Source organism: Sciurus vulgaris, assembly GCF_902686455.1.
Source record: "Sciurus vulgaris genome assembly, chromosome: 18".
Taxonomy (NCBI): Eukaryota; Metazoa; Chordata; class Mammalia; order Rodentia; family Sciuridae; genus Sciurus; species Sciurus vulgaris.
In genome coordinates this window covers 8591311-8650129 of record NC_136479.1, presented here as the reverse complement: position 1 = coordinate 8650129, position 58819 = coordinate 8591311, and the positions used below count along the sequence as shown (strand labels likewise).

Here is a 58819-nt window from a genome sequence, read left to right as displayed (position 1 = left end):
CCATGGGAGGGGGGAGGGGCTGCAGTGACTACAGCACAGCCTGGGGAGGCAGGGGATATGGGGAGGGGACAGCTGTTTTCATAATGAGCTGTAGGAAGAGTGCGTTGCTATGAAGGCAAATCCAAGGGCACTGGGGCAGCCAGCAGCCCCAACCATCAGCTAGAAAGTCCTGGGAGCCCCCAGGGAAGGGCTCCCCAGGGCTAAGGCTGCAGCTCAGCCTGACCTTCCCTAGACTCTAAGCCTGACCACAGGGAGGACCTACGGCCCAAGTTCCCAAGCTGGAGGACGCCTGCAGGGAGCCCAGGGGATGCATGGACCAGGAGTCCCCCACTCCACCCTGCCCTTTGTACTAATCCCACCTTCGCAGGGACACCAACCCCAAGTGTCCCCAGGTTCTGTCCTCCTGAGCCCACCCCGGTTACCTGGCCCAGCACAGCCAGGGTCATCTCAGGCTGATCCGGGAGTCCAGTTGCTGCAGGTGTTCCTGGACACCAAAGGGGATTGTGGGTGTCCACATTCTACAGGGAGAGACGGGCTCAGTGACCAGGCTAGAGGAGAGGACGTGTCTGGGCTCTCCCGGGCCAACGGCTCCCAAATCCCCCCTCCTGCCCAGCCCAAACCCTTGGTGACTCCCCACCTGGCAGGGTGCAGACCCTGGGGGTAAGGAAAGCAGAGGCCTAGAGCTCTGAGCTCCTTGTGGTTCTGCGGCTGACTTGCTGTGTGACCTCAAAGGCGGGTTACTGCTCTGTGCCTTATTCTCCTCACCTTAAAGTGGGTCTTACTGGATCCACCCTATCCATCTTAGAAGACGTGAGTATGTAAATCAGAGTGCTCCGGGAGAGTAGCAAGCACCAGATGGGACATTCAACATCACTGTGGCTTAACAAAAAAGTCAGTCCGGACTGTGTGAAATTGCCAGTTTCACGGATCGAGAATGGCTGAATGCCGGCAATTTCCTACGGTTCATCCTGGTGAAGCAGTTTCTGAACGTTCTGTGTGCCAGAACTGATCTAAAAGCTTTATTCACCTCAACTGGTTCAAACCTCATTAATTCTCTTGGGGTAGATGTTATTATCACCCCCCCTTTACAGACGAAGAAACTGAGGCCAGGAAGCTGAGAGCAGGCTGGAGCTCTGGTCCCGCCCCACCCCCACCCCTGGAGAACGGAGGGATTCCACCTGCAGGGCCACTGAGACTTACGCCAGTGTCTCCACGTGGGGGCACTTCCTCAGGCTGGAGGCCAGCTGCTGGGCACCCACGGCTGTGAACTTGTTATACTGGACACTGGGGAGAGAATCCTGTACTGACTCCTGGCCCCTGGGACCACCCTGCTCCAGACCCAGGCCACCACCCCAGGCTCTTCCCATGAGGTGGAAGGGTGGCCCCCAGGCTCCTTGAGGCCAGAGCCGGCCACCCGCTGCCAAGATGCCCACACTCACTCCAGGACCCTCAGGGACACCATGTCTGGAAGCACCCGCGCCAGGCTCTCGGCTCCCGGGTCGCTGATAGCATTGTTGTACAAGCTGCCAGAGAAAGAGGTGGGGGCAGGGTGCCGAGGGTGAGGCTCAGGGCCCAGAAGGATCACGCTCATCTGGAACCACCTTCCCATTTTACAGAGGAGCAAACTGAGGCCCAGAGAGCTGAAGCTCTTCTCTGCATCACACAGTGTGGCCAGAGAAGCAGGAGGACTGAGAGGAAGTCGTTCCCTGGCTAAGAGTGTAGGAACTCTTGGGAGAACGGCTTCCTGGGCTCAGGTCCCAGTGGCGCCTCTTGCTGCCCTGCCATCCTGGGCGAGTTACTTCACTCCCCTGAGACTCAGTTGCTCATCTGTAAAACGGACACGTGGAGTAATTGTGGGAAGAGCAAATAAGATCACGGCGTGGACCCGCCGTCAATTCTGGTTATGACTGTCTCGCAGGAGCCGCTGTGAGGCCTGCGGCGGTCACTGCAGCCGGCGTGACCAGCACTGCAGAGTCAGAGGAAGACCCAGCCACTGGCTGGCGTGGGTTTCTGCGGCAGGTTCATGGCTGACACCAACTGACACCGCGCTGATTGGAGGAGGGCTCCTGAGCATCCTTCCAACAGGCCAGGGCTGCTGCCATTCTGATTTCGGGGCCAGGCCTCTGCGGGGCTCGGCCTCAGCGGGCTGGGGCTAAATGCCAGCTAACTGCCCTATCGCAGCTCCACGCAGAGTGGGAACTGGGCGGGGACTTGGCCACTCTTTCTGAGGTCGGTCTTTGAACCCCAGAGGCCCCTTCTCAGGCAGGCAGAGTGACCTTACTGTACTTCACTGAGGCAGAGATGCACGTGTCCATTTGACCACCTTGAGGTCAGGACGTGTCTTTAATCAATGGAGCAACTGGGTGTGTTCACAGCATTTTGCACTCTCAACAGTGTCTTGGCACGGGTGGCCTCCCAGATTCCACTCTTAACGGGGTCTTGGGACGGGTGGCCCCCCAGATTTCACTTTTAACGGGGTCTTGGGACAGGTGGCCTCCCAGATTCCATGAACACAATGCTGCCTCACCTGCCTCTCCATTCACGCTGTAGAAACACAGGCGTGCCTGCGCCCACTAACCCGCTGACCACCCCTTCATGATCCGCACTGTGGCCTTTCCCACCACAGCTGCCGTCCTGGCCCTCCTTTGGGCCCTGAAACCCAAAACTCTTCGCCACCTGTGGGCATTTGCATCTGCCGCTCCCACCTCCAGACGTGCTTTCCCCTACCTTCCCATGGAAGGGTCCCTTTTCAGAACCCCCGGCCCCTCCCTGGTGAATTTGGGGATACTCCCTGTTGCACTCTGCTGGGCCATGTGAGTTTCCCTCACAGCATAATCCACTCTTTTAAAATGTTCTACTTATGTGTGTGTGCTTACTTTCTTACTATGCAAGGAACTTGAAAGCAACAAGCACATCTGCCTTGTTCATGGCTGTAGCTAGTTGCTAGCACTGTTCTGGCCCTCTGTTCATGTTAGGGAATACTGGATGCCTGGCACAACTCTGGTATATAGACTATGAGTTGTACAGTACACAACCTGCTCAGATGCACCGTGGGCTCCTTGCTGGAAAGATACATGAATGACTACCCATGGACCCATGGACCAGAGACCATCTTCCCTGGAATCTGACTCTGGTTGTCCTCAGCAAGTGAGGAGGCCTGGGGAAGGGAAGGGAGGTTCCCCGAGACTGGAGAGCTAGGAGAGCTGGCTGTGCTGAGCTGAAGGACTGCCGCTCTGGCCCAAGCTCCGTCCCCTCCGTCTCTGGTACCACACTGCAGCTATCCGCTATTCAAAGCAAGAGGTGCTATGCCGAGACCTACCAGGAGGTGGCAGTGTAAGCACTGGCTGGCACCACTCGGGAAGCCACCACTCCTGGACTCCAGAAAAGCCTAGTCCTGCCATCCAGTCTGGGAAGGGACCACTACCCCTGGCTCACTAGCAGCAGGCGTTGTGTCAAGCGCTTTGCACAGGCCACTGGGATGGTTCCCATTTTCCAGAGGAGGAAACCAGCTCAGATGAGGAAGAGACTCCCCCAGATTCTTCCACTGGGTCTGCAGCTCCTCCTGTTCAGGGCCACAGTGATGCCCATCTCCAGGGAGTCTGTTCAGCTGGATTCTAGCTGGTGGCCTTCCTGGTGTCGGGCAAGGTGGGTGCAGCGTAATGGCCTAGAGCTATTGCCTCCAGGGTCCCCTGGCCTCCCTGGCCTGCCAGCTCAGCACTAGGCCCACTCACCTGAGCCTGAGGAGGGACGCAGCGAGTGAGGGCAGGGCCTCGGCCAGCTGGCAGGCCCCCACGTCGGTGATGCTGTTCTGGGACAGGCTGCAGGGAGACAAGGAGGCGGAGGCTGAGGACTAAACTTGCCGCCTGCTTCCCCTCAGCCTCCATCCATCTGCCTGGCTAGGCTGCAGCAGAGCCAGGAACTCTTCCTCACAGGGTGGCCTGAAGCCCCCAAAAGGTACAGCGACAGTAGCGTGGGGTGAGGAGTGAGGTGGGGGTGGGAGAGAGAGTGGGCCCCTCCCCCGCCTGCCTTATGATTGATAAGAGTCCCCTCTTTCCCCTCGGGGGCTTCGAGTAGTTAAATAAATGTCTGTGATTTGGTGGTTGCCTCTTCAGGCAGGTGCTGGGCTCCACAAGGAAAGGAAAGCCATATCCCTCAGCAGTACTGAGCACGTAGTAAGTGCCCAATAAGAACTGAAGGGAGGGAGAGGGAGGACTGAGTGTGGGAGACCACGGCACTGTGAACCATGGGCGACGTCCCCAGGGGTACGGTCAGGGAGACCACTGAGGGAGCACTGGTGAATCCTTTGGCCATCCCAACCTTGGTGGAATGTGTGGACAGGTTTTGAGGCCGCCTAGGTTCAGCAACAACAAGCATGTCAAGCCTGCTGCACCTTATCTCTCTCCAATTTCCCAAAACCCGGGGCAGCTCAGTGATATTGGTTTTGGTGGCATGTGCCTGTAATGCCAGCTACCCCGGAAGCTGAGGCAGGAGGAGCATAAGTTTGAGACTAGCCTCAGCAACTCCGCGAGACCCTCTCCTGAAATGCAAAATAAAAAAGGCTGGGGACGCAGCTCAGGGCAGAGCACCCTGGGTTCAGTCCCTAGCGCCGTGGAGAAAACAATCAAGTGTCTCAATAATAATGTTGCCCTGAAAATCTATCACTCCTATTTCACCCCCTCAAGAAAATTCTCTGTCACTAAACTTCGTTTACTTTCCTTACTGTAATTGCAGGTTTATTTACTTGTTTGCCTCACGTCTCATCACTAGAATTTTGAATCCTTGAGGTCAGGGGACTTTTTTTGGTCTTGTTTAAAGCTGAATCTTCAGAGCCTGTGAGGTACCTGCAGTAGTAAGTGTCCCTTTAACAGTTGTTGATTAAGTGATTGGGTGAGTGGATGATTAAATAAACGATTGAAGGAAAGAGTGAATGAGTGAATGAATGAATGAATGAGTGAGTAAATGAATGAATGTGGATGAATGAATGAGTGAGTGAATGACTGCATGAATGAGAGAATGATTGCTGGATGGATGAGTGAATGAGTGAATGAATAAATGATTGAATGTTTGATGAATGAGTGAGTAAATGTTTGTGGACAAGTGAATGAGTGCGTGAATGATTGAATGAATGAATGGCTGGAGGATGAATGAGCGCGTGAGGTGATGAGTGGATGAATGAACGCGTGAATGGATGCGTCCCTGAACTGAAGGATACATGGCAGCCAGAGCGGGTGAGAGCCCACACTGACGGAGTGGATGAGTGAATGGAGAAAGCCGCTGGGCTGTGGGCGGCGGCAGCAGCCAGGGCAGGCGCGGGGCACTCACTTGAGCGTCTCCAGGGCCTTCAGCTGAGGGAAGACGGCGGCGAGCTGCTCGACCCCCTGGTCCCCGATCTTGTTCTCGCTCAGCGAGTCCAGGCTGCAGGTGTGAGCGTGGGGCTGTCAGCCAGGGTCTGGGGAGCACCTGACCCTCCCCCCAGCACTGGCCTCCTCCCACCAGGCACCTCCCCCTGCCGCCCCGAGGACCAACAGCCCCCCTCAGGACCTGGCCGGGCCGAGGTCGAATCCCAGCCAGCAGAATCCCGAAGAGCCCGAGCACCTGGCCACCCCTCGACCTCTAGGAGTTTCACTGTGAAGTGGGATGGCTTCTCCCCCCTCCCGGGAGGTCATTGCCAAGGACAGCAAATGAGGTCCTGAGTAAGGACAGGACTTTCCGAGGTCCCAGGGGAAGCCAAGACTTTCTTTTTTTTTTTTTTTTTTTTTCTTTTTCCAATTGGGCTTCTCCTCTGCTGCCCCTTCCCTGCAGTGGGGTCACCTGGTCACTCACACTAGCCATGCTGAGGAAGCACGGGGGGCAGGGACAGAGAGCAGGCTCTTTCCTTCGCATTTGCCTGGGGACAGGGTTAGGCAGAGGGAGGGGTCCCAGGGTCTTTACTCACTCCAGGTGCTGAAGGGACGAAAAGGCAGGAAGAATCTTTGCCAGTTTGGGAAAAGCCTGGGGCCCCAAGAGGGGGCCCAATCTAGGAGGCAAGGAGCAGGGGTCAGACCCCACACGGCTGGTGCCTCTGTCCAGCCCCAGGGTGCGGCAGAGAGGGCACCAAAGCCGGGCACGGCACACAGCCCTTTCCCGCATCCCCAGACCTTACCGCTCCCACCCCTGCAGTGGCCCCAACGCTTCTGCCCCACAGGAGGCCCACGTTCACAAGCCCCCGCAGGAGGCCCACGTTCACAAGCCCCCGCAGGAGGCCCACGTTCACAAGCCCCCGCAGGAGGCCCACGTTCACAAGCCCCCGCAGGAGGCCCACGTTCACAAGCCCCTGCAAGAGGCCCACTGGCTCTGGCTCCCCAGCCGTCCTCTCTGAGCAGGGAGCCACTTCTCACTCCTGCTGACCGTCGCGTACACCCACGACATGGTCCAGATGCCAGCCTGGGACCACTCCCAGTGATACATCAGAGGGCTTACTTGTCTTTCCATCTGAATGACAAAAAGGACCGTTCTGAGCACTGATTGTGTACTCGGCACGTGCCGGGTCCTTCCATCAGCTTCCGTGTCACTTAGTCTTCCTGACTCTGAGCTAAGGGCTCTTCTTAGTCCCACTTTATAGATGGGCAAGTTGAGGCACAGAGAGGTCAAATAACTCACACAAGGTCACACAGTCTGGATTGACATTTAGACCAGACATCAAAGGAATGAAAAAATAAGGACAATGAAGGGCTGTTTTGTTTTTAAAATCTAGTTAAATACATTCAATGTGAAGAGCAGTCTTTTATTCTGAAATAAAAAACCAAAGGGCTGAAGTGTTGCTCAGTGTCAAAGCCCTCCTGGGTTCAATCCCCAGTACCCGCCTCCCCCACCCCAAAGAGAGAAAGAGAAAGACAGAGTGTACAGGCAATGAGATGAGGGTAAAGAGGTACTGGGGCTGAATCTGGGAAAGACCCTGATTACGGGGGCTGTCCTTGCAGAGTTCCAGCTGCCTGACCTGATGGGTACAGTGGCAGCCAGAGCAGATGCCCAAAATAGTCCCTTCCTTCCTTCCTTCCTTCCTTCCTTCCTTCCTCAGAACCTCCTCTGAGCCTGTGGCCTCCAGGTGGCTGTTCACCCTGCTCGAGGCTGTTCCACCCCAGGGCTGCTGGTCCCCAGAGAGCAGTTCCGACCTTGAACTAGGGGATTTTTAAGCTGAAAATAATTCAGCACCAGAAGGAGCCCCAGTGATTGTCCTCAGATATTTCCTCTTTTCAGCAAAGTGTTTACCTCTGCACAAATTTGGCACCTTGTCTTTGGTTCAAAACAAGAGGCACCTGGCTTCTCCTAGGGGTGCGTGCAGGGGAACAGCAATGGAGGAGCTGACAGCCCATTGGTGGTCAGTGGAGGGACTGTGGGGGAGTCACTGGCCTCACTGGGCCTCAGTGTCCTGATCTGTCAAATGCAGGAGTTCATGCCTGCCTCCCAGAGCAGCTCTTGAGATGAGCGAGGCGTATACAAAAGGCACTGAGCTCCTTGTAGGCACCTAACGAGGACCGAACACTGACTAGTTTGTTCCCTGGTTGGAGCCCAGAGCCAGGCTGACCTGACTTTTATGACACTGGATAAGCCATTTGAATTCGGGGCTCAGTGTTCCCATCTGTACAAGTGGGAGATGCGATAATACCTGAAGGAGGATCACAAGGGATAAGGGGGGGGGGGGGGGCATTGAAAATTGAAAAGCGGCGTTCCTGACCTAAACAGCTCGGTCAGGGCCCATGAGCTGGTGGCTGCCACGCCATAGTGTCCCCAGAGCCCACGGTCACCCCGGCTGTCCTGCCCAGAATGGTGTCTCCCCGCCTGGCTACACATAGGATGATCACTGGCCCAGCTCGCCTGAGACCAAGGGGTCTCGCGATGCTACAACCAGGCCGGTCCCACGCAAGCTGGGCTGTCCTTCACCCCAGCTGCATATCTAGAACTCCTGGGAGCCGGGCCTGGGGCCACAGGTGTATAATTCCAGCAACTCTGGTGGCTGAGGGCGGAGGGTCGCAAGTTCAAGGCCAGACTGGGCAACTTAGTGAGACGAGGCGCTGACTCAAAATAAAGAAATAAAAAGAGCTGTGGCTGAAGCTCGTGGGTATGGTAGAGCGCCCCTGGTTCAGCCCCACCACACACACATACACGCCCCACTCCTTGGAGTCCTCGGAACTGCGGGGAGAGTCCCTGGGTTGGAGGGGGGTCTGGCCGTCCACAGGCTTAAGACCACCAGTGATTCTCATAAGCGGCAGCGCTGAGGACCAGCGCCTGGAGGTGGACAGACCCCCAGGCTCGGAAGGCAGAGGCCGGGACGTGCATCCCCTGGGGAGGCCGTCCCTCGTGGCAGAAGTCAGCGAGCTCAGGCGTAAATAAGAGGCCTTGTGTGATCCTCGCCACTGTGGCCCTAGAGGCATCCCCAGCAGGAGGCCGTGGCCCAGGGCACACAGGAGCCTTCCCAAGCCTCCTGAGTGGCAGTCCCCTCAGGCCTTCTCCCCTGCCCCCCTGGGCACGGCCTCCCCCTGTCCTCATTCTTATCCCTTGGCCAAGCTCCAGGGCAGATACCACCTCTCTACAAGTCCCTGGACCTCCAGCTCCCTGAGGACGGCCCCTCGGCCACTCCAGGCAGCGCTCAAAAGAGTGCTGGTCAGTGAACCGGAGCGACCTCATCATCCAGCACATGGGTCGGACTCTCCAGCACTTGCCCAGACCAGGCACCCGGCTCTGGAGACTGGTAAGAATGATCCCAGAGACCTCCGGGGCACTGCTGAGAGGAAGCGTGGGCTCCTCCAAGGACAGCCCTGCCCTTCACTTACGCAAACTCCAGCTTCTTCAGGTCCCGGACAGCAGGCAGGGCCCCCGGGGCATCTTCAGAGGAACTTCTCAACCTACAGAGAACAGGCGGTCTCAGGGGGAAGGGCCTCTCCTGTCACTGAGCCCCTTACTGGCTGACCCGGTGCCCCCAACTCTCTGGGAGGAGGACTTCGTTGGGGCTATGTCGCCTTCCGCTAAAAAGAAAAACAGCAGGACTGTGCGTCTCAGGGGATGGAGGCTCAGAATCGGCACTGCGCAGCACCTGGCCCAGACGGCACACAGCAGGTGCTCACGCGTTGTGCGGTGAAGGAGTTAGAGTCGGCTAAGTTGTTCTGTGACCAGGTTTCCCCTGCCCTCTGGACTTGGGCTCTTCCGTCTTTAAAATGGCATGACCCAGGTCCTGGGTTTCTAGACACGGAAGGCACCCTTGGCACCTCCCAGCAGAGGGGTTTCTCCTTGGCCTTAGCCGAAAAAGAACTTGGCACCCAATGGCAAGTTCTGACCCAAGCAAAAAGTAAAACTGCGGGGGTTCTGCTGGGTGGGGACCGCGGCGAGGGGTGCCGGGTACCCACTGCCCAGGAGAAGGGCGCAGGTGTCTCAAAGGACCAGAGGCACTGGAAATACCACGGCAAGCTTGATAATGGTTCCTGCACATCCTCAGCCTGCACGGCCTGGGCCACGCCCCATCCTCTCACCTCTGGGTCTGCACCAGGTTGCCCAGATCTTCCACATCCTTCAAGGACTTGGCCTTAAATGGCTCAATGGTGAACTTCTCCTCGGCTGCCTGGAGTAGCTGGGTCTCCCCACGCTGCTGCAGGGACTCCCACAGCCCCACTGTATCGCTCAAGGCGGCCCTGTGGAGGGAGGGCCTCAGACCCAGGCACAGTGACCGGGCTAGACCGTAATGGAGGGGCAGCTCTATGAAAAAACCTCCTGCCCACTCAGTTACTTTACTGCCTTAACTTGACTTCCACCTCTTCCAGAAAGTCATGACCACTTCAGCCCTTAATGATGCCTCCTTTCTGAAAACTCTCACAGTGATTTTGTTTCCCTTTTTGCTTTGGCAACTAGGAAGCTCAATGTTAAATCTGGGGCACAATTGTGTTAGATGTACATTTTGGGTAAAGTATGTTTAGAGGGAATCCAGCAACAATTCCCTGGAGATTAAGATGAAGGGCTCAGATCGTAGAAGGGCTTGAATGAGCCAAATGAAGGAATTAGACTTCGTCCTGAGGGTGATGTGATGCCCTTGGGGGTTATAAGCAGAGGATATGATCAGATGCAAGTTCTGGGAAGACTTTTGGTGGCCGAAAATAAGTGGAGTAGAAGAGGATACAGTGGAGGCAGAGAGGCCAAGGGGAGGCTGTGCCTTCAAGCGCGAGACAACAGTGGCTTCATCAGGGGATGGAGGGAAGAAAATGGGTGGGAACCCAGGTCAGCCTTAAACTCGAAGTCTGGCCCTGTACCTGGACTTGGGGGCCCGCTGATATGGCTGGAAGAGTGACTCCGCCCCGCTTCGGCTGTGTGCCCAGCTGCCCCTCTCAGCCTGTCTCCACGCTCGCGGGAGGAGCCCATTCGGCTGGCCCCTCGCCACGGTCCACGCTAACAAGCGACAGTGACGCACCCAGAAGGGAGCTCCTTCCCCGTCCCCTGCCCCCCACCTGAAACGGGTGACAGAGCCGAGTCCCACGAGGCTCTCCAGGCCGGAGGGGTCGATGCCCGTGCCGCGCAGGTCCAGCGTGAAGTCCCGGCCGGCCGCGCTCAGGGCCTCGCCCAGCACGTGCGCGTCGGAAGGCGAGAGCCGCGCGCCCAGGAAGGAGAGGCGCGCCGGGAGCTCCCGCACCACGTGCTGCCAGATGCCGGCCTCCTGGGCCTCGCGCGCGCAGTGCAGCAGCTCCAGCAGCCGCCTGGCCCGCAGCGCGCCGGGCTGCAGCCGCTTCAGGTACCTGGCCAGCGCCCTCTGCTTCCGGTCGGCAGAGGAGGCCTCGGCGGGCGCCACCAGGGCTCCCAGGCAGCTTTCGCGAGGTTGAAAAACCAGTCCCGCCAGAAAACGGGGCACAGCCTCCAGCCAGTTGTCATAGGGCCTCTTCTTCCTTGGGGTCAATGCCAAATACTGCGGCAGTTCCTTGTCCTTGATGTCGCTGCTCAGGGCCAGCCAGAGGGCCCCCAGGAAGCACTGGAGGAGGAAGCTGGAGAAGGCCAGCTCCACCTCTGCAGCCCCCGGGACTGGCCGCACCAAGCCTCCGGCCACAGCCCAGGCCCTGGCCTCCGGGGATGGGAGCTGGCCCTCCCGCAGAGTGCCCTGGTGGGCGCGGCCCATCTCCCAGGCCAGCTTGGCCAGTCCTGCCAGGGCCCCCGGGGGGCTGCCCCGGGCCACAGGGCCCAGCAGGCCAACATAGAGTCCCGTGAGCGTGGAGGGCAGCTCGGCCTGGTCCCCCAGCTCCAGCAGGGCCTCGGAGAGCTGGCACACTGCCCTGCAGATGGCGGGGCTGTGGCTGTGACTGAGGAGGAAGGGCCGGTCCCGGAGGAGGGCCAGGGCCCTCTCTGGGTGGTCCGTCACCTCCGAGTTCTCAAAGTAGCGCCTCACATAAGCCTGGGCCTGCTCAGCCGAGAAGCCAGTCACCTCGAACAGTGCGTCGGCCTTGCTCAGGATCTGGGCCAGGCGGCCACGGGGCCGGGCCGTGAGGAGCAGGGTACAGCCTCGCAGAAGCTTTCGCTGGAAGACCGCGGCCAGCAGCCCCCTGAGGGACCCGCGCTCTGCAGGTGCCTGTCTGCCGCTGCCGTGCAGGAAGCCATCGTGGGCCTCGAGCTCCTCAAAGGCGTCCAGGGTGAGCAGCACGCGGTCGGGCCTCCTTAGGATGTGCCTGAAGACCACGTCGTCCATGGCCAGCGGCTGCGGGCCCAGGGAGCACAGCAGGTCCCGCAGGTGGAAGGCGTCCCCAGGGCGGTCCAAGCAGTGGCAGGGGATGTAGAAGACGAAGTCGTACTGTGGAAGCTGGTGGCGGGCCCAGGCCCGGCTCACGGCCCGCGCCCAGTGGCTCTTCCCCTGCCCGGCCTTGCCCAGCACGGCGATCACTTGAGTCTCCCGAGGCCGACGGCAGTCGCTGGCAGTCCGCAACACCTCGGCCAGACCCCCGCGAGCCGGCTGCCGCTCTGCCCAGTCCGGGGTGGCCAGCTCCCTCTCCTGGCTCTTGTTGCTGCCCTTCTCCAACCTGGCGCTCACCAGATCCACCTCCACCATGATGCCATCTGGGCCTGTGGGCTCAGCCCTGTACCTGTCCTGCAGCGAGCTGTAGAACCGCTGCACCGCCTCTGCAAAAGCCGCGGGGTGCCTCCGGGTCACGGGTCGCGGGTGGCAGGCCAGTCCTTCACCCGTCCCCACAGCCTCCAGCGAGAGACACTGCTCTCCGTTCACCCAGCCACGTCCACTCATCCCTCATCTTCTGGGCTGCTGGGCTGCTTTTCCCTCCCTCCCTTCCTTCCTTCCTTCCTTCCTTCCTTCCTTCTCTCCTTCCTTCCTCCCTTCCTTCCTCTGTCCTTCTCTCCTTCTTTCCTTCCTTCCTTCATCTGTCCTTCCCTCCTTCCTTCCTTCCTTCCTTCTCTCCTTCCTTCCTCCCTTCCTTCCTTCCTTCCTTCCTTCCTTCCTTCCTTCCTTCCTTCCTCCCTTCCTTCCTCTGTCCTTCTCTCCTTCTTTCCTTCCTTCCTTCATCTGTCCTTCCCTCCTTCCTTCCTTCCTTCCTTCTCTCCTTCCTTCCTCCCTTCCTTCCTTCCTTCCTTCCTTCCTTCCTTCCTCCCTCCCTTCCTCCCTTCCTCCCTTCCTCCCTTCCTTCCTCCCTCCCTCCCTCCCTCCCTCCCTCCCTTCCTTCCTTCCTTCCTTCCTTCCTTCCTTCCTTCCTTCTCTCCTTCCTTCCTCCCTTCCTTCCTCTGTCCTTCTCTCCTTCTTTCCTTCCTTCCTTCATCTGTCCTTCCCTCCTTCCTTCCTTCCTTCCTTCTCTCCTTCCTTCCTCCCTCCCTTCCTTCCTTCCTTCCTTCCTTCCTTCCTTCCTTCCTTCCTTCCTCTGTCCTTCTCTCCTTCCTTCCTCCCTTCCTTCCTTCCTCCCTTCCTTCCTTCCTTCCTTCCTTCCTTCCTTCCTTCCTTCTCTCCTTCCTTCCTCCCTTCCTTCCTTCCTTCCTTCCTTCCTTCCTTCCTTCCTTCCTTCCTTCCTTCCTTCCTTCTTTCCTCTGTCCTTCTCTCCTTCCTTCCTTCCTCTGTCCTTCTCTCCTTCCTTCCTTCTTTTCTCCTTTTTGCATTATTGGGGGTTGAGCCCAGGAAACCCTACCCCTGAGCCACATCCGCAGCTCTATATTTTTCGTTCTGAGACAGGGTCTGGCTAGGCTGCCCCGGCAGGCCTGGAACTCGCCGTCCTGCAGAGCTCCTGAGGATGGGGTTACAGGTGTTCACCTCACACCTGGGCTGCCATGCCATTTCTTATTCCCTCCTCACTCAGTCATGTTGGCCTCACTCTCTAGGAAGGACGGGGTGGGAGAGGTCTCAGAGTCCCCACAGTGTGACCTGCGTGTGTGCCTTCCTCTCCTGACTCTCCTGCTTATTGTGATCTTGAGTATGCTACACACCCTGCTGGGCCTCAGTCTCCTCATCTGTAAAATGGGGCTAATCCTGGGGTTGTCGGAGACTTTGAAGACTCAGTACATGCAAGGCGCCTGGGTGAGCACTGTCGGTCACTCCCGGGGGCTCTGACATCCCTCAGCCACGCTCCCCTTTCATTCTCTCAGCCTCCCAAATGCACTGTCAGCCCCTGTGCTAGGCGGCGATCAGGGATGTGGGCTTCCCGAGGGGCAGGTCCCCGGTAGGCATCCCACAAGCTAGCTTTGGAGGGATGCTGGACGATGGCAGCATCAAGTGAGTGACTGAGTGAGCCCGTCAACACATCAGGGACCACAGGAACCAACTGAGCTTCTGCGTGCAGCACCCAGGACAAGAGACCCTGTCGCCACTCACCAGGCCATTTTGGAAGCTTGCTGGAGACCTCTGGGGCTGTCTGGCCTGGGGATCTTTTGTCCTCTGGAGATGGAAAGGCCAGCATCAGTTAGGGCTTGGGGAGCTCCCTCATCTGGGTCACTCGGCCCTCACTCCCGAGTCCCCTAAGTTGAGGTTACAAGATGGTGGCCGGAGGCTGTACGCTATGGCCAGCTGTACTTTTTAAAGATCTCCCCAGTGTTTTAAAACTCACAGTGTCTACGTAAAAACCCGGGTTTCCAGCTTCGGGGGATCTGGCCACACTGGGTCTGCTCCCTGCTGTCGGGGCAGGACGCGGACTCTCCGCTCCCGAGCGGCCCTCACCCGCGACGCTCCTCCCTGGAGCCCTCGCCTCTGACCCGCTCACCCGCGAACAGCACCTGCCAGCCCCTGAAAGAGGATCTGACGTGGACCGTCTTGCAGATGCTCCTTCCCCGGTCCTCAGTGATGCCTTGTGACACTCACAGGCCCCGGGGGTCCTCACCTGTCCCAGGTACACGGGAGGTCAGGGCTGATTCAGGCATGCTGGGCAGGTCAGCTGCAGACGGAGCAAAGGGGCTGGTGGAGCCCGGCCGGGCCGGGGACTTCGGGAGGCCATGGATGGCAGGGCCGCCAGAAGGTAGTGCTTGGCTGGTCGGGGACATCTCACCTACGTTGAAGGTAGAGAGGAAACCTGCCTTTCCTGGGCCTAGCCACAACCTCACAGCGTGGCAGGCCGGCGGGGACACACCCGAGGGTCGGGGGCACACTGAAGGAGGGAGGAGACCCCGGCCCTGCATGCACCTCTATGTTGGCCTTGTTAACCTTCAGAGTCAGAGAGGCAAGGTGACGCAGGGAGGGCTGCCCGGCCGCCTCAGGGAGCACCAAACCCTGCTTTGGATTTTGAGAAGTGGAGATAGAGAAAGGCCTGCTGGGACGAGAAGCGCAAGAAGGTGCCGCAGGCCATTGCCAGACGCCTGGGTCGGGGCGGACGAGGTCAGGGAGCCGTCGGGGTGGGGACAGGCCTCCCACACTCACCGTGGCAGATGAATACGCTGGAGAGACTTGTGCTGGGCCCTGAGATGTGCCAGAGTCCCTGGGGCAGAGTAGGCAGCATGGAGATAATCTGGATGGGCCCAGCAGGAAGGTGCAGGCGGCTCCCCGCCGCCCCGGAGGAAGGCTCTGCAAGAGACAGAGGTGGGTGGGCTCTTCCGCTGCCCCTCCTCTAACTGGTGACGATGAGGTTCGTGTCTGGCCCTCCCAGAGTGCTCTAGTTCCCCTGAGAGCAGCAAGCGAGCCTGTCGGGCAGTGGTGATGTCCCCAGCTCCTAGCAGGGGGCTGGTAGGGACAAGGTGCCTCCTGAGGAGGTGAAGGAACAGACTGGCCGGTGCATCCCCTGGTTGGTGAGATTCCCTCCTGGGCCTCCCAGGGACGTGATTCCTTCCCAGACAGTTTCCAGCAGGGGCTGAGAGGGACGGGACTCTGAGGATGAGCTGACTGGGGCAGGGGTCCGTGTCCCTGGGTGGGGTGTTCCTGTTGCTGACACCCCCGCCTCACCAACTGCTGGACCACATCCCAGGGCAGAAGCCCACCCTCCCTGGTCCCCTGCTTACCGGGCAGCGGAACAGCCTTCTCCAGGTGGATCTGGCTAGATGCTGGCTCCTGGCTGAACAGAGCAGCTGGCAGGCCGGGCAGGGTTGGGGGATTGCTTGCTGGTCCCACCAGGAAACTGCCAGTCACTATGGGCACAGCAGGGACCTCGGCTGGGGGGACGGGGGCTGTGTTAGAGGGGGCTGAGACCTGGGTGGCTCCCAGAGGGCCCCTCCTGGGCTGGGCGGGTCTGGGATCTCCCCTGGCTGTTAGAGTTCACGCCTGTCCTGGCTGAGGCTGAGCTGGTCGCCCGGCTCTGGGCAGGCAGCTCCCAGTTCTCCAGCTCTCTGGGCCTGGAGAGCTTCCCCGAGCAGGACGCCAGAGGCCCCCACTGAGATCTGGGGGCGGAACAGGACCTATGACCAGGCTGTGGTCTCTGGGCCCCAGCCCTCAGGCTCTGCCTAGAGAAGGGCAGGGGTATCCCAGCCCCCATCAGAGGGGGCAGGGCTAATCTGCATCCGTGAGGGGACCCCTAGCCCTCTGAGAACAGGGACCACTTCAGCATTCTGGGGTCTTCGTGGGCAGAGTTCCTGTCTTCACCGTCCGAAGGTGGGGCTGAGGGAGGACCCCACCTCCCCCATGGGGTTGTTAGCTCCCTAAGGACAGAGACCACCTCTTCATCATCCTGGGGTCCTCACGGCAGGACCAGTCTCCACCATCAGAAGGGAACTTTCTGGGGTGGGGGGGCTAAGCTTCCTCCATCAGCCCCTGAGCCTTTATTCCCATCTGTTCTCCACTCTGGGCTGGCCTCTACCTTTTCCATAGCAACTGGGTGGAGGGGGGGAGGAGGAAGCCAGGAAAGAAGCTTCTAGCGGAAGATGGTGAGCTGGGGGCAAGGCAGTGAGGCAGGGTGGGTTCCAGCTCCGACTTGGAGCAATGAAAACGAGAGGCCAGAGGTCGTCTGGGGAGAGGCCGAGTCTCCCAGCAGCCCTCACCCAGCAGGACGTGGGCTAAGGTGTCCTGATCTGGGTTTGAATCCCACTGCCCCTCTCACCCGCTGTGTGATCTCAGGCAGGTGACTTCACCTCTCTGAAAGTCAGCTTTCTATGCTGGTTTTACAGGCACTTGAGGAGGCCCAACTGCCCCGCCTCAGACTCTCCTGGGCCCACCTGCCCCACTCACCTAGCTTCCTGTGCTTCAGGTCTGTGGGATGCTCCTCTGAGAAAGCTGCAGAGACAGCAACCGGTCAGTGGCCCCAGGGAAGCCTGCCCCAACCAGGATGGGGCTCACAAACCCCAGCAGGCCCGCGGCTTGGCCTTAGCAGCTGGGAAGTGGCCTCGGGGGTCCCATTCTCTCTCCTTCCTCTAAATGCACTGGCCCCTGTTCCTCAGCTGGAGCCCAAATCCCAGGGAGAAGCAGCGGGCAGGGAGGCCGCGGAGGTGGCGGCCTGAGTTACAAAACCCAAACCAAGCAGCCCACCAGGAGCGCCTGCACCACGACCTCGCTCGGCCTTTGGTGTCCATCCAAATCAGAGGTGGTGGTCCCCACGTTGCCGGGCGCCCTGGAGACAGGCGACTGCAGAGCCCTTGTCGCAACCCTGCGTCCCTGGCAAGGGCAGCCCGACAGAGGCTGGGGCCTGGGATTGAGCTGAAATGGACCCAGAAATGAAAGGATGGGTGGCTGGAGAGAGCAGGGGACAGAGATGTGATCGGGCGAAGGTCGATCCCGCAGAATCTAAGGGCAGATCTACGGGCTCACGGTGGGACACCTTCTCCTTCAGTGTGTGTTAAATCTTTATGATAAAATATTGGGCCAGATAGTTATTGAATGAAAACGGCAAGAAAAGAAGGGAGGGAGGGAGGGAGGGAGGGAGAGGAAGAAAGGAAGGAGGGGAGGAAGAGGAAGCGGGTTCCCCATCAGGTCCCTGGGCCCCCCAGACAGGAGACAGGAGGACAGTCAAGGTACAGCTTGGCCACTGGGGCGGCCAGAGAGCGGCCGGCCTCCGGGTGAGCAGTTTCCGAGCGGGTCCTTTAGGTGGGGAAGCCGAGGGCCGGGGAGCAGGAGCGGGGGGTACTCTTTGCACCTACGGGACTTTTAAGCGCCGTGTGACCGACACTCACGAATCAATCGGCCGGTGCGGGGCTGACGCGGTGGGCACGCAGCCCACGCTCGGTTACTGTCGTGATTCACTGACTCAGTGAGCAGACTCACGGGGCCTGGCGCACAGTAGGGCTCTGTGCGAGAGGCTGGGGATGCAGTGATGAGCCAGGACAAGGGGAGGATGAGGCAAAGCCAGAGCGGGGGCGCCGGCTGGCTGCAGGTGAGGACCCCGAGCGGGTCCATGTGGAAGGACGGCCAGGGGTGGCCCGAGAGGCCTGTGGTGGGGGGACATTTGAGCCAAGACCTTAAAGGTTCAAAGGATGGGAGCCAGCGATGGGAGGAGACAACAGCCCTGAGGCTGGGAAGGCCCAGGATCACAGGGTGGAAAGGAGGCAGCAACCGGCTGGGCTGGGGGGGCTCCTGGTGGGTTAGGAGAGGTGGGAAGCCTGGAGGGAGAGCGTCTGCCCTGGGCAGTAATTGGAGGGTGAGCAGGACAGCGAGCGACCAGATCTGCATTTGAAAAGCTGCCATTGTGCCTGTAATCCCAGTGGCTGGGGGGAGGATGGAGGCAGGAGGATCACAAGTGCAAAGCCAGCCTCAGCAGCTCAGCACAGCCCTGTCTCCAAATACAATATTTTTAAAAGGGCTGGGGATGTGACTCAGAGGTTGAGCACACCTGGGTTCAATCTCCCATATCACAAAAAAGAAAAAAACCAAAAAAGCTACCATTGGCACCAGGCGAAGGCGGACCAAGAAGGCAGGGAGTCTGCACGGGAGGATCAGAGAGGTGCAGATACTTGGCCAAGGTCACACACACCACAGCAGATTCAGGATTCCAACCCAGTTCTGCCGAGGACAGATGCGTGCCTTAGAGACCTCCCTCAAATATCAGGATGACTACTCAGGGCAAGAGAAACCAGGACCTAAAGGTCATTTGGGGAATGGTAATTGAAACAGCAGGGGCAGAACCCTGTCAGCAGAGTGGCAGTTTGCAACCTGGACCATCTGCTTCCTCCCGGACAGCAGTTAGCTGTGGTGAAGGCAGAGGCTGTGGGGACCCCAAGCCCAGGTGGGGCAGACGGGGCTTAACCAGGGAAGCACATGGGAGCCACAGCAGGTTCTGGAGCCAAGGAAGGGCCAGGGAGGGCTTACTCACGTCTTTTCTGGCTCCTCTGCTCTGCGTCTGCTGACACCTCCAGGCCCTCGCCGAGCACCCCGTCCGATCCTATGTGCTCCACTTGGAAGAGAAACCAGAGACCAGCGCTCACCATCAGTGGAGGCCTCCCTGTCCTCCACGGGGGAGGGGTGGTGCTCAGGAATGATGGTGCCTCCCCAGGACAGGACAGTGCGGGCTGAGCCAAGACCCCCTTCCCGACTTACTGAAAATGTCCCTGCTCAGGCCCTCCAGCTGTGAGTCCTGGAACACGTACTGGTCCAGTTCCGCTGGCCAGACAAGGAGAAGCACCGTGAAGAGAGCTCCCTAGAGGACCACCGTGTGCCCAGCCTAGGGTTGGCCACCAAAGGCCTGTGACCCTCTGGGCCTGGCGCACAGTGGGAGCTTAAAAATGGAGCTGAACTTTTAAATGATCAGAGGAATGAGCACAGTGTGATCCTTCCTGGCCTTTCAGTAAGCCCCTCCCTGGCCCTTCCTTGGCTCCAGAACCTGCTGTGGCTCCCATGTGCTTCCCTGGTTAAGCCCCATAATCAAGGGGAGAACTTCCTGACTGCCATGACGTAGCCTGTGGCAGCGTGGAAGAGCCGGCTACCATTCCACCTCTGTTCTCCAGTAGCCCTACTAGCTGGGCAACCTTGGAGCAGTTACTTAACCTCTCTGGACCCCCACTCCTCATCTGTGTAAGGAGAATAAATAATGCCTGCGTCGGCAACGATCGGAAGCTCTGAATCGCAAGCATCAACACAATACCGGTATACAGTAGGCACGCCATGACGTGGCGTAGTATAGGAGAGGCACATGGCTTTGAGCCAATGGGAAGGGAGTTTTCACAGAAGATGGTGAAAGGAAAGAGGAGTGCAGAGGGGGCGGGACCAGCAGGGAGGCCTCCGGAGGAAGGGGCGCTGGGTGTGCTTGGCAGTCCCATCGTGGGGAGCGGTCGGGCCTGACTTTAGGGGCAGTGGGGGTCACGGGGACGCTTGGCTGAGACACAGGAGGGCGGCAGTGAGGTGCGGCTGCCCTGTCGAAGGCTCCCCTGAGCAGACCCTGTCCCGGTCCACGGCTTCGCGCCTGCCTGACGCCTCTGCACCTCGGAGGCCCGGCGGGAGTGCCCGGGTGCCTCCGTGATGGCAGGGAGGGCTTAGCCTCCGAGGAGCTTCAGGGAAGCCCAGGGCTGCGAGGGACAGCCCGGGAAGGCCACCTCCCCGAAGGCTCAGGTGGCTCCCCCTTCCTCTGGAGCTGCCTCCAGGACAGAAAATCCCCAGATCCTGGTTACTGTCCTCGCTGTGAGGAAGTGTGACTGCTGTGGACGCTTTGGCTTCCCCCAGGACGCCACCAAGCCATTCCCAGGAAGGGAAGGAATCCAGCAGCCTCTTGGGTCTGTGCTTTCTGAGTCCTACAGTTATCGCTCCTCTCCGTTCTGCCTTTGTGGGCTGTTGACTTCTCTGCTCTGGTGGAAACGGGCGACATTCATGCCAAACACAGGCCTCCTGAGTGGCGTGGTTCCTGGGTTGTCAGGGGAGGTCTGCCAAGAACAGTTGTGCAGGTTGTTTGCTGCACAAGTTTGCCCAGTCAAGAGGACAAATGGGAGAAGAAATCCAAACTAGCCTCACCTGTGCTAGCCAAACTGTTACTTCCTGGTAGGGGCTGCACCTTCCAGAAGAAGGGACGCCTTTTTTTCTAATTCAACAAAGCCTCTTAGGCGGTAGTGGTGACCCTGGCGGGAAGGGGTCCTCTGCCCTTCTCTCTCTTTGCCCCTCAAATCAACAGCAGCAGCAGCCCCTGCATCTCTCTTCAACGGTTCTGCCTGTGTCTGAAAGCTGTACTTTTGAACACTGCCTGCCAGCTTCTCAACTTAAACCTTGCAAGTGTCCCAACTTCAGACTCTGTTTTTATGATTAAAACGGGGACTTTGAAAGGAGGAAGTCCTGGGTTAGAACCTCAGACCTACCACTACCATTTCTAACGCAGCCTCCGGCAGGTCGCTTCCCGTCCCTGCACTTCAGCGTCCTCACCTATCAAAGGGAGATCCTAACGCTACGGCCTCCCCTCCGTGGTGGGAAGGCCGGGGCAACGATGCACTACAGCACCGGGGGCACCATGGCCGCCCAGTAGCGATCACAGATACTAGCGTGGCTCAGGAGTTGGGGAGGAAGAGGGGAAGGAGTGTGTGGCCTGGGCTTTACGTGAAGGAAAGAAAGAAGAGCAAGAAAGAGAGAAGGGTGTAGACCTGGGGCCCAGGGCGCGAAGGGAGGTTTGCTTGCCTGGGGTCGTTGGCAGGGGTCCTCCTTCCTCCCTGGGGTCTCCACCCTTCCAGCCTCTGCTCCCGCCCCACCCCCATCCGTGCTGGGGAGGGGTCTGCTGGTGAGCAGGTGAGTAAAGAAGGAGCCCTTTCTGGCACGGTCCCCTTGCTGGGCTCACCGATGTTGGCATAAGCCTCTCTGGTCTCCTCGTCTCCCTCTATGTCACACAACAGCCTGCTGAATTGGTCGCAGTTGATGTTGTCCGTGTCGGGTTCTGGGAGGAAGAGGCCCTTGGATGAGGCGGGAATATCTGGGCAGAGGGTTGGGGCAGGAGGGGAGGCGCGGCTGGTGCGCCGGGAGCCGGGAGCTGTCCGCGGTGCTGATGAGCTCCCGGCTCGCCGGCCGGCAGAGGCCCCAGGGGCGCGGCGCACCTGAGCAGGGCTCGATCTCCTCTTCCCCCGCCAGGTCCATCTGGTCATAGAAGTGGTAGAGGTGCAGGGGGTCGGCGCTGCTGTGCAGGAGCTCCAGGTAGCCGCCTTCCAGAGGCCCCAGGTCCATGGTGGCGCACTGCCCAGTGCCTGGGAGAAAAGATGCGCCCAGTCATCTCGTGGAAAGATGAGGGGTTGGGGGAACGAACTCCTGTGCTCAGGGAGGCGGGAGGGGGGCTCGAGCTTCAATCCTGGCTGTGAAGCCTCGGGCAGGTCACTTGACCTCTCTGAATCTCAGCTTTCCCACCGTTGGACCTGGAGAAGGAGGCCTCCCTTGCAGGACCACCAAGAGGTCAAGGGTGGCTCAGTGGCATGCCAGCCGTCACAGGAAGCTCAGCATCTTGGGGTCGCAGACTCCAGACTGCCGGCCAGACCTGTCCACAGTGCTGCCCCTGCCTCCCTTCACTCCGGGATTCCCTTGGCCTTGGCCTTGGACCTCCCGGTGTCCCCAGAACCACACTCCCCGTGCCCCTCCATGCTTGGCAAGTGCTTAAAAGTCCCCTCAACAGGAGTCTTTCTTCCACTTACAATTCCAGAGGGGGCCAGTGATCACCCCGCTGACAGGGGAGTCCTCAGCCCCCGACCCGGGCAGAGGGCCCAAGCCAGCGCCCCAGCAGGGCAGAGCCCTGTTCTTGCTTGGGTTTTAATGCCCCGAAGCGCTCGTGTGCTAGACAGTGCAGAATGTCGGAGGCGCCGGACCAGGTGGGCCCCTCAGAGGCTTAATCCTTGAGGGGCTACGATTTAAGTGGACTACTGGGCCGTAACTGTAGGTGGGTGGTCACGGCTGAAGGAAGCAGGTCTCTGGAGACACACCCTCAGGGATTGGGTCTTGTCCCTGGCCCTTGCGATCTCTCCCTCTTCCTCCCTCTCTATTTCTCTCTCCCTCTCTCCCTCCTTCCCTCCCTCTCTCTCCCTCCCTCCCTCTTTCTTCCTGTCTCCCTCCCTCCCTCCCTCCCTACCTCTCTCTCTACCTGCTCCTCCCTCCCTCCCCCTCTCTTCCTCCCTCCTCTCCCTGCTCCCTCCCTCCCTCCCTCCCTCCCTCTCTCTCTCCCCCACTGTCCTGAGCTGACACCCTTCCACTATGACGTCCTGCCTCACCTCAGGCCCAGAGCAGTGGAGGCAGCCGACCAGCCGACCGTAGGCTGAGACCTCTGAAACTGAGCCAAAATAAAACTCCTCCTCTGAGCTGCTCATGTCAAGTATCTTGGTCCCAGTGACAAGGAGCTGACCAACACCAACACTGTCCCCTAGCCACCAACACGTCCCTGTGTGTGGCATGATGCATAACTAGAGCTTACAGGTGCCCACTGAGTTCCAGGCCCCGTGACACCCTGTCTGGACATTATCCCATCTGAGTGGACGCACACATCAGCCATATTGACATATTTTTCAAATGAAGAAAGGCTCAGAGAGCTGGGGAGAGCTGGGGTGCCACCCTGTCCTGGCTCCAGCGCCTTGGCTTCTTCGGCTGCTTCTTGAGTGACTTGAGGGCCCTGCCCAGTGAGGGAAGGTGTGGGTGGCAGACGGCTTCCCTTTTAAGGAGCTGTCTGAGATCCAGCAGAGGAGTGGCCCGCGTCTTTGGTAAGTGGGCAGTATTTTTAGAAGGTCCTCTTTGAAACTGCCCCTGGGCTACCGTGCCCCTTCCAACTTGAACACTCCTCACCCCTGCCACGCGAGTCCTCCGGGGTGCATCCCGTCCTCACTTCACACTGCACCGCAGGCTTTGAAGGGCCGTGTACCAACCTGGCTTCTGAAGTGAACATCCACTTCTCTCTCCCCCGAGGGGAACTGAGTTTTGCCAGAAAGAAACCCACGCCCCTGATGACTGGATCCTGCAGTCTCCGCACCCCAGCACGCCCGGCGACGCTGCTGGGGAGTCTCGTCCCAGCTGTGCATTTACTATTTCATCCCATTCATCACGCGACTCTGGAAACTGGCCTCATTATGTCCCCCATATAGACGGTGGCACAAGGCTGGGCGCGCTTCTCAGATGCTGTCCCAGCACAGGGGCCTCGGGAGGAAGGAGGGGTTCTGAGCAGCGGGCCTCTCCTCCGGAGGAAGGGAGGAAGGCATGGAGAAGCTCCAGTCTGAGCTGGCCCCGTCCTGCCTTTGGTCTGGAGCTGTTTCTTCACCCCTCTGAGCCTCAGTCCCACCAGCAGGATGGGATTCAGAATCTCACTGCTTGTCCGGCTTCTCCTTTCCCCTCCCCGAGGCTCCTCCCAACACCACCCTGCCCTCCAACCACAGGACAAGCTGCTTCCGAAGGCCAGGGAGGCCCACCGATCCTGACCAGACCCACACAGCATCTTCATGGGGACAGAAGTGCACGCAGCCCCCTTTTTCTGTAGTACCCAGGGGTCTTCCAGATAGACTAAGAGGCAGCTTTCCATTTTCCAAACCTGCAAAACCATGATTTGCTGGACGGCTCCTACTGACTTGGTTCCCAGGGGCCCCAAAGAGGCTTCATGCACTGTCCCTGCCAAGAAGCTGAGCGTGCCGATGTTTAAGGAGCTAAAACACAATAATTAAAATACGATGGGTACGAGTGTGGGCTCTGGGTACAAATGCCCATTCCACACCTCGTGACCCTGCGTAAGTCACTCAGCCTCTCTGAGCTATAGGGTTTATTGCATTCGGATGGCCTAGCACTCACTGCAGAGGGTTGCCACGACTTGCCTCCAGTGACATATAGAGTAAGTGGCACTAAGATCTAGGCCCCAAACTAAGACAGCAAGGTGACACTTGACATGTGCAAGTGACAAAAACCAGAGAGCTGGGAGATACCAAGTGTCTATCAGGCAGAGAACACATGCAAGAACACAGAGCGGAGAGGCTGCCCCACAGAACAGTCAACAAACTGTTGACCCTCCGACAGGCCATTCAGTTCCCGGGTTTCTAGGTCACAAAGAGATGCCCCATGTTATGGCTTGGATGTGAGGTGTCCCCCAAAAGCGCACGTGTGAGACAATGCAGGAGGTTCAGAGGAGAAATGACTGGGTAGGGAGAGTCTTAACCCAATCAGTGAATCAATCCTGGTTGGGATTAACTGGGTGGTGACTGGAGGCAGGTGGGGTGTGGCTGGAGGAGGTGGGAATTGGGGTGTGGCTTTGGGGTATATGTTTTGTGTCTGGAGAAGGGAGTCTCTCTGCTTCCTGATCACCGTGATGCGAGCTGCTTCCCTCCACCACCCTCTCCCGCCATGATGTTCTGCCCCACCTCAGCCCTGAGGACTGGAGCCGCCTTCTGTGGACTAAGGCCCCTGAAACCGTGAGCCCTCAGATGAACCTTTCCTCCTTACAATGTGCTGGTCAGATCCTTTAGTCACAGTGGTGAAAGAGCTGCCTGAGACACTCCACAAGTCCACAAGAGGACCCCGCTGAAGATGCTCCATGTGTGTGATCTGCGGTGACAGGGAGTCGGAGGCCACCTTCATGTCCCTCGCTGGGGTGTGGACAGGAGGAAAGTAGCTGCTGCTCCCCACGGAGAGCAGTGTGGTGACTGGCAGCAAAGACCCAATGCACAAGCAGCAACTCGGGCCAGCTTCATAACATCAAAGAGTCAGAAACAGGGTAAGCCAGCGTCGCTCAATCCCAGATGTGCAGAGGGTCACAGGTGCACCCAAGAAGGCAACACCTATCTCACAGGGATACACACAAAGGACGCACCTCAACTGTATTGGAACAGGTGCCCAGAAAGAGGACAGGGAAATTAATGGCAACAGATACACTGTGTGGGTCAAAGACTGACACATTATTAACTGCAGCCTGCAGTTAAACCCGGAAGTAAAAGTTTCTGAAGTTTAAAACAAAAAACAAAAGTAAGCCAGGCATGGAGGTGCACACCTGTGATCCCAACCGCTTGGGAGGCTGAGGCAGGAGGCTGGAAAGTTGGAGGACAGCCTCAGCAATTAGCAAGACCCAGTCTCAAACAAAGAATTAAAGTACATAAGAGACAGTTTGATATAGGAAAATAACAATTTTTTAAAAAGTAACAGCCTGTGCTCTTGCTGCCCTGTAGGATGTCTGGGAACAGTTTGATCTGTGCCCAGAGCCCATGGTTCTCGGGGGGCAGATGAGGATATGCTGGACTTGGCCACACCCAGCGGGAGGCAAATGCCACCTGTGAAAAAGGAAGCCCCGGCTATCTGGCCAGACCTTCGCCGGCCCAGCGTGGGTGTCCTAGGAATAGGAGACAGAGAAGACCAAGAAAATGGTTGGTTTCACTCAAGTCTTTCACTTCCTGCTGGGGCTTGAGGAGGTCACGGGGAATGGAGGGGAAACTCAGGCATGTGGCAACACTGAGGGTCTGCAAGGTAACTGGAGGCTCTGGGCCTTTTTCCTCAGGCAGGGAGACTGGAAGGCGTGTGTGTGTGTGTGTGTGTGTGTGTGTGGTGTGTGTGTGTGTGTGTCTATCTGTCTGTCTGTCTGATAGGGGACAGGAGGTCAGACAGACTTATGTCAGGAGGGTCTGAAAATATTGTTCTGCGTTGGCTCTGGAAGGCCACTCTGAACTGCGGGCTCCTCATCTGTGCTACTAGGACTTGGTTTGAAGCATGGTTTCAAAAGTGATGGCTGAATCAAGCCTGAAGGCCTCGAGGTCTTATTTCCCAAGCCAAGGTCAGTGTGCGTGTGAATTGTAATCATGTCCCCATACAGAGTATGTAATTAATTGCTGCCAGCAACCCCACCACTCCCTCTTGCCCCCATGCCCGCCTGCATTTCACACACTTACCGGCTCCTTTGGCACTGGGCTCGCAGCCCTTGGCTTGGAGACCCTCTCAAGTCCCTTCTAGCTTTGCCCTGCTACAAAGATGACGGCTCGCGATGGACGGGTTTTCAGGGAAGGAGAGGCCCCGTCTGGCTAGGGCCCGGGGAAGGCAGGAGGGTCTTCCTGCAGAGGGGCGGCAGGACGCTGGCCCTGAGCACCTGAACTGGCCCCTTCTACCAGGGGACAGAGGAGTCGCCTCCCAGGCTGAAAGGTGTGAAGACAGCAGCCACCTGGGAACCACAGGGTGCAAACCACAGTTGCCCCTGTGCCCAACCCGCTGCCCGAGCCTGACCCGCCCCAGGGCCAGCACCTCGAGAACTGGCATTCCCACCGCGGTTCCCCAGCCCCGCTGGACTTGGACCAACCAGCTCATGGCGGGAGGAGGAGACCTCAAGGCGGGAAGCTGGGGACAGAGTGAGACTGGCTCCAGGCCCTGGCGGCGGTTCTCAGGACTTCTCCACAGCTCCAGGGAGCGCGCAGGCAGCAGGTGGGGGCGTCCACTCAGGAGCCCCAAGGCCTGATATCTTGGCCTTGCTCTGCGTCTGACAGGCTGTGTGACACTGGGCAAGGCCCTTCCCCTCTCTGGTCCTTAGGATCCTCATGTGCTAAATTGGTGGGACGAGAGCAGTGGCTTTCCAGTGGTGTTTTACAAGAATCCCAGATCCCTCAGTCGGGGAAGGTAGCGCCGTTGGGTTAAAGGGCACAGAAGGGTCCAGAACCTCTTTTCTCTAAAAGGGGCTTCACAGAGCAGAGATTTAAAACAGGACTCCAGGGACTGGGTGTGTAGCTCAGTGGTTGAGTTCTTGCCTGACATGAGTGAATCCTGGCTTCAAACCCCAGTGACACAAAAAAGAAAAAAAAAAACCCTAAAAACTAAGAATCGGCTCCACTAAGCCAAGGAAGCTAGTCTGCAAGGCTGCACACGGAGGAATAAAAAGTCGGCGTTGCCAGGGGCCAGTGGCAGGAAGGACGGTGGGCGACGCACGGGGCACTTACAGGACAGAGAAACCGCTCCTTCTGCAGCTGCCACTGTGGACACAAGCCTTACACACGCATCACCACCCAGAGAATGCAGAGTGGACCCCGATGCAGACTGTGGACTTGTGAGGTAAGGACGTGTCCATACAGCTTCACTGCCACAATGTCCCGGCGGGTGGGGGACAGCCATGGTAGGGAGGCTGCTTGTGGGTGGACACAGGGCCATGGAGACCTCTGTCTTCTACCCAGTATTGCTGTGAGCACAAAACTCTCCTACAGAAATGAGATCTTTAGAAACAGAAGTCCTCCAGGCGACGCCAGCTCCCAGCGTGATCTTCCCGGGACTGGCCCAGGTCACGCCTTCTCCAGGTGCTGTGCTTTGGCTGTGTCTCAGGAGTGTGTGTCGCAGACTCAGCCCTCAACGTCACAGGTCGGTGGATGCGAAGGGGGCTTTGGAGAGGGATTGGCTTGGACGAGGTCTCCAGGGTGGGGCACCCGTGGGGGCTTCATAAAAAGAGGAAGGAGCCTGAGCTGGTGCCCTTGCTTCGTCTTGCCACATAAACTCCTCTGCCATGTTGTGGGCTGCCAGAAGGCCCCGGCCAGATCCTGCACCCTGCTCCTCGACTTCCGGCCCCCTGAACCAGGAGCCAAGCAAACCTCTATTCCTTCTAAAACGCCCAGTCTGTAGTATACGGTTATGACCAGGAAAGGGACCTCCAAGACCCACTCGGGGTCTGCTGTCCTTGCCTCGATTTGTAACAACCCCAAACGCTGTACCAGCTTCAGGACTCCCTGTGGCATCTGCCGAGACCTCTGGAGCCACTGCATCCTGATCCAGCTCCTCCCTCTGCCCAGTTCTGCCTTGTCCCCTTTCCTGTCCAGAGCTCCCCTCCCCTGTGAGGGACCCAGGGAGCCTCCTGTGTGCAGGTCTCCGCCTCCAAGCCAGCTTCCCGAGAGTCCCACCAGAGACAGTCTGGTTGTGTGTGTGTGTGTGTGTGTGTGTGTGTGTGTGTGTGTGTGTGTGTGTGTTTTCCAAGCGCAACCTGGAAATCATATAAAACACTACCAAAATAAATAAATAAATAATAAATAAAACCCACAGTCATTTCCCTATCTTCAGGCTACCCCCCTTTTTCTCTGGAACCTCTTTGAGGACACCCACCTCCCAGCTACTTGGAAAACCTTGGAACTCAAACAAGACAGCTCTGGAGTCGGCACGTGCTGGTGCATGGCAGCTCTTGGGGGTGGGGAGCCGGCCGTCCCAGGTTGAGAGGGAGGAGACTAGGAGACAGCTCTCTGGGCCACAGGGAGGGGGAGTGCCTTTGCCCCTCAGCCAGAACACAAGGTCTGGACAGGAGCCACCCCAGCTACAGGTCGGCTTCCCGACATTCTGCGTGTCTCAACCTTCCTGGCTTCCACCTGGGCAGGCTGAGGAAGGCGGAGCTTGTGGCTGCAATTGGGCAAGCCAAGCCCCAAACTCCAGTCCTGACACCCTGCCCTGGGCCCCGGCTTGGCCGGACTCAGGGCCAGGCCCTCCGCTGGGCGCTAAGCCCCAGAGTGAACCCTGTGCCAGCCCTGCCTGCTGGGCTCTGTCAAGAGTCCCATGAGGGTTGCCGGTTTCGCTGTGAAAGGTCTCACAGGCACAGCGTCCCCAGCTCACCCAGCGGGTCTCCCTGGTGAGCCTGAGGTGGGCGCAGGGATCTGCACTGGTGACTGAACCCCTCCTGTGGCTCACATTGCCACCCCAGCCACCCCGCGCTGGCCTCTGGTGACTGAGATACGCAAGTTTGACTCCATGGCAGCACGAGTTTCCACCGGCTAAGCCCCAGCCCTTAGCCGTCTGACTCCTTCTCCAGACCAGGGAGTCCCCAAGTCTCTTCCTCCCACAGGACCTTCCAGACCCCCTGTCCCTCCCTGCTTCCACTTCTGCTCCAGGGGAAGCCCCAGAACCAGACTGGACACTTCCTAAATTCTTCCAATTTTTCCTTCTGAAAGTCTCTCTGCTGCCATGACCTTGACCTAGTGACCCTCAGTCCTCAGCCTGGGTCCTCCACAGTTTCTGCACCTTAACTCCAGCGCAGTCTCCCAGACTGCAGGCCTTTCTCTGCCACCTTTACAGTCAGGGTGACTGAGGCAAGTCTGAGGGCCAAGTCTCCAAGCTTCCCCTCTCTCTCGGCCACTCTTGATACCCCGAGGGTGCCCCAGGGCCCTGGAACAGCATCCTTGTGTAGATTTCCGGACTGTACTTGTCCCAAGGGCCCAGGTGCTAGGCTCTTGAGACCTGCCCTCGGAGGGACTCAGCTGTGTCTCCCCTTGACACTGGACTGAGTTCTCAGGAGACCTCGCTCAGACCTAACTGCCGGTTGTTTGTTCTGTGACCCTCAGCAAAACAGAAGAAAGCAACGAGCCTCCCCAGGACTCCCTTTCCCCCACATCACAGAGAGAGGACTGGGTGGGAATCGTCCTCCTAGGCAGACTAACCTGGGGCCGCCCAGCCCCACCCCAAGCCTTGCTATTGGAACCCGGGGCGGGGCCTGGGGCGGGGCCTGGGGCGGGGCTTCCCTGAACCATTTACCCCTGCCTCACTTTGGGGTCCGAGCCGCGTCCTTTCAGGAGAGACACCAAGACTCCAGAAAGTTTATGGGTCTCCCTGGGGTCCCCGAAAGTCTGACTTGAAGCTCCCATGCCTAACTTTGCATGGGATCCTTAAAACCCGAGTCCTTTTGAGTCCCATAGGCCCTCTTTCTACCCCAGGCGACACCAGAGAGCGGACACAAAGCCTAGTAGTCCACAGTGCCCCGCCCCATTAGAACAGGGTCCCTAACTTTGGCTGGAAGTCTCCCATCTGAGCTTCCCCGCCCTCAATGCATTTGTTAAAATATTCCTCTGCAGTCGAGATTCAGGGGCGCTTCCTGCTCTTGGGCTTGGAGGAGCCAAAGGGAGAGGAAGGAACCCTACGATGCCAAAGAGGTGAAGCTGTCTGCACTCCTCTGGCCACCGAGCCCATTCCCTAGCGCGCCCCGGTCAGTCGCCTGACCCCCGGCCAGCCCGCAAGCTCAGGGAAGGGCAACCTGGTCCAAGGTCCCGGGCCCTCTCTGCGCACTCGCCTCCTCTGCAGGATCCAGGGCGCGCGCGGACGCCGAGGGCTGGCCAGGCGTGCGCCCGCTCGCGCGCCCGCTGGCACCCCAGCCTCTGCTCCAGCCAGGCTGTGGCGGCTGCCCCCCCTGGACCCGAGCGCGCGGCGTTCGGCAGCTCCCGGCTCCGGCGCGGAGTCCCCAGCATCCCGGGAGTTTCCCTGGTCCTCTTTCTGCACGTTCCCCTCCCCTCCTCCCGGTCTCGCTGTGTGACCGTGGGCAAGTAACTGCCAGCCTTGGAACCTCGATTCCTCGCCCAACTTTAGGGGCTGCAGAGGGAGACCTTAGTCACCTACCCCCGTCCCGGCTTCTGCGCGCTGCTGGTTGCCTTGCTCTCCCGCCAGCTCTGGGGCTGCAGGGAGACTGGGGAGGGCGTGGGCTGGGCACCCCACCTCCCTCGCGGCAGCGATCTTTTCCCCTTTCACTTTCTCTTTGCACCACGGGGTTTGGGCCACACAGGCACCCACTGCCTCCCCTCTGCGCCCAGCACGTGCTTTCTCAGAAGCTCCTCAGACACTCCAGCTTCCTTTCCCAGAGGTGCGCCCGCTAGCCTGCTCCTTGAAACGAATAGCCCCTGCTTGGCAGACCAGAGGGACTCCGGTGGGGAGCCAGCAGCCAGGAGTTTAGGTGATCTGCAAGCCCTGACCTGCAGGCAGCCCATCCCCACCCCTGGGTGACTCTGTTTCTCTCCAGCTCAGCCCAACCATGAAAGCGCGAACCACCCCTTCAGACGTGCAGACACAGGACCCACTAAAGGAAGGACTCACTCCCTTGGGAGGAAGAATCCTGTCCCCGCCAGGGACCTTCCCTCTGGCAACCTTCCACAGCTCTGGCAACCCTGTGTTCTATCACCCCCTCCTGGCCACCCGCTGGCAGAAGTCCTGCCCTTCCTCCTTCAGCGGGGTGGACTCCTGCTCTGCCAGGGCAGGAGACCTGGGGGGAGATCACTTCCCCTTCCCAGACTTGGGCTTCCTCATCTGAAATTGAGGGAGTGGGTCAAGGTGACCTCCAGCTGCATCCGACACAGCTGGGAAACTTGTCATTAATTTCTGGGTTCAGAGCAAGCCAAAGGTGTCGGGGGAGCCTGAGAAAAGGGGTCCCACGCCTTTCAACGGGCAATAGCAATGCCAATACTATCGAGCTTCTCTTATGATGTGGGGGTGCTACAAGGTACTAGGCACAGGGTTAGACGCTTTGATCCCTCCCGGGACCCTACCATCTAGGCTGTCCCCTTAGCCCATCTTAAAGGTGGGGAAACCGAGACTCAGGTTAGCAATGAGTTCAAGTACACACCATGTCCAGCTAATTGTGCAGCTAGGAGTCATGCCTGCTGCGCTGCCCTCAGGGTGGAGCCAGATATCTGTGCCATCTCTTTTCTCACCATCTGTCCCCTGTCCCCACTTCTCAAATGCCATGATTTAGAAACCGGAGAGAAGGCAGCAGCTGTCCAGGTGCCAGGTGCTCGGCAGCTCCTCACTGCCACTGCTATTGTGACTAGGGGACTCGGCTTTGGTTTTCCTGCTTCCCGGGGACGGGGTGGAGTCAGCAGAGTCTCCTCCCGCAGCCTCAGTGTGCACCTCAGCACAGACCTGGCAGTGAGAGGGCCTTGCGGTTGGCCCTGGCCAGCCGGGCCAGCAGGACTGAGAGCCGAGGACACACCCCCTGCAAGTCTGAGTGCTGACAAAGCCCTTTCACATTCCAGGTAGCCGGCTGATCCTAATGTTCTCAAATGGAAGGAAGTAGACACTGGCTTCACACCTTCCCACAGGCTGCTCCGCCTGGTGGGACGGAAGAACCAGCTGAGACTTCATGACTTCATCCAAAATAAAGATGCGTTCTCGCCCCAACCCCTCCACCCCTTTCCCTTTTACCTTGGGGCTCTGGCAGGTGGGACTGGATGGGGTGTGGAGCCAGGCAGCGCATGATGTGAGAAGCAGAGCCAGGCTGGCAGCGCCCGGAGACCAGCAGAACTTCCAGATGCCCTCAGTCTTCCCGGTGATGTCCTCAGATGCCCAGATCAGAAGCAGGCTGTCTCATCACTAGCCTGGCTCCCTGCACCAGTGGAGCCTGGAGCCCAGAGCCCGCCAACCCAACTAAGCCAGCATGCAAAGGAAGCAAGCCAGGGACCAGCCCAAAACTCTTCCCCAGCAAGGTAGCCCCAAACTACCAGATTTCCTGTGTCTGGATACCCTCTAATTTGCCCACGCTCCCTTACGCCCTCTCCTTGCCTCTGATGTTACTTTCAGTTCCTTCTGTGGGCCAAATTGGGTGACCACAGAAGGTTGAGAGTTGCAAGTTGTCTGTTGGGACCTTGAGTACTCTGACGTTCTGAATTGCCTGTCACAATGGAGACACACTGGTGCCCTACCTGCCCTCTTCTGCAGGGTGGGGCCTGTGCCTGAGGCCCACAATCACTTCAGGACAAGCTGGGAGCGTCTGTCCAGGATGAGCAGACGTTCAGACTCTGCTCCCTTCTGCCACCCCTCGGCCACCCCAGGTTGCCCCCGATTTCCCTGGAGTTCACTCATGGTCCACCATCTTTTTTCATACAAGACATGGGAATGAAACTAATTATACACACGATAGTGCTAACCCAAATATGGGGCTCATAGCCAGCTAAGCCAGCTGGGTGCCACACAGATGGGGTGCTAAATAAGACTGGCTCTCATGGGAGCAAGTTAGCACCTCTTCAGGCCTCTGCCCATCCTCCAAGGGCACCAAGGGGAAGCCTCCATATGGGACCAGTCTGTTCCTGGTACCTCTTCAATTGCAGGGTCTCCCCTTTCAACAGAGAGCAGTCCTCCGCCTCAGAGCTAGAATCTAAGCAGCATGATCCACCTTTTGCTTAGTAGTTATCTGCTAATTTGGGCGCACTTTTCTTGTATAGTGGGACCTAAAGTTTCCTTTGAAAATGAAAGAAAAATGCACCAAATGTGGTGGCCACGCCTGTCCTCCCAGCAGCTCGGGAGGCTGAAGCAGGAGGATCGCAAGTTTGAGGCCAACCTCAGCAACTTGGCAAGGTCCCATCTTGAAATGAAAATTTAAAAAGGGCTTAGGTTGTAGTGCACCCCTGGGTTCAATCCCCAAGACCACAGAGAGAGAGAGAGAGAGAGAGAGAGAGCAAAGGAAGGAAATGAGTGAAAAATGCAAGTGGTTTGAAAAAAAAAAAAAACCGTCACGTAAATATTATAGTGTAGGTGGCACGCAGAGAAAGCACAAGCTGGAGGGCCGACTGAAATGAGTGACCGCTGGGGACAGCGACTCGGGCTGGCGCCTCCTTACGGAAAGAGCACTGCTGCTCGCGGGTGCGTGACCTCCGACCCTCGCTTCCCATGGGAAACAAGGATGGTGCCTGCCCTGGTGTGGTGGTCACTTTGAAGTGGTCCCGGCTCTCAGAAGTCCCCAGGGAGCAGGAAGCCGACAGACAACTGAGAAAGGGCTGAGATAACAGCTGCCGCCTGTCACCCCAGGAGGATTGCAAGTTCAAAGCCAGCCTCAGCAACTCGCCTGGCCCTAAGTCACTTAGCAAGACCCTGTCTCTAAATAAAAAATAAACAAATAAATAACAAGGACTGGAGCTGGGGCTCAGTGGCAGAGCGCTTGCCTGGCATGTGTGAGACCCTGAGTTTGATCCTCAGCACCACATAAATGAATAAAATAAAAGTGTTGTGTCCATCTACAACTAAAAAAAAAAATTTTTTTTTTAAATATAGGGGCTGGGGGTGTTGCTCAGTGGTTAAGCAGCCTTGGTACAAAACAAACAGAAAACCAGATACAGTGAATGCTAGAGATTCTAAGGAGTCTCGATCATCTCATTCTCCCTTGACAAGGGGCCAGTGCAGAGGCACCCTGGCTGCCCTGCTGTCCCTGCTTTTGGAGGCAGCAGGCTGGGCTCCTGCCCCACCGCACCCCAGCCCCAGCCAAGGCAGCTTCCTGTGGGCAGAACTTGGAATGGGAGCCAGCCAGAGCCGGGGATGTGCCTGCTGGCTGCATCACCTCTCACCTGGCCTCCCTCCACTGGTGTCCCTACCTCCTCCCTGACCCCTCCAGAACCATGCTTATCAAGACCCAGGTTTGATGGTGCTGGCATTAGTGTGGAAGGGTTCCCAGCAGGGCAGGGGCACCCGAGGGACCAGGCAGAGGGGCCAGCACTGCTGTGTTGCCCAGCCAGGAGCTGCTGGGCTCCGAATTTCAGCCCATCGGGATGGAGAGGTGATGAGAGGGGCCAGGTGGACTCCAGTGACGGCTCCTGGGACTGAGTGGACGGGCAGGGGCGTGGAGCAGCCCTGGGCTCTCTCTTAGAGCAGCTCCCTGCAATTCTGCTGATGTTCCCTTTAAACACCCCCAGCAGTGACTTGGAGGGTCTTTAAGAGAAACTGGCAGTGGGGATGTCCTGAGCCCGGGTCTGCTGGAGTCTGGGGCTCCTACCAGGCAGGGAGTTAGCAAGAAACCTGGCCCAGTTGCCCTGCTGGGGTCCCCTACCAAGTCCCAGGAAGAGATGGGGAGGGGCTGGATCCTCCAGGTGAAGGACCGTGTTCCAGAAAATTGCCAGTCCCGCTGCGGCCTCCCCAGGCAGACCCTGCTCTGCCCTCCCTGTCTTTGTACTGCTGCCCACACAGCCTCCCTCCTGGGCCTCCTGTGGGTCCAAATGCCAGCTCTCTGTCAGGTTCAAGTTCCTCCTCTTTAGCACCCTTCCAGCTAACAAGACTCTCCTTTGTGGTGCTGGGGATCGGACCCGGGGTGCTTTGCCACCGAGCTACACCCCAGCCTTTTCTATTTTATTTTCACTCTGTTGACAGTGTCTCACTAAACTGCTGAGGCTGACCTTGAGCTTGCCATCCTCCTACCTCAGCCTCCCAAGTCACCAGAATAACAGGTGTGCACTGCCACGTCCCGCAGCGTTCTTTATTTTCACAAAACTTGTTGTCACACTATTTGGCAAGAAATTGTCCAATTCCTATCTCATAAGTATAGTCCCCATGTCCTCTGACTAGATCACAAAGCCATTAATGTCTGGGACAAAGTCTCTCTCTTTTTTTAATTGCACCCCAGCACCATCACAGAGCTGAGCGTTTAGAACACACTCCTCCGAGGAGGTTTGAGCAAAGGGGTGGAGTTTGGGATCCAAATGGCGAAGGCAACCCCACATCAAAGGGAGGACACATCTCTCTCTCTTGGGGTGCAGGTGCCTGACCTGAGAAATGATTAAGGAAGAGGAACGGGGAGAAGGAAAGAAGAGGAGGTCGGAAGTAGAGAGGAAGGTGACCAGATAGAGTAAAACAGGTGTGTGTCCAAACAGGTAGGGGAGGGCATGCGGAGAGCCAGGCATCCTGGCGGGTGGACACACAGGTGAATTAGTCGGCAGGATGGCAGGTACTTAAGTTGTTACACAAGTGTGCACACACACACACCTGTTCACACACACACACACACACACACACCTGTGATCAGGTAAGTAGGAAGACGGATCTATCCCTGGCTGGGTGAGTGGCTGTGTCAGGAGGTGGCCCTTATAAAGGGATTGGCTGGGAAGGGGGTCTGAGCAGGTGGGCAGAGGAACCAGGTGAGCCGGGTGGCCGGAGGGACCCGAGCGGGGGTAGGGCTGCAGGGGAGCTGCTCCAGGTAAAGGCAACAGGGAACAGAAACTGACCTGGGGGCTCAGGCACCGGCTCGCCTGGCAAGCGAGCACAGAGCAGGCTGGCGGGGAAGCCCAGGGGAAGTGCCGACTTCTCCTGCGGGTCCAGGTGAGGGCAGCCTGCCTGCCTGGTAGGTGGCAGCCTGGGGGAAGGGACAAGAGCCCCCGAGAAGCACATCTCCTTCCAGCCAAAGGAGTCCAGCTGAGAGCAGGGGCTGGCTCGGGCGGAGGGATGTGGAAGGAGGGCCAGAGCCCCTTCCCTCTGCATCGTGGGGCAGCTCCGGGGTCCATCCGGAGAACCGAGAGGGAAGGAAGCTGGGACAGGGATGCTCACAGAGCTGAGCGGGGCCCTCCCTGTCCAATAGGCCAGGCCACTTCCTAGATGGAGCTTCTGGTCTCTGGTTCCTAGGACACACTTTTCACTTGATGACAACACGGCGAACAAGGCAGCAGAGTCCAGGGAACCAGAAAATAAAGGACTTTGGCTGGGTTGTCCCACAGCCTGGAGAAAGTCGGCCAAAAAAGCCACCAAGGGCTCCCAGTCCACTGACTAACCTGGGGCCCGCTGGGCTGCCCTCGCCTCCTGCTCACACTGGGCTGTGGTTACCTTGGAGGCCGTCCCACAGGCGACTGAGTCAGAACACACAGGTCTCGGTGGGACCGTGTCCCTGGGCCCTCAGAACAGCCAAGCTGTGGACAGTTATCACCTCCATTTTACAGATGGGAAAACCGAGTCCCACAGGGGTCGCTGGTGATGCCAAAGTCGTATCTCTGGGACTCGGGGAGCCAGCGCAGGCAAAGCCGGTGAGTTCGTCACTATGCCATGTTTAACGGGCATGGCAACCCAGCAAGCAGCCCTGTGTTCACATGACAGGTGTCCTGAGATCATCTGGGGTCCCCAGCGAGACTGCAGAGTGCTGCTGGCCCAGCACCTCGGGCCCTGGTTTACTTCCCCCTCTTTCACGCTCCTTGCTCTCTCCTCCCTAGAGTGCTCTGGGGCTTACTCAGTGCTACCCACTGAGAGCACTCCCACTTCAGAGATGAAGAAACTGAGGTTCAGAATGGTCTGGTGCTGTGGCCAAGGTCAGAGCATACCTCAGACCCAGAACTGTCCTGTCCCAGGCTGGTCCTCTGCCCGTCAACACCCCTCCCAGTCCTCCCTGGCTTCTGATTGCCTTTGCAGGTGTTGTCACCTGTGGTGGATGGACATCCCCGGAAGCACACTGAGCTTCTCCAGGACAAGGACCTGGACTCCCAGGTCTCACTGGAGCCTTCCTGGGGCTGATGCACACATGCTGCTCTGAGTAGCTTAGAGCCAGAACCCCAGGTCCCGGCCCTGAAGCAGACTCTGCACAGCTGCAGCCAAGGCTCCGGGCTCGCTGGGGTCATCTTCTGAGTCATCAGGCCAGTTTCAGTTTGAAGGCTGCTCCCTGGTTTGGGTAGATTTACAGTATCCTGGTGGGTCATTAAGAGGAAACCACGCAGAAATGCTGTAAGAGACCTGGACGCGTGAGACCCGGGACCCTCTCCAGGCCAGGACCTGAGGCAAATCCCTGAACTTCTCTGAGCCTCAGTTTTCTCGTGTGCCCAGTGGGAGAGATGGTAGTGAGGACCTGTTCACCTCTCCACCCACCCGCTCAACATTCAGTAAGTCCCTGCTGCACACCTCTGTGCTCAGGCGCTGTGCTAGGTATGCGGGATGCATAATTAGGAAAACACAGACCATTGGCTACAGGGAAGAAGCAAAATAAACTACACAACATTTAAAAGTAAAATATATAGAGGGTAAAAAAGAAGTTCATCTGGGGAGGGGGCTCAAAGTGTGTGTGGTGGGGGAGGTGCAATTCTAAATGGGGTGGTCAGGGTGGACCTCGATGGCAAGGTGACATTGGATCAAAGGGTGGAAGGATATTAGGAGGTTGGCCAAGGGGATTCCTGGAGAAGAGTGCTCCAGGCAGAAGGAAGAGCATGTGCAAAGGTCCTGAGGCAGAGTGTGCCAGATGTGTCTGAGGAACAATGAGGGCTCCAGAATGACTGAAGTCAATTAGCAAGGCAGAGAGAAGCAGAGAACCAGAACAGAGAGGTGGCCAGGGTCAGACTGTAAAGGGCCTTGTGGGCTGTTGTCTCAGATCTCTGAGAGACATGGGGAGCCAGTGCAGAGTATAGAGCAGAGGAGGATCTGGATTAACATAGGCTGGCTGAGAAGGAGGGTCACCAAAGCCCCACACAGATCATTTCCTTTTCTGAACTCTGTCCCCTAAAACTTAAGTTGGTACCCTCTTTACAAGCCACAGGATTCTCTGTCCCTGTTCCCTGGCTTCCTGCCGAAGTTGGTTCTGCTCGCCGCTTGCCCTGCGTCCTCACAGCTGCCCCGGGTGGCCGGGGCAAGCCCTGCAGGCCTGGAGGGCACCAAGAGGGAGCAGGGAAGAAGGAGCTTTTCTTTGCCTCCCAGCCCCCCAAAGACCACAACACCCTGGGCCCAGTTCCACTTTCTAAAGTCACATGGGACCCAAAATAAAAACATTATATCCCCAGGGAGGAAACAGAGTTAAATAACAGGAACCACCACCCACAGGCAGGGGGGGAGGCACCGAGGTGTGGGGCAGCGCAGGAGGGGCGCCAGGGAGAGCGGAAGGCTCTGGCTTCTCCCCAGGTGGGCTTCTGCTCCCTGGTAAGAACACACCAGCTGCTTGAACCCCCATCAAGAAGCCGAGGGAGTCGACCGTGGGGAAGCTGCCCTTCGCTGCCGGTGTGTTAGGGGGTGGACGATGCCCAAGACATCACCTGGGCGGGAACCAAGCGCAAGAGCCACCCCCTGCACATGAGCTTGTCCTGAAAGAAGAGTCAGCGGTCTGCATGGCCCTTGCTGCAGGCAGGGCCGGCAGAAGACGTTTGCCTCTAGATCCAAGGTTGTCTCCAAGCCCAGCCTCGACCTTCCCGCCCCTGTCTCCAAGCCCAGCCTCGACCTTCCCGCCCCTGTCTCCAAGCCCAGCCTCGACCTTCCCGCCCGGCCAGCCATCTGCATTCTTCCAGTTTCATGTGGGATGAGGATGCAGGTCGTCATGGGCTCGGGTGGAGGGAGCCAGGCAGGGCTGCGGGCCGTGCTCAGACTGCGCCCCTGCACACGGAGAGCTCGGTGCTGATCGCTGTTGGCGACTCAGCAGATGCCCGGATTCCTGAGGGTCTCCAAATTACTCAGAGACCCTAATGGGACCAAGAAGGGTCAGCATTCAGGACTCCAGGGTCTCAGGCCAGAAAAGCACAGCTTTCTTTGCAGGAGAAGAAAGAGCATGCTTGAGGAAGCACATGCCACCCAGCGAGCACCTCCTGGGACCCCAGAGGGAAACCTGGGGCGCTGGAGAAGCCAGGAGGGGAGTGGGCGCATTGGGGTGTTAGCCTCTCCCGATCCCACACACTCAAAGGGGCCGGGTGAGCCCAGTGGGGGAGCATGCACTCAGCATGCGAAGGGCCCTGGATCCCACCCCACCACCAACCAAAAAGCCCACAAAACACACAGGTGTCATGGATGCACTAAAAAATAAGGCGCTCCCTCCCTCCCTCCCCTCTGTTGGCTGTTCCTTCTCTCTTTTCCTCCTGCACTCTCTCCCTCTCCCTCTTTCCCTTCCTCCTGCTGTCTGTCCCTTCTCTTCCTCTACTTTTCTTGGTGTCTGTCTGTCTCTCCTTTCCTTTATCTCTGTCTGTCTCTGTCACACAAACATGTGTACATGCGGGCACACATAGGCAAATGCATGCATGCGTGCACACACCCATGCACACACACCTCTGCGCACACACCCATACACACAAACATGCACACACACATGCACACACACACCTGTGCACGCACACCTATACACACACACCTGTCCACTCCTCGCCCGACTCTTCTTCCGCCGACCCTACTCCTCCCCTTGGGCCCACCTGGTTGCGCCTGCCTCTTCTTCCCCACCAGGGGCAGGAGCTGATCAGCCCCGCTGTGCACCCTCAGTGCTGGCCTGTTGGTGGGGCTCAGAGAGAGGCCCACAGGCGTTTGCCATGTGCCCCCAGGATGGGCACAGAGTGGGAAGTGGGCTGTGTGGCTCCAGCACCCGGCAAGAGGCTAGTTTCCCAGGGCTGGTTGCTCCTGCTGGCTCAGCAGATGCCCTGATTCCTGCCCACTGGCTTCCTCTTCAGAGGGGAGGGAAAACCTTAAGCTGCTCACAGCAGGTGCGGGCCCTGGAGTCCCAGGGATGCAACTTACCGCCATGGTCCCTCTCAGCTGCTGGGGCCTGCAGCTTACTCCAGGCCCCCCCCAGGAGGGCCAGGTCCAGGTCTCCCTTCCCCAGCAGCGTCAGGGAGATCTTCCTGGCCAGAGCCTCGCCGTCCGGCTCGAGGAGCAGGGCGCCGTGGTACTCCCTGGAGAGCAGCTCCTCCTCGCGCAGGATGTCCAGGAGGGCCCGCACGCGCCTCGGCTGGTGGCTAGAGAGCAGCGTCCGCACCTGAGCCAGGATGGCCTGGAAGTGGTCCATGGCAGCGCCCCGGCTGCACAGCTGCCCGGGCCAGAGCCTGGGAGCCCCACACGCCCCGCCTGCAGCATCCAAAACGTGAAGTGAAAACCAGGACCAGGGAACCGCTGCAGTTCACTGCAGTTTATTCCTTCTTAGGAAGGTTTCCTCATTTGCGTTGCCGGCTGCGGGCCTGGCGAATGGGCGGGAATGGGCGCTCCGGCTGATTCAGAGCCCACAGATGGCTGCTGGCTACCACTGTGAGCATGCGCCCAGGAGCCATGGCCTGGGGGACTCCATCCGAGCCACGCCAACACGTCCCAGAGGAAGGGAACTTGCCTCTGTAGAGGACCAAGACGCTTATAGGCATTTATCACAGAGAGAGGCTTTGTGGCTTAGGGGGTAAGCCGCTGGGGTTGCACTGGGTGGCTTGGATTCAAGCGCCAGGTCTACCGCGTGCTAATTTTGCGACCCGGGAAAATCTCCTAGACTTTTTAAGCCTCCATTTGTGCACCTGCAAAGGTGGAGTGATAACAGCAACACCCACTTCACAGTGTCATTGGGAGGCTCAAAGGAGCCGGCATAGAGAGAACACCTAGGGCCCTCTGTCCAGCGTGGAAACAGCTCACTCAGTAAGAGCCACCGCTGGCATCCAGGAATCGAGCAAACAGCTGCGAGTCAGCCTCCCTGAACCTCAGTGTCCCTCTCTGCAACATCTACCCAGAAAAGCAGCCCAACCTCCTCAAGTTGCCTTGAGCATTAAAATCAGACAACACACTCAAGGGGCTTATACCGGAGCCAGCAAGCATGCAAGGAACATTGATCCTGTACCAATGTCATCTCTAAAGTGCTAACGCACGAGTCGGCAGATTCACGTAGCAGCCAGTGTGTTTTCCGATTCTAAAGATCCCAACCTCTTTACTCCGAGGACTCTGAATGCTGTCCTCGCTTCCTTCCTGGCCTCAGCCTTACCATCTCCCAGCGGAAGCCACGCTCAGGCGCACAGCAGTGAGGCCAAGAAGGACCCCACTCTGGTACCCCGGGTAGCTCCTATTGGACCAACTCTACTACAGATTGCAATATAAACTCCAGGAAAAAAATATTTAAAAACAATTGTCTGACCAGGCACGGTGGCTCATGACTGTTATCCCAGTGGCTCAGGAGGCTGAAGCAGGACGATCACAAGTTCAAAGCCAGACTCGGCAACTTAGTGAGGTCCTAAGCAACTCAGTGAGACCCTGTCTCTAAATAAAATACAAGAAAGGGCTGGGGATGTGGCTCAGAAATGGAGTGCCCCTAGGTTCAATCCCCAGTACCAAAAAAAAAAAAAAAAAAAAAAGAGAGAGAGAGAGAACAATTGCCTAGAGGCTCTGGAGAGCAACCCAGCACACCCTGCCAGGGAGCTGTGAGCTTCCCCTGGAGCCAGGTCCTGACCGACCTGTGCTGGGCAGTTCAAATGGACCTGGAACAACAAGAGCTGCTGGAAAGTGGGGGTAGAAACCCCAGAGAGGAGAAAGGGATGCCCCAAATTTTGTATGTCAACTGCCCAAATATCTAGCTGACTTCTCGACCAAGCATGCTTTCGGAGGGCAGACTCCAAGCTGCTCAGTTAAGTTTGAACTGAGATTTGAATTGCAGTTCACTCTGGGGGCAGGTGGGGTGGGAGTGGGGTGATGTCACTGCCAAAGAAACAAATACAGTGACCCTGTTCAGATTACACTGGATTCTAGAGTTGGCAACATATTCCTAATGCCCAGCATGCCATCCAAAATCGCCTGACACATGGAGAGATAGGGAGAGTGACCAACAGAAAAAGAGAATCAATGGAAACTGAATCTAAGATGACTCAGACCTTGAAATTAGTGGACAGTATTTTTCCCCCTTGGCTCTTTCCCCCCTTGGCACCTGGGGATTGAACCCAGGGGTACTTTACCACTAAGTGACATCCCCAGCTCTTTCTTTTTATTTTGAAACAGGGTCTCACTACATTGCCCAGACCAGCCTCTAGTTTGTGATCCTCCTGCCTCAGCCTCCTGAGTTGCTGGAATTATAGGTGTGCACCACCAAGCCCAACTAGACAGGGATGATTGAAGCAACAATACGAACATGGATGAAAAAGACATAAAACATATGACATAAAACATGCTGACTAAAATGAAAACAGAAAATTTTAGCCTAAGAGTAAAAAATGATTTTCAGATAATTGAATGGAAATTATCAACGTGAAGAATAGAGTATACGAAAATTTAAAAGTCACTGGATGGTAAGAAACAGCCAAGTAGAGATGACAGGAGGGTAAGGTGAGATTGGGCAACGCCGTTCAACTTGAATGGCAGGAAGAAACAGACTTTCAAATGAATGTCAGGGTTCTGCAGGACAATATCTAAAGGTTCAGCTTGTATGTATATGGGATCCCAGAGAAGGCAAGAGAGAGGATGGGCGGGACGTTTAAAACAAAAATCTTCTGTAGTTGTAGATAAACAGCATGCCTTTATTTTATTTGTTTATTTTTATGTGGTGCTAAGGATTGAACCCAGTACTTCACACACGCTAGGCAAGTGCTCTGCCACGGAGCTACAGCCCCAGCCCTGTTTTTTTTTTTTTTAACAATTGCCAAAAACCTTCCAATTTTGTTGGAATGAATGTAGAAACTTTTTTCTTCCTTCTCTCTCTCTCTCTCTCTCTCTCTCTCTTTCTCTTATTTCTTCTTTCAATTACAGGGATTGAACACAGAGTACTCTACCACCCGGCTTTGCCTCAGCCCCTTTATTTTTTTATTTTCAGACAGGATCTCTCAAAGTTGCTGAGGCCGGCCTCCAACTTCCAATCCTCCTGCCTCAGTCTCCCGAGTTGCTGGGATTACAGATGTGTGCCACCCTGCCCCGCAGGAGGAATACAGATTTGAGAAGTTCAGCAAATCTAAGTAGGGTAAAGGCACGAAAATCACACCTAAAAGCCAAACTGCTGAAGAAGGAAGTCCAGGCGAAACTGGAGAAAGCAGCTGCATTAAAGCAATTCTTTGTCCACGGGGGACACGCCCTGGTGGTCACAGGGGACTTAGCTAGAATGTTGGTATTTTATTACACGAGCTCAGCTGGGATTACGTATTATTCATATTATTGTTCTTTCTAACTTCTTGTATGTCTAAAATATCTATTAGGTGGAGGCATATAAAATTATCAATATTCGTCTTAGATTTTTAAAAATGTCCTTTTCATAAGGTGAAATCAAATGTAGCGATGGTGACTGTGCTGATGCCCTGCGAGGAGCCCTCGCCCCGCTTTCTGGCTGCCCTCAGGGCGGCACGGGAGCCAGGCTCCGGAGCCATGGATGCAGGCCTGTCCTGGTTCCGTCACAGACGGAGACCTGGGTCTTGACTGCAGCACCCCAGGCTGCAGGACGAGGAGCCTATGAACTGAGCGGCCTGGAGAGGGGAGCCCAGGGGCCCGCAGAGCGGAGGCACGCGGCCGTCACAGGGGAGGGCTCGGCAGCCCCGAGGTCACCTACCTGCTGAGCGAGGGGAGGTGGCCTCTTCTCCAGCTCCCACTCCTTGGGCTTGGAGGTCACTGGTGAAGACGTGATGATGTCATGAAACCCAAGTCAGAGGCCAGTTCCTGGGTAGAATAGCGGGCCACGTGCCCAACATCCCCCGAACAATTCCAGGTGCACGTCACTCAGCTGGCCGTCAGAGGCCGCCCGGGCGTAGCGTCATGGAACCTGGGCAGGAACCTGGCAGGGACCGGGAACCTGGCAGGCTGTGGGTTTGGAAAAGGAGAAGAGGGCTGGGCAGGCGGCATCTGCCAGGTGGCTGCTTCCCCCCGAGGGGCAGGGGGACCTGCTGCCTGTGTCCGTAGGTGTGGCCGGCCCTGTGACTGCTGGGAGGCCACCCACGGCCGCACGGCGGCTGTGCCTCGGCCTGACTCGCCTGGGCAGTTGCTCAGGGATGTGGCCGCTGCCCTTTCTTCTTGGGTTTCCCCCAAGGCACGTGGAGTTCACTCCTGGCTTGTGACTGTGGAGGAGGATGGGGACAGGCAGGGGCTCCACAGAAAGAGGGAGCCACCTGCTGCGGCTCCTGAGGGACAGAGTGGCCGGGAGAAGGGCCCGTGGGGGTCCCGGCCGTTCCACCACCCAGGTCGCCTCATCACCCGCCACTGTCCCCACCCCGTCCATCACTCCCACCATCCCACCACACCTCAGGTGGCTCCCCCTACCTCCATCACAAGCCCATCACCCTCGCCATCTCCATCGCCTCCCTGTCTCCACACCTCAGTGACCTGCCTACGTGACTCCTCTCAACACTTTCACGTGGGGGTGTTGGTACCACCTATTGACATGGGTTTTGACCCGGTGTGGAAATAACACTTGTTTCTCCCAGTCTGGATACACAGTAAGGGTCCACCAGGCCTCTCTACCTGAGGCTCAGAGACATCAAGTGTCCTGCTGAAGGTCACACAGCCAGTAACTGCCAGGATCAGGCAGAAGAGTGTCTCCCATCAAGCCACATGGGATTACAGCCTAGCCTCCCCTTGGTCACAGAGTGAAGGTGAGGCAAGTCCTTTGCAAACTGTCCAGTTGTGGCAGCTGTGGAGATATACCACTGGACCCCCTTGGAGAGAACTTCCAGGGTTCAGGCAGGCTGCCTCCAGCCTCCAGCCTCCAGCCATTGTCTGCAGCCCTCTCTCAGCATGTAAGCTGCTGCCAGGCGCTTCCCAGGCAGTCCTGGCCAGCAGACATGGCCGTGACACCAGCTGGCCATGTCTGGGCAGCCGGGACTCCCCTGCATCCGGGTTCTCAGTGACCCAGCGGAGTCCTCAGTGCTGTGCTGCAGACCCCTCCCCCATATAGCCCTCCTCTTCCTCCTCTTCTCCCAAGTTCAGCTCCGCCTGCTCTCTCAGAACCCGTTTTCCGTCTCCTATTTCTTTCAGAGGCTTTATCCCCTGAGAACCTCCTAGGCCCCAACTATTGTGGTGCCCACTTCCTGGAGGGTCTCAAATGACACAAAGGCACAGGATCCACCACCACGGCTGAGGGAGTTGCTCTCCTTCCTGGCCTTGAGCCTGGACTTGGGACAGAGGCTCTTCACCCAGTGGAATGAGTGTCCACCAATAAAACCGGATCCTAAAGCAACTGTAAGATTGTTACGTCAACTCCAGCGTGGCCGCACCGCACGGACACATTGGGGCTGGTCCCGTGAGTGCCTGTGGATTTGAACCCCGTCCACTGCGAAGGAGTGTGAGCTGGCCCTCGAATGTACCTCAGTGTCCTCCTCACCTGAGAATCAAGTCAAGCCTGTGTTGGCAGAAAACGTGTGCATGGCTTGGCACAGGAGTTGGCACCCCAGCAAGGACGTTAATTCATCGAGTGCCTGACCCAAATGGGAAGTTATTATGAGGACTGGAGAAACGGGCACGGGCAAAAAAATAAGATGAAGATTCCTGCTCTCACGGAACTTAACGGCCCTCTAAAGCTAAATCCAAAATCTCCCGAAGATTTCTTAACATCACAATCGAACAAGATGATCGGCTCGTCCTTTGAGAGGGGAAAATACAAGACCAGAGCCACAGCACAGCTGTCCTTGAAGAGGGACATCAACTTTGGTTCAAGGAAAAGCAGGAAGCATCAGGCAGCGTGCTCGCTACCCCAGTGCTGGGGCGGTGAACGGTCTCTGCCCAGGAATGTTGGTGGGTTGGGCGGTTGAACAGGCCACTTAGGAGGCCAAGATCAAAGGCGTTTTATTCTTCCTTACGAAGTCGAAGTCGTGTTTCTTCAATATCCAGGGAGACAACTGTTTCTTGAATGCACACTCGAGTCTTTGTCTCTTACGCCTTCCTGTTTTCTCCTTGATTTCCGTCGGCAACCCCTTTGTTGTATGCTGTATCTACCGCTCTGCGTCTTCGAGCACCCCAGCCATGACCCCCTGTGATGACAGATTCCCAGGTAACGTTCTTTTCCAGTCCTGCGCTTGAACCCGGGCTACTCTACCACCGAACTACACCACCAGTCCTTCTCATTCTGAGACAGGGTCTCGCCCAGTTGCCCAGGCGGGACTCAAACTTGCCTCAGCCTTCTGGGTAGCTGGGGCACAGGCGCCAGCCATCACACACCGGCTTCAGGTAGCATTTTTTCCCTCCTCTCTCCGAGACCGAGACCGACAGGTGTCACGGCTGTGTGTGACGGTGTTTGTTTCTCGCTCATCCTGACACAGGGGTGTGCTCCCCGGGGGCCCAGCTCTGAGCAGGAGTCTGCCGCCAACCCTGGGCTGCACGGTGATGTTTCTGGCGACCGTGGACCACACTGTGCTATGAAGCCGCGAACCATTTCCGCTCGCCTGGTGACGTCATAGCCGTCATGACATCATCGCACCACAGGGCTCAGGAGTCTGCGGCGGTGCTGGTGACGAACCTGCTCTGCTGCGGGTCAGAGAGGAGCACAGAACACGCAGTCAGGAACAGTGCTTCATACTTGGTCGTGGTAATAAACAGTCTACGCATTCGCGATTTTACTATGTACTTTACTATGATTTTCAAGCGTGCTCTTCCTATTTATTTTTTTTAAAAAAAGAAATTTACCGTAAAAAACAGAGTGCCGTGTTGTGCCAGCAGCAGCTTCATCCAGGAGGCTTTTACTGGGTCTTCCAAGTGCCTCGAGAGGCCACGTGACCAACCAACACCATCTAGGTTTGTGTAATTACATTCCATGATGCTTGCACGGTGATCAAATAACCCAACCAAGCATTTCTCAGAACATCTCCTGTCGTTCAGTGATGCACACCTGTATTAAACTCTCGCCAGAGCAGGGCTTGATAGTGCTTGTTTGTAATCACAGCCACTGAGGAGGCTGAGGCAGGAGGATTGCAAGTTGCAGGCCAGTCTCAGCATTTAGTAAGACCCTGTCTCAAAATAAAAAATTTAAAGGGCTGGGGATGTGACTCAGTGGTTGAGCGCCCCTGGGTTCAATTCCTAGTACTGAAAATTCCTGGTTCACTTCCTAGTACTCACCTGAGGCGCGCCCTGGCCTGCATCCTACCCTCAGACCCTGCACGGCTTCTAGGGGAAGCTCAAGTTCTCTAGAGTTTGGTAGAAGCCGTCAGGAAAAAACTGGATTTAGCAGGTGCTTGTCACTAGGCAACCCCGGCTTCATGTCTTTGGGCTCTGTGCGTGCTCACCTTTGGGTTTTAGCAGCAAGATGCTGTTAAGGATTGGACCTGGCCTTTTAGCTGCCTGGGGATGGAGTCCTTCAGGTACAAACCCCTCCACCTGCCGGAGAGAAGTCTGTTGCTCGCCATCCAGGCATAAGAAGTTTGCTAGATTTCTTCTTCCTCCTTGAGCAAAGTCCACGGCTGGCCTCGTCTCTCGTAGTTGAGATGGCTGCCCCGGTGAACTCCGGGTCTGTGATGACAAGCCTCCTGCATTAAGTACAAGCCCTCGGCGCAGAGATAAAGCCCACTTAGGAGATGTGGACCTCGCCTCTGCTCCTGCTCAGAACCCACCCCACGGCTCTGCACTCAAACCCGCCCCTCCCTCTTTGTTCCCGAGTCAAGGAATGGGGCCTGCCCTACCCCCGCAGCCAGGCTGGAGACCTGGGGGTCCGGCCTCCTTCCCACCGTGCAGCCTGATCATTTGATGAGTCATTTGATCACGGGCTCCTTGTCCTTTCTGGAGCCTGCCCATTCCTCATCCCCATCCCCCGGCCTAAATTATCCTGATTTAAATCCTCCTGGTCGTCTCTCTTTGGATCCAGGTCCTCGGGGGCTCTGTCCAACAGCACAGTGTTCGACACCCCTGCCCCCATGGTCCATCGGGCAGGTACTGCCACTGTGCCCATTTTACAGATGCAGAAGCTGAGGCTGATGAAGGAGGAGTGAGGGTCGCCAGGCGGTGGGCGTGAAGCCTGAGCCCTGGCGTCTCTCCCCGTCCTGGAGCTTTGCCCGCCACTGCTCTGAAGTCTTTGTCCCGCCTCACCCCTCTCTGATTCACGCTGGCATGCCGCAGCTAGCGGGATCTTGTTCCTCCTTGGCTCAAGAGCCTCCTGTGGCTCCCCAGCACCGTAGATGAAATTTCAGTTCTTCAGAGTGGCCCTGTCCTATCAAGGAAGGGTCCTCTACTCACTGGACTGCGGCCACAACCCGCAGCCCCACCGCCGTCTCTGAAGGGGAGCCAGGCTCCCCCACCCTCCTGGGCCTTTGGCCCAAGCACTCTTGTAACTGCTTACGTCCCCGCTTCCCTTCCCCGGGTGAACTCCTATAACAAACCGTCAATGCCCAGCCTAAATGTCACTTAGCGGGAGTCTTCCCTGACCTCCCGCAGGTGGAAGTAGTCACTGTGCCCCTGGCCCTTTAACACCTTGGCAGGAGCTTCTTGCTCTTTGACGATCGTTAGCTTCGGAGAAAGTCAAGTCAAAGGTGAATCCATCGAGAACAGAGGAACGTGTCAGAGCAAATCCAGAGGAGGAATAAAAGGATCTGATGGCGACTCTGTCCTTAAGAAAGAAGGTCAAGGTCACTGCGACGTGGGGGTGTGATTCCACCTCTGGCTCGCAGAAGGCCGTACAGTGTGCTCTCCTTCTTAGGCTGAACCGGTTATGACGGGCTGATGGGTCTTTTTTTCTTTTTGGCCTAATTTCCTGATGAAAATCTGGTTGGGAGCAAGACGTGACGTTCTTTTCTGCATATTTCAAATGCCACGATTGCACAGAGACAGGTTTTGCAAAACTTTGAAAGAAGCCCTTAGCCCCAGGGCCAGCCTCAGTCCTTCCTATTGAGATGCTTCGTCTGAAGTCCATCCGCTCATTTTCCACGTTCTGCTGTTTCCTTGATTCACGTCAGGTACCCAGTTTTGGTATCTCTGGGGGGTGCTTGGGATCCTTCCCCAACATCCCCTGTGCCCCTGCAGGAAATTCCGCCCCTTGCCAAGAGTGGCAACTTCACTTCTCACAGGTAGACTGGCCAAACACCCAAAAGAGGGGGTGTGGGTGTGACGGACAGAGCCAGACGCTGGTCACCAGTAGGGAGGGGTCGTCCGTCAGTCTCTAGTCTGATTGATTCCGTTGAACCTGCGTCAGTTCCATTTGGGGAGGCTGGGGGGAGGGTGCCCAGCACCCCTGACACGTTGTGCCATGTCACCTGAGTCAGGGCTTATTTCAGTTCCCCACCAGCGTTAGTGAGCTCGGCATGGGATTTGAGCCTTGGAGGAGACTCGGAGTCGGTCCATGAAGCCCTCTGACTGGGCGGGGGAGGACAGTGCCTGCATGTCCTCTCCAGGCTGCTGAGACTGCAGTTTCTATTGTAGTGACAGCTGCTAGGCACGGGCAAATGGAAGTGACCCGGAGGTGCAGGAAGACGGTGTTTCCCCAGGTACTTCTCCTGGCTCACTAATCAGGAAGGCAGGTTTGGGGGAATTTCAGAGGTGTTAGGTTCAGGAAAACCCAGCTTGCGATCCAGTCACCTCTGTGGCCCGTGGAAGGTGACCATGGGTGAGAATCCATTCCCATGCAGTTCAGCCTCAGATTCCATGAGGGGTTTGCAGGGTTGGCTTTGTTCTCCTGGAAACTAAAGACTCCCCATGCAAATCGGGACACAGATGCCCACTCGGTCCTGGCCCCTTTCTCCTCCCTGAGACTGATGCGAGGTAGCTTGCTTAGTCCCTCTGCCTGGAGGCAACGGGGAAGATTCTTAACCTCACCGTGTGCGTGCGGGCGCGCAACTGGACTTTTGAATATTCTGTTTAATGCATTCTGGACATCTTTCCACATCGGGGCCTGCAAACCCCCTTGGTTCTTTAGTGAAGTGACGAAATCACACTGCACGGCCATATCATTGTGTAATTCGACTGAGTCCTCTTAGGCTAGGCAGTGGCGTCTGATCTGTGACCGGGATCACAGCCACCACGTCACATACGCCTGATTCTCTAGAGATGGATGGCCATTGCCAATTTGCTGGTCCCCCCGCCCCCTGTCTTCACAGCGTGTGAGCACGAAGCTGCAAATTTGTAAAGAACAGAAAAGTCCCCTCGCTGAGGAGGGTGGTGGCTTACCAGAGAGGGAACGTGGGTCCGCCTTCCAAGGAGCTTCCTTAGCTACCTGGGCCTTACCTTTGAGACCTCCTAACAACCGTGGGGACGAGGGAACCCATGACCAGCATGGCTGGTATAACTGCTATTTATTTCCCCCACATTTGGTGCCGAGCCGCGTGGGGGTGGGGCGGGGAGCTGGAGATGGCGCTGCAGGAGGCTGCGCATGGGGGTCTTCTCCAGCCCCAGCTCCGCTTCCTCTGGCTCCTTGAAAACATTGCTTCAGTTTCCCACCCTCCCATTTCTCTCTTTTTCTTTTGTCTTTTATTTTATTTATTTTTTCTTTGGGCGCCTGGGATTGAACCCAGAGTGCTTAACCACTGAAGCTGCATCCCCAGCCCTTTTAAAGTTTTATTTAGAGACAGGGTCTCGCTGAGTTGCTTAGAGCCTCACTAAGTTGCTGAGGCTGGCTTTGAACTTGCGATCCCTCCTGGCCGCAGCCTGGCTGCAGGGGGTCACAGGCGTGGGGCCAGCCGCTCCCATTCCCTTACACTCCCCACCGGGTTTCAGCCCGCCACCCACCGGCTCTGCTATTGTCAAGGCCGCTGCTGCCTCTCTCTGCCTTGAAAAACCAGCACCCACATCAGCTGGACCAGCCATCAGCCCTTGACATGTCCACCACCCTCTCCTTGAAACACTGTCCCCACTGTGGGGTTCCTTCTCCTGGTCACCTCACCCCTCGGTGGCTCTCAGGACTCCTCCCTAGCTGCACTCACTTTCTGGAGAGCTCATCCAACCTGTGCCCCTAAATCCCATCCCCTGACTCCCAGATCCACCTCACCCTCCAGGCCTCCGCCAGGAACTCAATCATCCTAAACCACTCCCGGCCTGACTTCACATTTGTTTCCTCCAGGGAACCTGCCACCCACCAGTTCCTTATTCTCCATGTCCCCAGCATTTGCCATCGCTGACGTTGAAGCTCTGCTGGAGCTTGACACTTGCAAGTCTTTGCAGATTAAAGAGCACATGTTTTGTAGTCTGCCATACCTTTTGCAAGCTGTGTGGCCCTGAGTAAGTTACTTGACTTCTCCTGAACCTCATCTATGAATGAAATTGGAAATAAATCCCTACCCTCTTAGGGTCATCTGGGGCTGAAATGAGGCATAGTATATGGAACATCTGAGCCCAGCATATAACAGGTGTCCACTACATATTAAGCATTATTATTATTATCTCAAAAAGACCCTGCAAGGAAGATATTTTGATCTCCATTTTACCAAGAGGAACCCAAGGCACACAGCAATTTGTGCATCTCACGGTGGCTAAGTGGGAACTCCAGCCACGTCTGCTGCTTCTTAACGTCTTCCCGCTCCCCACCTCCTGCTTCTTAACATCTTCCCGCTCCCCACCTCTTCCGTCTTTTAGGGAGCCCACTTCCGAAATTCCATCTCACACCTGCTGCTGTTTATCGCACATGTAGACTTGGAATCATTCTCCAATTTCCGGTTTCACCCGGTACCAGGGACGCTACCCTGTGCTCCAGGCCTCTGTGCCTTCTGGAAGCTCACTACAGGTGGCCGGCTTCACGCGCCCGGCCACCCTACAGCGTGGGGAAGCCCCTTCCGTTATTGTGCAGGCAGGAACAGTCTCCAAAGGGCTCATGACAGCCGCAATGGCAAAAGCCCCCATTGGAAACCCGGCACGAGGCTGGGCGTGGTGGGGCAGGCCTGTCAGCCCAACCACATGGCGAGGCGGAGGCGGGAGGGTCTCAAGTTCAAGGTCAACCTGGGTGACTTAGTGAGACCGTCTCAAAATAAGATAAAAAGGGCTGGGGATGTGGCTCACTGCCAGCGCTCTCGCCTCACAGGACGGGGTGCTGGGTTCCATCCCCAGCAAACCTCCCCCATCCCCCAAAACCCCATCATTGGCACATAAGTGCAACCCCTGCCACCAACTGGGCTCTGCATGCAGTAGGCACTCAATTAGTGCTTATTGAAGCTGCCGCCTCTGCAGTGGGTAACGATAAGCCCACGTGTGAGGACCACCGTGGAGACTTGGAGAAAGGCTCGGCTGCCTCGGCTCCGGCCAGCGTGTCCCCACCCGGGCTGCCTGTGGCATCATTGAGAGTCATTCTCAGTATCCAAAATATTCTGGGAGAAAGTGTTTCAAAAACAAGTGTATTTTTCCTCCCCTTGGAACTTCCTCCCAAGAAGGTGGAACCACAGGGGTAAGTTCTCCTTTCCAAATAGACACATTCATCAACTTCTCTAAATCTGAACTGTGCAGGGACACAGATTCACCACACTCCTCCAGAGGCCAGCTGCCCATCTGGACCCCAGCCTCATCGATTACCTACAGGTTCTTTTAGGGGAGGGGTTGGTACCGGGGATTGACCTCAGGGGCCCTCGACCTCAAGCCCCAGCCCCAGCCCTATTTTGTATTTTATTTAGAGACAGGGTCTTGCTGAGTTGCTTAGTGCCTCACTTTTCCTGAGGCTGACTTTGAACTCAAAATCCTCTTGCCTCAGCCTCCCAAGCCTCTGGGATTATGGGTGTGAGTCACACTGTACCCAGTGTATTACCTACAGTTTTGCAATCTACAAAACATTATAGCAGAGCCTACCAACTGGCCTTCTGTGGGGGCAAGTGTGGTTGGCAGGGTAAATGAATTATTTAATGTAGAAGAGAATTTCCTCCTGGGGGGTGTCATGGGCTACAATATGTCCCTCTCCCTCAGTCCATGTGATGGAGTCCGAGCCCCCAGGACCTCAGACGTGGCTACAACTGGAGACACGTTCTTTAAAGAGGTAAGTAGGTTAAAATGAAGTCATTAGAGTGGGCCCTGATCCAAAATGACCGGGGTCCTTATAATGAGAGGAGGTTAGAACACAGACACGTATGGAGGACAGACCACGACAAGAGGCTGAGAGGAAACGAGGCCCATCAGCGAGGAGAATGGTTTCACAGTCGGTCAACCCTACCGACCCTTTGATCTCGGACTTCTGATTCTTTTAAGTTGCCCAGTCTGGGCTTTGTTAATCCAGCCCTGGTGCACAGAGGGCAGGCCCTCCCCGCCTGGACACAGTCTCCGCCGTGCCCTATCGCTTCTCACGGGCCTGTCTGACTCTTTTCCATTGCTCTCTTCTCCTGCCGGTGATTGAGTTTGTACCAATTAAAAGTCTACTTAAGAAGCAGCCAAGGATTGCTTTCAACTCTCCCCATCGGGTACATTCCCACCCCGTTTGTTGGGGCAAGATATTTGAAGAACCACCATCCATCCCCTGCTCTGTATCCCTCAGTTCCAGGAAATTTTCTGGTTTTATGTCTTGGCTGATTTCCTGCCTTCTGCTTTCTCTCACTTCTCTTTTTTGGGAACTCCCTTTAGTCAGATGCTTGGATATTTGCTCACAGAGATCCCACCTGTCCTATGGACCTGTCCTGTGGACCTGCCCAATCTGCCTGGCCTCCCCTGCCCTCTACAGAAAGCAGGACACTGCAGGGACATGGAGGCAGGTAGAACAGTGCCAGTTGAATTGTGCCCAAGTCCCCTCCCTTGTGCCTCAGGGTGTCACCTTATTTGGAAATAGGGTCATTGCAGATTTAGTTGGAGGATCTTGAGCTGAGATTCCTGGCGTTATCTTCTAAATCCAATGACCAGTGTCCCTGTAAGACAAGGAGGGAGAGTTGAGACCCAGAGGCACAGGAGAGAGGAGGAGGCAGAGCTCAGGTCCTGAGTCTACGCGCCAGGGAGTGCCCAGGGTTTTCGGCAGCCCCAGCCGCTGGGAGAGGCCTGAGCCACCCGCTGCTGAGAGCCTTCAGAGGAAGCACGGCCCTGTCCTCGGCTTAATTTCAGTCTTCCGGCCTCCAGGACCGGGAGAACTCGATTCTGTGATCACATGGCACCCACTTTGTGGTGTTTTACGACAGGAGGCCTGAGGAGCTCACGCACCAGGCGCAGGTCCACGCGACCATGAGCAACTGACTTCTCAATTGATCCCTTTCCAGAATCGCTTCCTTTCAATGGAACAATTAGCACTGTTTTTTTTTTGTTTTGTTTTTTTTTTTTTTAAATCCAGAGTCGCTCTACCACTGACCTACATTCCTAACCCCTTTTTTAATTTTTAATTTTGAGACAGGATCTCAGTAAGCTAAGTGTAGTGGTGCACATCTGTAATCCCAGTGACTCCGGAGGCTGAGGTAGGAGCATCTCACAAGTTTGAGGCCAGCCTCAGCAACTCAGCAAGACCCTAAGGACTTGAGTGAGACCCTGTCTTCAAATAAAAAGGCCTAGCAGGTGTTGCTCAGTGACAGAACATCCCTGGGTTCAATTCCCAGACTAAAAAAAAGAAGGAGAAGAGGAGGAGAAGGAAGAGGAAGAGAAGAAGAAAAGGCAGGATCCCATTCAATTGCCCAGGATGGCCTCAAGCTTGTAAGCCTCCTACCTCAGCCTCCCGTGTGACTCAGCATTTGCCACTGCACGCAGCTGCTTCCTTTAGCCTTTTATTTCAAAGAAATGGAGTTCAGTTCCTGCTGGACCCTCTTCTCTAGAGCAAGAGTCTTACTGAGTAAACTCTGTCCTAGCCTCTTATCTGGCATCAGCCCTGTTTCTCTTTGACGGAGGGAGGGAGGGAGGCCGAGGTACCAGCACAGCGCGCCCTCTCCACTCTCCTCCACCTGCCGGTCCCCTGCCTGGTCCTTCATTGGCTGGTGGACGCTGGCAGGCGGTGGGCACAGGTGCCTGCCTGTGGCCGAGGTTCCTATGGCCAGCCTGTGCAGGCAGCAGGCGGGAGTGGGCAGAGAGGAGGCCCCGGCAGGGCAGGGGGTGGCCAGCACGCTGACTCGGGGGCTTCTCAGTTCACGCCCAACACTCGTGTCTTTTTTGACCTGACAACCTTCCTGAAAAGGCCCTGCTTTTAAGGAAGGTCCCCGAGTCTGGGACCCCTGCTCCCACCCTGCTGTGCTTCAGGCCGCACCTGAGCCAGCCAGACCCTCCGGGTGAGTTCTGCCGTCAGACACACGGACGGACACATCCTGTCCGGCCGGCCGCAGGGTCTGCATGCCGGCCTTGGAGGCCTGGCGCGTGTCCTGGACAAAATCGCAGTTGAGGAGACAGTGCCCAGGCCCCAGGCCCTGCTTTCAGTTTTGGGCTGAGCGTGGGAGGCTGAGACCCAAGCGGACAGTGAGCACTCTGGAGAATGTCTCCCTGCCTCGGCCACCGCCGGAAGTCCCCTGAAAGTCCCAGCAGGTGGGAAGGCTCAAGGGACTGGACGAGGAAGCCCCGCTGCTGCCGCCTCTCCCTCCCTCCAGGAGCCGGAGTGTGGCCGCTCCTCTGGCATCGCCCGCCCCGAGGCTGCCCAGCCGCCCTGGCCTCCCTGGCCTCCCACACAGCAGGGAAACAGGAAAAGGTGCCCGGGAGGTGAGTGGAGACACACTTCCTTCTTGAAGCTCGCCTGATTCCTCCCAATAGGAAAAATGGAGAGACGCTGATGAGTTAGGAAAAGGTATCACTCAGACCCGGGGCAGAGGACACGCCCTCTGAGCTTGCGGGCTGACCGGACCCCAACGGCAGAAGAGGGTGTGGGGTGGGCTATGGACACAGGGCAGTCGCCCCACACTGGGGTGGAGGATATTTATAATCCGGAAAGGAAACTATAATCCAGAAAGGAACAGCTCTTGGAAGACAAGACAATGGTTCCCCATAAGACAGTGTTTAGGAAGAGTTCGGGCAACAGTCTCCTCTGTTCCTCAAAAGGTACAAAGAATAACCATAGGCCCTGCGATGTTACTCCAAACTGTCTACGCAAGAGGACTGAAAGAGACTCTGTCCATACAGACCTGAGCTAGGACTGTTCCTAGCAGGATGAACCACAGCAGCCTGAAAGTAGAAACAGCCCAAGGTCCATCGGCTAATGAAAACGTGGTCTAGTTATACAATGGAATATTACTTGACCATATAAAAGACAAAGAGCTAACTTGTGCTACAACCTAGACGAAGCTTGAAACCTGCTGGGTGAAAGAAGCCCAAAGAGAGTGTATGATTCCATTTACATGAAAAGTTCAGAGTAGGCAAATCCACAGGGACAAAAAGCAGATGAGTGTCCAGGGGTGGGATGAGGGGTTTGGGGGATAACAGCTAAGAAGTGGGAGGTATGGGGGACTGGTAATAATATTCTAAATCTCACCGTGGTGGAGGTTGGACAGCTCTGTTCATACACTAAAAGCTTTAAATGGATGAGTTGTACCCTCTAAGAATCACACCTCAAGAAATCCGTTGTAAGAAATTCAGTAAGGGGGCTGGGGAGATAGCTCAGTTGGTAGAGTGCTTTCCTTGTAAGCACAAGGCCCTGGGTTTGATCCCCAGCACCAAAAACAAAACAAAACAAAACAGAAATTCAGTAAGGCGTGGGCCTTGGGGATCGGGTGTCCAAGGGCAGGAGAAGGGTGTCCACTCTGGAGTTGGGGAGAGAATTCTCTTTTCTTCTACCTTCTTGTCCTTCTGGGCCCCCAGCCTGCCCACATTGAAGGCAGGTCCCCGGCTCAGGGCCCTGACTCTCAGGCCCTCTCCTCTGGAAACGCCCTCATAGACATTTCCAGAAACAGTCTCACCAGCCATCCAGGCATCCCGCCCCTCAGTCTGCTCAAGGTGACACCTAAGGTGGCCCACCCCCAGGCGTGGCTGCTGGGTCGAAGCTTAAGAGGGGATTTCTAAGAAACCGCCCCCTGACCTTCCAAGGCCGCAGCTCCAGGTCGTTGCCCCACTGCTCTGAAGGAAGGACCCTGGCCAGCACTGGACGTTTCGCTGGTGGCCGTTCTAACGGGTGCATAGCGGTGTTTCCTGGTGCAGCCCCTTGGTATCCAGGGGAAGACGCAGGTCTGGGGTCAGACCCACCTGGACTGAAGTTCCAGCTCTGCCCCTCACCAGGCTTCCTTGGTCAAGTCGCTTGACCTCTTTGGGTCCCGGGAAAAGCAGTGCCACACGCACAGCACTTGTGGTTTGGAGGGTCTGCCCAGGAGGCTTTGGGACTGTGACTCGATGGAAACCTCTGTTATTTAGGGCTCGCATCTAGCAGCAAAGCCCCCTCCCTATAAGGCCTAACCCCCCACAAGCAGCTGCAAAAGCCCCACCCTGCCCTTGGAACCACACCTGGGCAATATGGCGCATACCTGCTTCTCTTCCGGAGTGTCAGTTTCCCCCGGCGGCTCCGCACCCAGTCACTCTCCACCGCCCTGCCTCAATCCCCTAGCGACAAAGCTTGCCCAATCCCCTACCACGCCCGTCCCACACCCTGGCCTACGAGATTCTCTCCACTCTGTACGAGTGTGCACATCCTCTGGATAAAGCGGGACTGCTCCGGTGGACGGGCAGTTGTGTGGCCTCGTGCTTTCACTCCCCACCGGCAGTTCTAAGAGCTTTCGTCATACCTAGCTCCTGCTCCTTTGGAACCTGGATGACTTTAAAGTCCTTCCCAAACATGGCCACAGAGCCAGTCTTTTGGGTCAGACCCTCCTGAACTCAAGGCCACGGTGAGAGAACAGCCACCCAGCCGTTTCGGCACGATGCCGTGCGGAGATAAGATGCAGGTAATTACAGCTGCTGTAACGAAGGTCAAGGCCAACGCAGACAGAAGTGCATTGCTCTCTAGTAAGAGTCCAAGGACAACCATCGGGGCAGGTCGCCCTGCAGGGACCCAGGTTCCCTCCCCATGGCTTCCTTGTCTTCTTCCATGGCTTCTATCTCAATGGTCAAAACAGCTGCTCCAACTCCCCACATCCCGGCTCATTCCACCAGAAAGAAAGCTATAGCCCCAAAGGGGCACGGTGTCTTTCCACTGGCTCAGTCCCATGGCCACACCAATCACGGGAGAGGCCGAGGAACATCGTCTTTAGCTGATGGGTCCACGTGTCCCCTGGAAGTTCTCTTTCAATGGATTGAAGACAAAATGGCAGACTGACACTTGTCACAGCGTGGTAAGGAAGACCTCACTCTGGAGCCTGGCGTGAGCTCTTGCCCTGGGGAGAGACTGGGCTCAACTCCAAGGACAGCCTGGCCAGGGAGCAGGGTGGGGCAGCGAGGACAGGACAGGCTTCCTGCGCGGGCAGCCAGGGAGATCAGACACCTGGGGCTGTGGGGCGGAGGATGGAGTCAGACCTGGAGGGTGATCGCTGCGGGGCACCTGGTGGTTCTTGCTAACCTGATCTAGGGGAGAAGACTGGATTTTACAAGTGTGCAGAAGCGGGGTGCAGGCCTAGGAGGGGACCCAGGAGCCCGATGAAGTCTGGCCGATCAGGATCTGTCAGATGCAAAAAGACATGAGTTACCTAGTAGGTTTTGTTCGTCTGTTTTGCCACATATTAACAAAAGAACAGAGAAAATTCTGATTTTATTCATGTGCCCAGGTGAACACTCAGACCAAGTGGT

At 57.0% G+C, this 58819-nt stretch overlaps 1 protein-coding gene across 4 annotated transcripts; it reads right to left on the bottom strand.

Moving 5' to 3' along the window:
- Positions 1 to 353: 353 nt before the first annotated feature.
- Positions 354 to 40521, bottom strand: CIITA (class II major histocompatibility complex transactivator). Of its 4 annotated transcripts, none has more exons than XM_079121390.1 (19): positions 40151 to 40521; positions 21340 to 21486; positions 21087 to 21182; positions 18875 to 18937; positions 18651 to 18731; positions 16577 to 16621; positions 15418 to 15567; positions 14843 to 14986; positions 14310 to 14474; positions 13808 to 13870; positions 10470 to 12120; positions 9504 to 9662; positions 8811 to 8882; positions 5936 to 6016; positions 5323 to 5415; positions 3732 to 3818; positions 1440 to 1523; positions 1201 to 1284; positions 354 to 518 (listed from the first exon to the last, which is right to left on the bottom strand). In XM_079121390.1, exons 1-19 carry the CDS (start codon positions 40416 to 40418, stop codon positions 443 to 445), a joined length of 3609 nt encoding a protein of 1202 aa, XP_078977516.1. In that variant the 5' UTR covers positions 40419 to 40521; the 3' UTR covers positions 354 to 442. The 4 variants fall into 4 exon arrangements, with proteins under 4 accessions (XP_078977516.1, XP_078977519.1, XP_078977518.1 ...); XM_079121393.1 differs by lacking the exon at positions 40151 to 40521 and adding an exon at positions 32147 to 32337; XM_079121392.1 differs by lacking the exons at positions 9504 to 9662; positions 40151 to 40521 and having other exon boundaries at positions 21340 to 21476.
- Between the last annotated feature and the right edge of the window lie 18298 nt (positions 40522 to 58819).

What these genes read in the sequence shown, in the direction of transcription:
- CIITA (XM_079121390.1), bottom strand. Translation starts at nt 40,418, where the DNA reads ATGGACCACTTCCAGGCCATCCTGGCTCAGGTGCGGACGCTGCTCTCT. An exon ending in CCTGAAGCACAGGAAGCTAG is followed by an intron (nt 15,568 to 16,576) that starts GTGAGTGGGGCA and finishes CCGTCCCCCCAG; the next exon opens with CCGAGGTCCCTGCTGTGCCC. An exon ending in GGCTCTGTCACCCGTTTCAG is followed by an intron (nt 9,663 to 10,469) that starts GTGGGGGGCAGG and finishes CTCCCTCCACAG; the next exon opens with GGCCGCCTTGAGCGATACAG.